Source organism: Bidens hawaiensis, unplaced genomic scaffold (genome assembly GCF_021521415.1).
Source record: "Bidens hawaiensis isolate Kalapana, Puna unplaced genomic scaffold, B.hawaiensis_p1.1 tig00031477_1, whole genome shotgun sequence".
NCBI classification, from domain to species: Eukaryota; Viridiplantae; Streptophyta; class Magnoliopsida; order Asterales; family Asteraceae; genus Bidens; species Bidens hawaiensis.
Window position 1 is genome coordinate 1 of NW_027495308.1, and position 54,424 is coordinate 54,424.

At 37.3% G+C, this 54,424-nt stretch overlaps 2 protein-coding genes across 3 annotated transcripts; both read right to left on the minus strand.

Moving 5' to 3' along the window:
• Positions 1–361: 361 nt before the first annotated feature.
• Positions 362–2,249, minus strand: LOC143582178 (uncharacterized). 2 transcript variants are annotated; one of them, XM_077064804.1, is made up of 3 exons: positions 2,124–2,249; positions 1,291–1,596; positions 362–1,220 (listed from the first exon to the last, which is right to left on the minus strand). In XM_077064804.1, exons 2-3 carry the CDS (start codon positions 1,551–1,553, stop codon positions 422–424), a joined length of 1,062 nt encoding a protein of 353 aa, XP_076920919.1. In that variant the 5' UTR covers positions 1,554–1,596; positions 2,124–2,249; the 3' UTR covers positions 362–421. The 2 variants fall into 2 exon arrangements, with proteins under 2 accessions (XP_076920919.1, XP_076920918.1); XM_077064803.1 differs by lacking the exon at positions 2,124–2,249 and having other exon boundaries at positions 1,291–1,690.
• An 8,801-nt stretch (positions 2,250–11,050) lies between these two features.
• On the minus strand, positions 11,051–14,217 carry LOC143582176 (uncharacterized). Its single transcript, XM_077064802.1, has 5 exons — positions 13,803–14,217; positions 13,561–13,722; positions 13,278–13,435; positions 12,212–12,851; positions 11,051–12,120 (listed from the first exon to the last, which is right to left on the minus strand). The coding sequence occupies exons 1-5, from the start codon at positions 14,215–14,217 to the stop codon at positions 11,051–11,053; spliced, it is 2,445 nt and encodes an 814-aa protein (XP_076920917.1).
• Positions 14,218–54,424: the final 40,207 nt, after the last annotated feature.

Sequence of the window (54,424 nt, forward strand, 5' to 3'; positions counted from 1 at the left end):
CGATAAGTGAGGCTCGGGATCGAGCTTGTTTTAAGAGCAAGTTTGGGATTGAATTTGAAAACAGCTTGTTGGCTTTTCAAAAAACCATTTTGAAAAGCCATGATTTGATTTGGGGTTTTTGGAAAACTGGTTTTTGACCATTTCAAAAACCTTTAAATAAAAAGAATTTTTGTAATGGCCACACACACTTTTCAACTTATTGGCTTTTTCACTTTTTAAAAAAGCTAATAAGTCAATAAGGTGTTTTCAAACTCAATCCCAACCATGCTCTAAGATCAGCTCGATTCAAAGCTTTTAGTCAGCCGATCTCGAGTAGCTCACAAGCAGCTTGGTTCGTTCGCACCCCTATGAGCAACATTAGCACCAGTTGGGAGGTCATTTTGACTAAAACAACCTTTTGTCCCAAAATTTTACTTTCATTTTATTCAAATATTATATTAATCCAATAAAAACACAACTCACTCGTTTTCCTCGAAGCAAAATAAGGCAGTTCCATGGGTTCATTTGCATCATGATCATCAATAAATTCAGAAGTTCCATTTTCATGTTTGACCACATCATGACGCGTAGTTAACTTCATTAACTGAGACGCAAACATAGCATATAAAGACGGTTCATCAACATCTGTTAGAAAATCCGGTTCCTTAACGGGCTGACTCACTGTTTTACTGGATTCTCGCAACATTAACTCGTCGGTGGCTAAAATCCTTTCATTGTTTTCACTCATTACTACATCGAGTCGGTCCTTCATTTGACACACTTGTGACTGTGAAACTTCAATCTTACAAAGTATTTGTTCCAACTCATCAGGGACCCTAAACTTGCTACACGCATTTTTAGGTGAAGACGGGCCCACAAGGCTAGTCTCATCAACATCCATCGTTGGACCGGTAGCAGGGGACCCACGAGTAGCAAGATACAAGGATATGTTGTGATGTAACATGCACATATTTGTGTCTGAGTCTTCATGTTTTTTCCTTATTTTTCTTCTCATTAGTTTCTGTCTTTTGGAATCATGAACATAAGGCATTGACTTTGCACAACAACCTTCTAATTCAAAGTTTTTGTATTTCAACTCTTTTGTTTTATTATGCTTTTCAAGCTCTTTGTCATACACAGCCGCCATCGACTCGAATTTTCTAGCCTGCAATTCGAGCCATTTACATCGCCACATAATCGGTTGTATAAACTTCCTCCAATGAGATGTCAACTTTTTTTTCCTGAAAATATAATAATCGTTTATTGTATAAACTATTTTTCCATTAAAATTTCAAGATTATCGAACGTTACCTTAAGGCAAACAAGTCACCCGATCTATCAAACCCGCACACTGGTGCGTGGTCCACACGTAAACCTGACATAACTTCATTGTCGGTTTCATATCCACGAGTTTCATGATCGGAAAATGTGTTACCGAAAGAACTTGATGAGGCGGTAGCATCATCTGACTGAGGTTGACCCGAACCACCGGCAACATTATTTTCACACTTTATGAACTCACCTGCGTGCTTAATTTCAGGTTTCATGCTTGTAGCTGAAACAAACGCAGTCATTCTTAACAAAACCAAGCATAAATGGAGTATCAAGATTATTCACCTGCATTGTCAAAATTCCAATTTAAAACACAAATTTGAATGTATTACAAGGGGCTGCATGAAACTTAAAAAACGGAACCGAAACAAAAACCGACAGTTTGATCCAAAACTTTCAAACTCAAATGGCAAAACTGAAACCGAACCGTTTTCAAAAATTCAAAAACCAAAGTTTGGTTTTTTCTTCAAACCCAACCGTGCACACCCCTAATTCGTATTCCGATAAGCGGAAATAAAGATATATTCTATCATGATCAACCGTAATTTGTTAAAATCTTGAAAACCAGGGCTTCAAATTACATATCACAAAACCCTATTACGAAATTAGGCTTTCAAATTAACATACCCTTGTTTTTTACATAAAACAATGAAATTCGCATGATTACCCAGAAAACTAAAAAGAGACAACAACACCAACATGATCAACCTAACTAACACTTACAGACTCCAAATTCAACCGTCTTTTTCTTCAATCTTACAATTGCAATAATAAAGATTATAACTTTTTCGCGGGAATGAACGAATACTTACTTGGTCTTGGTCGTGTTGGAATCGGAAGGGGTTTTGATTTTTCAAGTAATTGAATTTTGATTTAACGAAATTTTGTCAAGAAAATCTTTCTTGATTCTTGACTGATGATTTGACGGTGAGTGAGGAGGTGGAATATAACTGTTATTATTATTTATTTTACTATTTTGTAACTTGGGCCTTACGCTATTCATTGGAACTTGAATTTCAAACTGGATTTATTTGGATTCCTAATTTCAAAGATTTTTTATTCATTAGATTATATTAAATAAATGATTATTGTTGTTTAAAATTAAGAGACACCATCTTCTTCGTTTGGTAAAGTATATGACTACATGTAAATAATTTTCTAAATTAGATTTTATGGATTTCTACAAATAAACATGAAAATATTATTTTGGAGTAGGGTCCACGTTCAAAATAATATGAACATGAGAATGTAGCAAACAATATCAATCTATCAAAAATTAAAACGTATTACACATTACCAATCTAAATTAATAAGGCTTTAAAATAACAAAGAAAAAAAACTATTAATAACAACAAAAGAATCAGAATCAACAACATAATAATAAAAACAAATACTTATAACAGCAAAAGAAAAAATAATAATAATAACAAAAAATGCAAATTAACAAATACTTGTAACGTCTCATAATCAGAAATCAGTAAATACGAACAAATGCTTATAACAACAAATCTAATAATAACAACCAATTGTTTCTCATTGTTTTCATGTTAACAAATATTTGTATTTGAACCATAAACATTTAAAAACAAAAGAAAATATAGCGTGTGCACGCATCTATATGTATATATTAAAAACCTAAAGTTTAGACAGTGATATGTAAGCAAATGTGGACGGTTGTCACACCCCTCGCTCGGTAGCGGAAATGTCGGAAGGTATGCAGATTGAAATCATGCACATGATGATTAACATGATAATTAAATGTAAAATTTTCATTAGAACAATTAAATACTTTGTTTAAAGAAGACCATATATAGATAGCAAAAAAAAAGGATTTATTAATGACTTCTAGGTCTGACTTTTTCCTATGTGAAACCTCAACAGTCTTTATCACTTAATTTTCATTACCTGAAAAATATGCGAGAGTGTTAGTTAAAAGTAGTTTGTGAGAACGTAGGTTTTAAATAAAACAATTGGAAAATGAGTTATATGTTGAAAACATTCTATATGTGCTTGGTTACTTGTATACTTTTGTGATTACAACCAAAACCTCTTGACACGTTTAACGAGTCATCTAATCCCACAATTGCACTAATATGTTTAATGCTAATAATAATCGACTTTTGAACACACAGGCCTCTACCCGAGGCTTGAGTGGACGGTCGTGCTAATATATCTATTATCATACTACCACGGGCTTTCCAAGTTAATGGTTGTAAATGCGAATGTGTGTACACGTGTAATGATCACACATAATGAATATCATCAAATAAAATATGAATCAAACATCATGTAAACAACTTTATTATGCATGTTTTCCACCCCAAAGTATAAAACGTTTAAAACGAGCTATGAACTTACTTTGCTTGCTATGAGAACACAAACAAACACAAGAACTAGTTGAACTGTTAACGAGATACTATTTAAGTTTTCAATGAATTAGTTATGTGTATAAGGAATATTGAGTATCACATACTAGAATGTTAAAACCAAGAGCATGACCTCCGGCAAGTTGATTCCCAGGTAAGAGTCACGGGTCCTATGGGATATATAAACGTCACTCTTGCCTTAGACAGAATCGTTTGTTTGTTAGACACATACATGCTCGATTTATAACTTTATTTGTATACTAACTCTGACAACTTTATAATGATTCGGATAAATATCAAAATACGAGGCTTAAAGTATAAATATGAATTGCAATGCATAACTGAAAAATAAAGGGGTTACAATTGAAAATTGAAGGAATCAAACTAAAAGCTTGTAGTTTGATGTTCTTGATAAAACTTTTGATGTTTATTGATTAAATCACAATTTAATATGCATTGATCTATAATTATAACATGTAAGTGATAGGTAATCACATATCCAAACTTGTTTTTGAAAGAAACTTAATATGAACAACGAATAGGTAATAAGAACTCAAAATAAAAATACAAGAACTTAAAGTTGGAACTTACTTAAAAGGAAACGACTTGTGAATCATTGAGAGGGATGGGGTTGATGAATTTTCAACCTTGGGGCTCTGAAATTTGTAGGTTTGTAGCTAATTTTGAGGGTGCTAGAGGGTTCTATTTATAAGGGTGATTAGATAAGACATTATGATAAATTAGAGGTACGATTTGACTAGGTTTTGAATTTTGATAACATGAGGATTTCTTGGAACAATGTTTTCCAAAAGCTAAGGTTCCTTTATCTGAATTTAATCCTTATTATGTCTAGGTTAAAGGTTGTTTAACTAGGACTTAATCAAGTTAGAATATAATCACCACATGAAGATATATCTTGATCAAGTTAGGATTTTTATGTCTTCGCTTATTTATATATATATATATATATATATAGAGAGAGAGAGAGAGAGAGAAACTCATGCATGGTATCTTCTTAACAACACATAGTGCATATGGTGAGCTCCAAACAAGAAGTTGTTTCAGTCCAAGGAGACATTCCTTCAAGTAGATTGAAGACATCGACGTCTTAAACTATCCACATTGCTAGAGTCCTTCCCTTCTGACTTTCTCACCTGCCCTATGACACCTCATCTACCCGCATTGACGAATCTAGAAGAAAATTTGAGTGGTAACCTAAAATTTTAAATTTTTTTAAGAGCAGTGATAGAACCAGAGTTTTATGACCCAGGAAGAGGGAGGTGGGGGGGGGGGGGGGGGGGGCGTAATGTAATCCTTACATATGTAAGGGTATATAAAATTTATTTATTTTTTTCAAGTTGATATACTACAACCGGGGGGGGGGGGGGGTAATGTAATCCTTACATATGTAAGGATATATCAAATTTATTTATTTTTATCCGGTTGATATACTACAACCACTAAACCGTTTCTAAGTTACTAATTATTAGTCAATTATTCTTTTTGAGTTTTATTAAACAGAAAAGGTAATAAAGTATTAAATAATGTAAGAATAATAATAAAAGTACATAACTTTTTATAGTTTCAAATACTAGGTCCAACAAAAAATATATAATTTACGTAAAGTTTGAAAATATCTTCTTTATTTTTTCTAAATTTTGCATCAATGATATGAATTTTCATATAAATAATAAACAAATTATTTAGTGGAAATTAAACCCAAACAACATTCTCGGTAACGGTAAAGGATTTTGTTAGCTTTTTATATGGGCCATGAAACTATAGCCTGGGCATTATAAATATATAAAACAAATAGGACACATGTATCTTTGTTATCTCCAATCTCTATCTTCCTCGTTGAAACAACGCCCAACAATGACCGCATCTGCAACTTATCGGAGAAATATCTACCGTTTTAAATTCCATCCACGTCTAGAGGAAACCTAATATTTACTCAGGGTATCCTAATATTTATTCATGGTTAAACTAGTTGATTAACCAAATTCGATGTTTGGAAATTAATATGTTAAATGACATGAGATTGTTATTTGTTACATGCTTGAATTCCTGGTGTGATTTGCTTTATCAAACAAACTTTCAAAATAACAAATAACAAGCGAATACTCAAAAGTTTTTAGTTATTATTAATCATAAGTCACCTGGACTTACCCAAAATCATTAACCCAGATTTCACCATACGAAAGATGGACCATCCACCCGGGTTAAGCAGGTGTTAGTATTAACTGTTCATAAAGTGCAGGAAAATAAAAACAGGGGCATCAAAGGCTTCATCCCCACAAATAGAGGATCCCTTCACCTTTGCTACCCCTGAAAATTGTTTTAAGGATCATGAATCATTTACCCTAATTACTATTGTTCAAATACAGACCATTATCCAGTATCCTTCAAAACATAACCAAACAAAATAAAGAAACAACGGGCTTTGGCCTTGTCTTTATCATCCTTCATTGCCCTCATTTCCTGCATCCTCTTCAGCAGTCGCATCCTTCCCCATGTCCATCACCTCGGTCTCCTGAGCTCCAGCAGCAGTCTCGGTGCTTTCACCAGCCTCATCCTCGCCTACGCCTAAGTCTGCCAAAGACTGCTTCCACTGCGCTATGTCCCACGAAGATTTGTCAAATGCAGAATCATTGGCTTCAGTCACCAACTTGATTCTGGCCTAGAGAATTGATTTGGATGCCCAGATCTTTGCCTCGTTGGTAGCTCGGTGTCACACCCCAACCAAAGGCGGCGGAACATGCCGGGGTGCAACGTGATTGGACAAATACACAAGACACTATTTAAAGTGACAATATTTAATCAACTCATTTGATTTCATAAATCAATAAACAACACATCTCGTTCATACAAACAAATTGAATACAAGTAAACAATTATATAGTTCATTTTACTAATATCCTAATAGTCTTAGTAACGTTTTTCGTCAAGTCCTCGAGTCAACAAAAAGTCAAACCTGTAACATTTCATAAAATACAGTTTATCAACACAAAGGTTGGTGAACAATTCATAAATTTGAGCATATAAGTATATAGTAAGAAAAAGGCCACAAAACTTGTATACGAAACAATAAATAAAAGCAATAACTTGAATAAATAGATATCGCTAATGGAATTACGTTAGCGACACTTAGCTATAAGGGGATGCCAAATAGTCTAGGATTTTATAGTTATCGTTAATTGCATTATGTTAACGACACCTTGCTATAAGGGGATGCCAAATAGTCTAGGATTTTATAGATCAACCAACCAAAAGCGATAAATACATAGGCATATAATCATAGAACACCAAATCGAGCAATTATTTAAGTAAAGTATACAATAACGTTTGTGGATTTGAGATTCAAGTAAAAAGCATTTAGTTGAATAAGTATGAAATGTCACCCCAAAACAAAAGATAGAAAACGGGGTATGAAAGTACTCACATTCAAATAATAAACTTGATTGGTACAATGATGAGTAACCGGTAGCTCAAGGTTTAACGAGTAAGGTTTATATGAAAGGAAGTCTTGAATTTGAAATGTTGTTTTAGGGAAGCTTTAAAAGATAAGAAATGTAAACAATTATAGTTTAAGGTTTTAAAAGTAACTATTTAAGAAAATTATAATAATAACCCTTTAAAAATGTAAGTTTGCTTGAAACCGGGTTAAAGTATCTAACCTTAATATTTACTCAACCTATGTTAAGTAATAAAGTGGGTAAAAATGCAAGAATGCAATTCCCCTTGGAATGAAGATACTAAAACAGGTTTGTAACATCACGTAAATTTCGGGCTAAATATGTAATTTCCAAAGTCAATGGACCAATTTTGCCAATTTCAAAACTCCAGAGGCTTAAATGAAAAATCTGATTTTTTGACCCATCGCGCTACGCGACAGGTCAAGAGAGACACCCATCGCGTGCCGCAATGGGGTGTCTGACAGATTGTGACACGTGTGCCACGTGGCACACGGTGGCAACGCCTGCCGCCACGTGGCAACACGTCCGCCACGTGTCGCCAAGTGGCGCGGTGCCTGCCACGTGTCACACGTGGCAGGTCTACGTTGTGACTCAGCAGGCCTATTTCGCGGTACGCGATAGGCGTGCCAAGGAACCCATCGCGTACCGCGATGGGGTCCAAATCTGGCTATAAATAGGAGGGATGCGGGATTCATTCCATCACATCCTAAAACACACATATTACTCTCTCACTACTCTCTCTCTAAACCTTGAAACACGTGCCAACGATCTCTCTCGAAATCTGTGCCCCGTTACCTCGTTTTCCGTGCCATCATCTCGATATACGTACCACTTTCTGACAACGTTCCAAGTGAAGAGGTGCCCCGACGTCGCGACGATTTTATCGAAGTACGTGTCGAGAAGTGTTGGTGTTTCGAGAAGCGTGCCAAGTGTGGAAAAGGTGATTGATCAAGCGGCGACGAAGTGCTGCCAAGTGTCTAGGGTATTTCTAAGCCAAGCAAGGTAGGCATAATGCCCTACCAAAATAATAATAAAATATTATAAGGGCTTAATACCCCAAGTCTATATTATTCTCGATAAACAAAGAAAGATATAACAAAGAAAATAAAGAAAAGAAAGATAATATATATATGAATATATATATATATATATATATATATATATATATATATAAGTATATAAGATTATTCTTTGTTATGAAATATATTATTTAAGTGTAATGAGTATACTTAAATAATAAAGAAAGAAAAATATGTTTCTTAATGAAGAAGAAACGTCGGGTTTTATAAATAAACTAAGGTTTATTAATATTACTTTTCAACTAAAGGTTTTAAAGTAAAAAGAGATTATAAACTAAAGGTTCATCGAGATAAATAAGACTAAAGGTTTTAAGCCGGATCGTGTATCCGACTAATGAAAGTTATACTCGTACTATTGGTGCGAGATAGCGAGAAAGACTCAACGGACGGTGTTGGAAGCCGATCCCATTTGAAAGGTGAATACGCCCCACTTTTATAAACTTGCTTTCAAACAAACAAACGTGTTATGTGTAAAACTTTACATGAGGCTACGTGTCTCTAAAAACATTGTAAATAAGAGTATAAACCTAGCCCTCAGGCTGTGGTATACGTTTGTCTGGATCCTTACACATGTGGTATGCGGTGGGCACATCGCACCACGCCTGGTCACGACCTCCAACCACGATGGGCCGAGCCAAAGTATGTTCGAGTGAGAATGACCTTGTGTATATTTATGGTACCTAAGTACGTCGAAACGCTGCGGTGTTTTACTGAGGTGACCTAGTGTAGACACTCGAGTTTATAATGATTGTTTAACTTGATTATGCCTAAGCCAAGATGGGCCGAGGCTTACGTGGTCTCGAGGGGTAGTTAAGTAAAGAAAATATTTTAGCGTCAGCATATTCACCAGCATTCGTTGCTGACGTATTTTTATAACATTTTGCAGGTAATCAAGATTAGATCTTGTGGAAACGAAGAAGCTCAAGAATCCGATGGCTCGGATAATTTTGTTTAAATATTGAAATATAAACTTTTTGTAAAACATATAAACAAGTAAATACTAAACGAGACTTTCGTCTCGTTCTTTTGTAATGTAAATATTTATAATATCGATCCTTATGTTTTATAATGTCTTCCGCTAATAACTGCAACTTTGATTTATTTACAAACATGATACCAACTAGTGATCACACGCCTAGGCCCAAAATGGGGGTGTGACAATGTTTTTAATGAGTATTCGGGCTGTCGGTTCGGGTCTTGGTAATTGGTCAAACCCAAAGTTAACTTTCCAAAATAATGAATGTTATGAGATAACTCAATAAAACTTAATAAGACTTAACCAAGTATGTAGTTCTATTGTTTTTGAACTAACAACGCACGTTAAGCGAGTGTTCGGTTTTGTCGGTCCAAACTATGTTATGAGATCAAGTTGGATCCAACATTTCCAAGTACTTAATAAAATAATTTAAATCAGTTTGTAAACTATTTTTAAAGAAATATATAAGTTTTGATAGCTAAAAACACACTTGTGTGTCTAAAGCGAGTAAAAATCGGTTTAGTTCGGGTTGGTTCGGTTTCCATCTCTCAAATAGTTCATTGATGGTCTCCACATGCCCAAATATCCAAGAACTTGTATAATAATTTATAAATGAAGAAACTTAAGTTTTACAATCAAAAAGTTAACAATAAAGTCTTTAAACAAAAGTTCGGTTTTTGGTTCGGTTTCCATCTCACAATAAGTTCATAGATGGATTCCACATGCCCAATATCAAAGAACTTGTAAAAATGATTTTAGAAACTCAAATCTAACATTAAACATGTTTAAACAACTATTTTAACAAAACTAGTAAGCAAAAGTTTGGTTTCCGGTCTAGAGCTATTTACGGTTAAACTGAAGCATAGACTCTTAGATCCCATAACCATGGAACTTTGTAAATATGATAAAAAACTAAAATGAGCAGAAGTTAAGCACGGTTAGTATGTATAAACAAGTTATATATATATATATATATATATATATATATATATATATATCAAGAACACGAAGTCCTTCATGAAGCCTTGCCTTACGAGGTCCGAAACTTAACCAACCGGAATCGGATAAGCAAATACCAAAGGTAACAAGGGGTGCATATTATATACTAGTTTGAGACTCGTGTAATACACGGGCAATTAACGAAAATTTTAATATTTAAACATTAAACAAAATACAATTAATAACACAGCTGTCATATATTGTTAATACAATTACAAAGTACACTAAAATTACAAGGATTACAAAAAAAAATTTACACGAGTATTTTATAAATAAGAGAAAATTTCCTTGTACAAAACATTTGTTGTTATATTGGTCAGATTACCTTGTTTATCAAGAATCAGAATCTTTAGCCCACACCTGCTTGTAACTCTTGACAAGGCGACGTATAGTTGTCCATGTGAGAACACGGGTTCCTTTAAGTACAAACCCACCCTTGATAACGATTGACCTTGGCTTTTGTTTATCGTCATGGTGAAACATACTGCAAGAAGAAATTGCCGTCTTTGAAACTTGTAGGCTATTTTGTTGTCTGATGGAGTCAGTGGCGATCTATGAATTAAAACTCTATGACCAATCTTAGTTCTAGAAATAATTTTGGCTTCAACTACACGAGTACCTAAAGATATAATATGTAGTCGAGTACCGTTACATAAGCCTTCTTTATGGTTAAGATTTCTAAGGAGCATAACAGGAACACCAACTTTTAGCACCAGTTTGTGGTTTGGTAGTCCGGATATTCTTAGACCATTAAGCAGTTTAGGAGAGTATAAAGTTGTATCAACAGTGTCATTGATATATTCTGAACTGCATATGGTATCTGAACTTAAGTACTCGACTTCATCACCTGGAAAAAAACTTGAGCAAACTATCATTAATGTCATCAACAATTTCGTTTGTTGGTGCAAGTATTGCTCTATCCTGAAAGTAATGTTGGTTCTCATAATTCTGTAGAATATCAGGATAAACAAAGTCAAAAAGTTTTGATATATGATCAACTGAATCTTTTATAAATAGATCGTCAGGTATATCCATCGTTGCAAGACCATCATTAGGACCGCCAATATTACCTTCACCTATATCTAAAATCCATTTAGCAAATAATTTGGTTTCCTCAACATCAGATGACGGCATACCCATAGTTAACCTTAGGTTTTTTGTTAATCTCAGGACATTGCATTCACTCCAAATGTAAGAAGAACATAGAGAGGCGTTTACGATGTCTTGTCTACTACCCTTTTGAACTACAGGTAGTATTTGTCGAAAGTCTCCTCCAAATACAACAACTTTGCCTCCAAATAGCAGATTAGAAGATAAAACGTCTTTTAAAGACATGTCAAGAGCTTGAAAGCCATGTTTGTGGTGCATTGGAGCTTCGTCCCAAATTATTAATTTGGTGTTTTCTAATAATTGGGCTTCATCTGTGCCTGTATCCATGTAGCAAGTAGAATCCTCATTAAGATTTATCGGAATATGAAACCTGGAATGTGTTGTGCGACCTCCGGCTAACAATAACGAAGCAATTCTACTTGAAGCAACAGTTAGAACGATTTCGCCTTTTGATCTTATGGCAGTTGATAAGATCTTCCATAAGTACGTTTTACCTGTTCCACCATAACCATATACGAAGAACACACCACCTTTATTCTGTTGAACAACCATCATTATACGATCAAAAACATTTTTTTGCTCATTAGTAATTGAATTAAATAGAGTTTGGAACTCTAATTTTAGCAAGTTTTGATCGTATGACAACTCTTCTTGAATCAAACTATTAGATGCAATAGATATATACTCGGCATCGGGGAAAGGCATGGTTTGATATTTTCTTAAGCTTGAGTTGTTTCGCAGCAAGATTTTTTCAATCTCAAACAAAGTGAGGTTTTTGATTTGATCTTCGGTTAGCGATAACTCTATTAAAATTGAATAAAAAAATAATTTCCAAATATTAATGACTATATATAGATATAAAGATTGTAAAACTGGCTTCCAAAAAATTGATACCTGGTGACTTTAAAAGACGTCGTTGGTTGTAGAGAATATCATCAGAAAGCCATTTCCAAGTATTTATCCATACATGATCTGGTCTAGAAAGGCTGTCAAATGACAACATTGTAGCGAACAACGTGCGTACTCCATGACCCAACGATGAATGGCTTGCCTCTTCAATTGCCTCAATGTATTCTTGATCGTCTTCTAACAATCCAAGAGAGTAGCAGTCGTCTCTAAACGAAGGTTGAAGACGACCGTTAACGGTACGGATGTCTTCGAATGATTGTGGACCTTTAACTCTGTTCAAAAGAATTCGTACGAAGTACGCTTCCCCAGTTGCAGGAGACACAACATGAATTCTTCCTATGGAAAACCTCGATTTTCTTCGTTCCCAACGACGAGGTTGAGCATGCCAAACAAATTCAGTAGGTAATTCAACGTAAGTCAATTCACGCGCGCTAGCATACATTTCGTTGCACTTCATCCAACCAGTAAACATGGAAGAGGAGACGCTCTCAACTTTTTCCAAGACATTATCAAGATCATCATCCACACCATAAAGTACATGATGTTGTCCAGGAAGATGGAAAGGTAGGCGGGTAACAGAAGGCATACTGTAATGGACATCATAGCCGAAAATACGCCAAGCTGCCTAAGAAGCAGATAAATAACGACAATCATAAAATTGTTTGATCTCATCGACCTTTAGTTGTTCCACGTGTGCTTGTGTTTCGTTTTATGAAAAAAAAATAGTAGCTCGATCAAGTCCTTTGTTGATGTATTTAAACAAATACTTTATAGATGACGCCTGATTGCACCATTCGACATTAATGTGTGCTTGATATCGTTTTAATGGGTACTTGTTGTAGGGGACCACACTTCTGTTATCTAATTGAATGTCTCCTTTTTGAACAAATTGACCAGAATCGCGTCTTCTATACTGGGGATAACCTTGTGAATCGACAGATGTTGCCTCTTGAAAATTCTTTGGGAAATTTTTTGAACATTTGTTGTCAAACATGCACGAGCATGTCGGATTATGGGCACCACATGGACCGTGAATCATCAATTCACTCACAATGTAATGTAATTCAGGGTCCTCATTCTTATCAGGAATCTCCGCAGAAATAAAAGGGTCAACGTGTTCTACATCGGGAAGCTTATGATCGGCAAGCATAAATAAGCACATATGAGCATGAGGCAAACCACGCTTTTGAAATTTGATTGTATAAACAACTGCATGAAAAGTTTTGTTTATAAGTAAAAACATTAACGGGTTTCAGTTATATGTTTTTATAAAAACCGTAATTTGTCTTATATTAGAAAATACGATGAAAGAAACATATGTAAATTATTCATACCTGCTTGTACTTTGCCAAGGACCGCCTTATCCTTCAGGTCTTTTAACAGGGCGTCAAGCTTGATTTTAAACAATCTGCACAGGATGTCGGGCCTATCCTCTGAATTAAGAGTAGTATCTTTAAGAAATCTTGTCATCTCGGGCCACTTTGGGTTGCATGTTACTGTTATAAAAAATCAGGGTATCCAAACCATTTGCACAGTGTCATAGCATCCAGGTTGTTTTGAGTCATATATCGAGCACCTCCTGTAAACGACGAAGGTAATATGACGGTGCGTCCCACTTTTGAAATACTGGATGTTCCCTGGTCTCTTAGATTCATGAGGTTCTCGTACGTTGATGATCTTAGTTTTGTCTGTTGACTACGATAAAAAAAAAGCCTTTCGCTTTTAATCATCGTATACGCGTCAACTATAAACTGTTGTAACAACCTCCTTGAGTTTAAATGAATTGAGAACTGATTGAGCCTATCTTGAATCCTAAAGGCGAACCATTCCCTCATTGTAGTAAAAGGCCGTTTGCTGTCATCACCCTCGTTAACACCTCCATGATATATGTCAACTCGATAGCCATCTTCACCGTTAATAAATATGATTGGATATTGAAGAGGGACATATGAAGGATGTAGCTCACTTATAGGTATTATTTTACCGCCCATAGTAGTTACAAGAATATCACGAGGCTAAAGGGTGTCAGAAATGTCTCCTACGATTAAAGATGCAACTTCAGATGTTGTTGGTAGGTTGTAAGTTCTTCCATCCTTTTGTCGATTTGCAATAAGACGTAGTTTTAAATCAATATGAGGGTTCTCTTGCAAAGAATCTCTTGCCATTCTATACGTCTTAACTAAAACATTTTGTGAATCTAACATTTCTTTCAAACGTTGAATAATCTGAAGATCCATTGCATTTGCAGCCTTAGTTGACATATTCTTCGAGTCACTGAAAAACAACATGAAACACATAAATATGAATATATGCCCAAATTCTCAATAATTTAATATCACATGGATAAGAAAGTGACGTGGTACTAAAACAAAGAAATTTTGTTGTATACTTGTAAATGTGATTACAAACCCAAATATTTTTTTGTCGGTTTGTTAGCTCGTTGTTGGTGTCATATATGTACAACTGTGAGAATTTGGGTTTGCGTCCAGGTTCAGGTTGAAGGCTTCCAATCGAATGATAATTTTGATCACTCAACCTGAATACAAATGAACATTTTCCTTGATTAATGGTTGTATCGATTTTACCTCGCATTGAAGTAAAATAAAACATCGAGTTGTAACGTTTAATGTTTTTCAAAAAATATTTGCTTTTTGCGTCAATGCCTCGAAATAGGTTTTCATATTCAGGGTTGGATGGGATATATTCTGGTAATTCGACCTTCCCGTAACAGCAACAAAGCAAGTAACTTCCTTTTGTGTTTTTGTTTTGTCCCCTATTCGCTTCATCTTTCCAAAGTTTTGCATGACATATCACACATGCAACATTTTGATCACCATGATCCAAGTAATCTGATTATAATATTATAAAGTTAATAAAATAATGTAATAAACAAACTATATAAGGAACAACATAAGTAGTAGTTGTTTAACAACCTTTAGACACGCCGGAAAAAATATCAACAACAAATACTTGAGGCTGTTGATTTGACTGTTCTGTCGTTTGAGAAGACTGACTTGTATTTGAAGACTGGATATTTGATGTGGTTGATATGTTTCTACCCCTTTTCATATCCATTAAGGTTTTCCTCGATCTACGATTATCTTGTGAGACGGAAACATCAAACTGAAAACCTAGAGTTCGAATAAATAAGAAAGGAATACTTAGTTTTAGTGATTATAAGTGATGATTGAAGTTGAGGGGAATATGTTTGACATATGCAGGAGACTGGCGTAGAGTTGTTGGTTGAATGCCTGATGACGGTGAGAGACCTTTTCGTTTCTTGTTGTCTAAATTTAGCTTTTGAACCTTTCAGGCATGTTGAGCATTGGAAATACCCAATATATTACCTATATGTTTGTATTTGCATGAAAAAAGTAAATGGTACATTGAAACTCAGCAGTGAGTATAATAAACTGTTACGTAAAAGAAAATTTACTAACCATCTGTAATGTCTTCAAAAGGTCTTCTTGCATTTATGACAGCTAAAGGAAAAAAAATCGAAGTTTAGATTTATTAAATTTAGAATTCCTAAATATTTGAATTTGTATAGAAAAAAGTAGATGTTAAATGGATAACAAATAGTATGTATAATAAACGGTAACGTAAATTACTAACCATTGGTAATGTCTTGAAAAGGTCTTCTTGTGTTTTCGACGGCTAAAGGAAAAAAAATCACAGTTTAAGTATAGCTCATATTTTTTGTATTAAGATTTAAGTTAGTGATATTGGCTTCGCGAAGTTTAAGTATAGATCATAATTAACAAATAAGTTATTGAAAGTGATAAAGTATTCTTAGTAGGATATAATATAGAATTAATACCATTGGTAATGTCATGAAAATGTCTTCTTGAAGTTCCAACTACAAAAGACAAAACATAAACAAAAAAAAAAATTATTTGCAATAGTAAGTCTTCAAAAAAAAATTCCTATTTTATTTGTGAAAATTAGATAACAAAATTTTGTGATATAAACTTTTTTTGATTAATGTAAAGTCAAATAGTGTACTCCTAGTTAATGTAAAATAAAGAATTTTTAGTAGGAAAACATAATAGTACTATTTATTGTTTACCAATTTGTAAATTTTTATTATAATTTAAAAACATGTTATTGAAGGTTACAACATTTTGTAAAAAAATAACAAAATCATAAACCATAACAATTAAAACATGAAATAATTAAAACATAAACCATTAGAATTTTATATTTAAAATAGTGCGTGCATAAACCAAAAAAACCCAACTGTCGATAAGTACTAAAAATTCAAAGCATTCAAAACAGACGATACGAATAAATTAAAAATGTTTAAATGAGGGTTTTCCTCATTTTTCCATGTTGGGAATCAAGAGCTTGGGCTAGCCATTTTGTTCACCACCAACAGTTGCCACCGAATAAGATTTGGTTGTAGACTGAGTCGAGGGATCATCCACATCATACACATCAATAAGATTCCTTTTTAAAGTTGGAGTTGAGCAGCTCGGGGAAGTCTTCTCATTGTTGGGTGCAATGGTCTATGCTGTGCTTTTTTCAACTGCTTTTAGATTGTCATCGGTCACCGAGATAACATCCTATTAAAATAAATACAAAAAAGATGTATTAACAAATCTGTCAAATACTTTTTATAAACGGATGTGGTAAAAAAACAAATCCTGTATATTAGTTTATTGTTGTTGTATAATAGAGGAAAGTAACTTAAAATGAAAGGTGGCATACCTTTACACTAAACGTGTCAACGGACGCATTAACAGCAGTGGAGTCGGATTCTTGTTGCTATTGAATGAATTAAACAAACGAACTTATTAGAGAGTATAGATTAAAAGAATAAAATTAATAAAAATCATAGTCTTTAATCTCGGTAAAATGTATAATACGAAAAATAAATTAGTATAATTATCAATTGTTTATTCCTATTCAAAGTTCAAACAACTATTGTGTAAACGCATTGTTAGATTCATAGTCAACAATATTGAACCATTTTATATATAACATTAAATAATTTTGATTGTTTCTAGTATACTTTTAGGAATCAGAATAGAAAAATAAACAATGCTAAATGTGTTACCAACTCCGATTAACACATAATTAATTTTTTTTAAAAAAAATCTATTTGTAAGAGCAATTGGTCGAGATTAAAGAAATATATGTTTGAATAGCAATTGCGTTGATATTTAAAAAAAATCTATATGTAAGAGCGTTGGTCGACAATGGAAAGTTTAAAATAAAAATAGAAGCATAATAACATATAGATGAAAATAAAAGACCATTAATGTTGTAAAATAAAGTTAAAAGCCTGCAATACGGGCGGTGTCAAAACCAAATGAAATCCATTTTACATTAGGTGGGAGTTGAATTACCTAATGTAAAATCAATAATTACATTTGAATTTACATTAGGTAAATTTTGTAATGGATTTCATTTCCAATTCAATCCTCTTCCAAATAATTTTAAAAGATTTTAAGATTTCCTCGGACATATTGAAGGAATGTTGATCAAATTATAGTACAAATGTATAAAAATGATAAATATATTCATCAATAATTAATAACCAAAACACAAGACAAATTTTGTTGTACCTGGTTAGAGTTAAGTTTCTTTTGAAGTTCCGCTAATATAAAAGTATCTTCAGTTAACTTGGATATATTGATATGAGATCCTCGATTATCCAAATTAAACTGATTAACGGAAATCTTGAAAGCAAACAGTTTATTCTCAAGGTTCTTCAGTTCCTCAGGAAATAGGTCCGAATTCGGAGGTCCCTACGCAAAATTTAGTAATTAACTATTAATAACAATTGATATGTATAAAGTACGAACATAAAAAAGTATTTAGTTCTCTAAAAAACATACATTTATGACTTTAAGCAGCAAGTCATAAGCACTAATCTTAAGAAGTTTGTTAGCATGCCCCTCCCATAAAGACATATCGACAACCCCAGTGGTATCTTGAACTGCCAGATTAATACGATACCTACATATATGGACAAATATTTATTTTAGTAAAGATAAAACAAAAAGTAGTTGTACCATAGATATAATATCAAAAGAATAGAGATAAGGAAAGAATTTAAATACCTCGGTACAGCTTCAACAATAGCGCCATTGCACTTTTGGTTACAATAATACTTAAAACGAAACTGATTCAGAATAGGTGATCCCTCAATTGCACCTTCATTTCTTACACGATCTTTGACCAACTTTGTGCAAACCTTGCAACCCATGTAATACCATTGCATATATTTTGACATAGGAAGAATCTTTCCACATATAATAACCTATTTAGGCTGAAAAAAGATAGAAACACAAATTTTAGTAATGAAGTATTAAAAATTCCAAGCTCATTTTTCATTATATAGAAACATAGATATTACTTCAACATAGCAGGTAGGCGGGTAACAAGCTGCGCCGCCACCCATTAAAAATGTTTTGAACAAATCAAGTTACCTTATAAAATTCTTCGAGTTCAATGATATGACAACTCGGTTGAGTTAAGAAACTCCTCGCGAAACGGAACACGAATAGTTGGTGCAGAAACACGGCTACTTGATGAAGATTCTGGAGGCAAGGAACCAAGATACCTAATAAACGACAAATATTACATAAAATGTGAAATAAATTTTAAACTAATTAACAAAAAAACTTTTTTAAGTAAATATAAATTAAAACAAAACCTCATCTTGAATTTATTGATTTCATGTATGTCTTCGTTGATGTACATCTTACTAACATTAAGTAAATTGGAAATAGCGGGACACCCTTGAAATAAACAAAAATAATAAAGTAGTAAAAAAAATTATATATATTGAAAAGGTATATAAGTTTAACATTATCAATAAGAAATAATGAGTGTATCAAACCTTGACATATCTTGAAAAACCCAAATTGTAACACGACAACTACGGGTGCTTGATCTGGATTTGACAAAATATAGTTTGACATGTCGACCGCGTATGATCCCCATAGAGTTAAAGGCAATTCCTTGTTGTTTCTAAAAAAATGTGAGCAAGTTTTATTATATATACAAATTTAACATTTATTATAATTTGAAATAAAAATGAAGTTACCTCAAACCCTTTAATGTTAGATACATCATCTTGGTCTCAACACCATAAGATTTGATTTTGTCTTCAATTGGTTCATATTTAGCTACAACACCAATGTCACACCCTCAAAATCCACTAACGGAGTTTTACCGTCAGAGGGTGTGAACTAACAGGATCGGAATCATCAGTTATAATCAAACCATAAAATAAAGTTTCAAAACAATGAAAAACGTTTACTAGTAATTAAATGTGGAAGCGTAAAAACCTTTAGTCAAAAGTTGCGTCACGCAGGACGACTTAAAACCAAAGATAATCGTTAAAAATAAGTTTGCAGGACAAAAGCGTTTTCAAACAATGCATGTTCCTAAACCGCGCGCCCGCCTCGGCTACCTGAGAATAACATACTAAAAGTGTCAACACAAGGTTGGTGAGTTCACAAGTTATATAAAATAAATCGTTTAGCGTTTGCGTTCAGCGTTTTACGTTATGCGTTTTGCGTAACCACGTTACGGCGTTTTGCGTTAAGCGTTTTGCGTAACCACGTTACGGCGTTTTGCGTTACCAGATAGTGTTATGTCAAATTATATATCGATAGGTAGCTAATCTATACAACAAGTGTTACTAAGTGTTCGACACCGAAGCTGACTCGTTTAGTAAGTGCCTTGTCACCAGGTCCTCCAGACCATGGTACGTGTTAGCCAAAATTACACCCGCTCGACCTCCAGTCGAGTTTAGCGTTGGGTGGGGTTTGTCAAACCCAGTAGTACTACTCAACAGTGACTCGCTATTCTAAATATTAACCGGTTCGATGTGTAGGACTTCAAATATTTCGTTTGCCACTTAGCCTTTACAAGTGATATATAATTTATAACAAAATCTTAAATGCGTTGTGGAGTATGTTATCTCCCCCAAGTGAAAAGCGTTTGAAAACAGTTTAAAGAGGGGAAAGTGAAACTCACTGTTTGCGAAGAATTTCCCAAAATAAATCACCAAGATGCGCGTCACCGAAAAACTCTCTCTAACGTTCTAAAACAAAAAAGAGATTTTTCTAAGTGTCGGAATATTATCGAGTCTCTAGACCCGGCACACAATACCTATGCACATAACATGTTTCGTGTTACGTTTGTGAATCGTGTGTGACTTTAACTATGTATTTGTGATACGTTACATGTGTAAGCAATCATATACGTGTCATGTATTCATAACGTACACTACTAGCAATTATTCCCCGTAAGGGCATTTTGGTCAAAACACGATAATAAATTAGCAAGTATCATATTTCATGCATTTTCACAAAAACTCAGCAGCTATTTTCACCGAGACAGAAATCCTACTAGAAATATTGTACTATTTCACCGATCATAGCAACTCAATTAATTTACCAAAAATCATCACAAAAGCACATATGTCTTAGGTTTCCAGAACATATTTTATTACATTTTTATTCCTAATAGTTTTCTCACAATCATCAAATCATTACAGCAAACTCATAACAGTCAGATTCATGCACAACATAATTTTATTTGCAATTCACGTTAAACGAAAAATCCAATAAATGCAAGACCACTTGGGTTAGGTTCCTAACTCAATGAGTCAACTTCCAGAAGTGGAACCAACCCAATTGGTCTCGTAGTTCATGAGATATAACATTTACAACATAACCTAACAGCAGGTCTAACAGCTCAGCTTTGCACAACGTTTTTGTAAAATCATAAAAGTTAACTTCTACTTGTCCAAAAATTACAAACTTATACTTTATAGAAACTAGACTCAACCTAGTTTACTGCAGTACCCACAATCTCAACCAACTTTCACGTTTACACTTCGTTACAGTCACTTAAACATCGTATACACATTCTGTCCAGAATCTGTTAGCATCCAAACTCAACATAATAACAATCTATGAACTATCATGCATCCATATAATCCTCTAGACTCCATAAACACCATTCATACACATCAATTACATATTACATACTTGATTAGGGTTTGTGTTTGAACTCAAATCAAAGACACAACAATCAACATGCAACAAGATTCAATCTACTTATCAAATCATCATTCAATCAACCACAATCATGTTAGCTATCTACATACACAAAATCGGCAGGTCTAGGGTTTGTGGTTAACCCAACAAACATCAAAATTAAGCTACAAGGATGTAAAGGATGATCAATTATACCTTCCTAGCACCTAGTTCTTGGATTAAACACTTGATTTCTTGATGTATGTGTGTGTGGAAGTCGACGGCAGCAAGGAGCAAAGGGGAGGGGGGGCCGATCGGGTTGGGATTAATAATAATAATAGTTAGGGTTTAATTTTTAAGGTTATATTTATAGACACACAAGTTACACTCAAGTCCCTCCCTCTACTTTCAAGTGTTGTTTTTCTAACTTAACTAACTTAGTTCTTGTTTCTTGTTTAGCATTACACACAATATAATCAAGTAACACATATGTTAACACATAATTATCACATAATTATTATGTTGACGTTTTTCGTTTATTCCTCAATCGTTTGCGTTTCGGTGCAAATCCCGAAAGACTACACATGTAGTAAGTGTTAAGCGTCATTTAAACCCTAGTTTAAATGTAATGAAGTGTGCGTTATAGATTTAGTGATCTTAAGTTTGAATTGACGGAGTTGAGTTAACGGAGTTAACCTGAAATTGACGGTTGTCACATCATTCCCATGTTAAAGAATTTTCGTCCCGAAAATTTGAGTCAAGTCGTGATGAGAGTCTGAAAGAGTAAGAGAAAAAAAAATTTTAGTTTGTCGTATCATCCCCTAGTAGAAAGAAATTTCGTCCCGAAATTTAATTCATACCTCCGGTGATGTCTGACGGTTTGCCGAGTTTCGCGGTTTTCTGTGTTTGGTTAGCCCTTCAAAAAGGTGAGGATACTTTTTCATCATTTGATCCTCGCGTTCCCACGTGAACTCCGGTCCACGTCTCGAGTTCCAACGAACCTTAACGATTGGAATTTTGCTGTGTTTGAGCGTTTTGGTTTCCCAATCCAAAACCTCGACTGGTTCCTCAATGAAACGTAACTGTTCATCAACTTGTAGTTCCTCCAAAGGGACTACTTGGGTTTCATCAGATAGGCATTTCTTCAAATTTGATACGTGGAATACATCGTGTACGCCACTGAGTTCTGTTGGTAGGTCCAGTCGGTACGCCACCGGACCAATGCGCTCAGTTATCCGGTACGGACCAACATACCGTGGGTTGAGTTTGTTTCGCTTACCAAAGCGAACCACACCTTTCCAAGGTGAGACTTTGGGTAACACTTGATCGTTCACTTGAAATTCGAGAGGTTTTCGGCGCTTGTCTGCGTAACTCTTTTGGCGATCTCGTGCTGCTGCCATGCGATTTCGGATTTGAACAATCTTTTCCGAAGTTTCGAGTACCAGTTCCGGACCAGTGATTTGGCTGTCACCCACCTCTGCCCAGCAGAGTGGTGATCGACACTTCCGTCCGTACAGCGCTTCAAACGGCGCTGCCTTAATACTTGCGTGGTAGCTGTTATTGTACGAAAACTCTACCAAGGGTAAGTGGGGTTCCCAACTTTTTCCGAAATCCAAAACGCATGCACGCAACATATCCTCCAGGTCTGAATAGTCCGTTCACTTTGCCCATCCGTCTGAGGATGGTATGCTGTACTCATATCGAGACGGGTGCCTAGTGCGCTTTGCAGCGACTTCCAAAAGTGCGAAGTGAAACGAGAATCTCGATCAGAAATGATTGAGACAGGCACTCCGTATCTAGACACTACTTCCTTCATGTAAACACGAGTCAGTCTTTCCATTTTGTCCGTTTCTTTAATTGCTAGGAAGTGTGCCGATTTAGTCAACCGGTCAACGATCACCCAGATGGTATCGCATCCCGTCGGTGTCTTAGGTAAACCCGTAATAAAATCCATTGAGATGTGTTCCCATTTCCACATTGGGAGTTCCGGTTGTTGCAGTAGACCAGATGGTTTCTGGTATTCTATCTTGACTCTGGCACAAGTCAAGCATTTGCTCACGTAGGTGGCAATGTCGGCTTTCATGTTCGGCCACCAGTAAAGTGCCTTTAAATCATGATACATTTTATCTGAGCCAGGGTGGATAGAATATCGGGACTTGTGAGCTTCGTCCATCACTAGAGTTCTCAACTCTCCGTATCGTGGAACCCAAATCCGGTTCTCAAAATATCGGACCCCGTCCGATCTGGTTACAAGTTGCCTGTTCATGCCCCGCATGAGTTCCGATGGAAGATTATCATCTTTCAAAGCTTCAAGTTGCGCATCGCGAATCTGATCGGGTAAGCTGGCATGAATCGTGAGTTGCAATGCTCTCACCCGTCTGGGTTTATCTGTTTCTTTTCTGCTGAGGGCGTCGGCCACCAGATTGGCCTTGCCAGGGTGGTACTTGATGGCACAATCATAATCTTTGAGCAGCTCGACCCAACGACGTTGTCGCATGTTCAGCTCCTTATGATCGTAGATATGTTGGAGACTCTTGTGGTCGGTGTAAATGGTAAACTTGGTACCGTACAAGTAATGCCTCCATATCTTAAGAGCAAACACCACAGCTCCGAGTTCCAAATCGTGGGTCGTGTAATTCTTCTCGTGAACCCGTAGTTGTCGAGAGGCGTAGGCTATAACCTTCTCAAGTTGCATCAGCACACAACCGAGACCTTGTATAGATGCGTCACAGTGTACCCCAAAATTTTCCGTTCCCTCGGGGAGGGCTAAAATAGGGGCGCTACAAAGCTTGGTTTTCAACAGTTGAAAAGCGGATTCTTGCGCGTCACCCCAATTGTACTTAGTGCCCTTGTGAGTCAAAGCGGTGAGGGGTTGAGCAATCTTTGAAAATCCCTCGATGAAACGCCGGTAGTAGCCGGCCAGTCCTAGGAATTGTCGCACCTTAGTCGGAGTCTTAGGTGCTTCCCAGTTTTTGATGGCCTCTACCTTACCGGGATCGACATGGATACCATTCTCGTTGATCACATGTCCTAAAAAGTGAACCTCGCGAAGCCAAAATTCACATTTCGAGAGTTTAGCATACAGTTGTTCCTTCTTCAATAGTTCCAGAATTACCCTTAAATGATCTTCGTGGTCAGTCTCGTTCTTGGAGTAGACGAGAATATCATCGATGAAAACAATCACAAACTTGTCGAGGTACGCCTTGCATACTCGATTCATGAGATCCATAAATACGGCTGGTGCGTTGGTTAGGCCAAAAGGCATAACCGAAAACTCGTAGTGACCATACCGTGTTCTGAAAGCCGTCTTTGAGATATCTTCTTCGCGCACTCTTAGTTGGTGGTAACCGGATCGCAGATCGATCTTCGAGTAGTAACTCAATCCTTGAAGCTGGTCAAACAAATCATCAATTCGGGGTAAAGGATAACGGTTCTTGACCGTCACCTTGTTCAATTCCCGGTAGTCGATGCACATTCGGAAAGTCCCGTCTTTCTTTCGGACAAACAAGACAGGGGCTCCCCACGGCGATGAGCTAGGTCGGATAAAACCCTTATCCAACAAATCTTGCAACTGAGTGGACAACTCCTGAAGTTCCGCCGGTGCGAGCCGATACGGGGCTCGTGCTATGGGTGCTGCACCGGGTGTCAACTCGATTTGAAATTCGACTTGACGAATAGGAGGGAGTCCGGGCAAATCCTCCGGGAAAACTTCCGGGAAGTCTCACACAACAGGTATATCTTCAATTCGTTTCTCCTCCGCTGGTTTCTCAACAATCTGCGCCAAAATTGCCGGATGACCCTTTCGTAGATACTTCTGCGCCTTCATAAGGGTAATGACGCTGGTGGTCATGCCGCTTCTCTCGCCTCGGACCGAAATGATCTCGCCGGAAGGGGTGGTAATATGGACTATCTTATCGTGGCATATAATCTCCGCTCGGTTCTCGGGTAACCAGTCCATGCCGACAACGACATCGAAACTACTAAGCGTAAAAGGAATAAGGTCGATATCAAAGACATGACCTAACAGTTTTAACTTACATCCCGCAAGTACATGAGTCGTTACTATAGTCTTACCGTCAGCTAATTCAACAGGAAACTTAGCATCTAACGGAATTGGAGTTACATCTAAGAGTTGACTAAAGGCTTTCGACACAAAACTCCTATCAGCTCCAGTGTCAAACAATACAGAAGCAAAGCAATCGTTTACAGGGAACTTACCAGTCACCACGTGCGGATCATTGCGGGCTTGACCCGACCCAATCACAAACGCTCTTCCCTTGCCATTGCTTCCACCATTACTGCCACTTCCATTACCCCCATTGTTGTCATTTTGTTTCAGCTTGGGGCAATCTTTTCTGAAATGACCTTCCTGCCCACATTCAAAGCATCCTTTCGTCGTCATAGGTGGCTTAGGAGCACCCTTTGCCGCAAGGTCTCCTCTACATTCTTTCGCTTGGTGACCCATCTTTCCGCATCTCTGACACTTGGCACGGTCACACTGGCCAACATGATGATAGTTGCACCTGTTGCACTTTGGGTATTTCCCAGCATATCCACTCGAAACCTGCCCGCTACCGTTGTTGTTGTTGTTGTGATTCTGAGTGTTAAAGCTCCAAGTGAATTCGGGCTTATGGTAGTGTTGTTGCGGTGGGAGGTTCGAGGATGAAGATCTGGTGTTATCAAACTTCCTCTTCCCGCTGTTCGGGTTGCTGTTGCTGTTATTGTCGTTACTCTGGTTGTCACGGGCTTTAACGGTCAAACCCCTAGGTGGTAGCGCACCTTGGGTCACAGCCTGATCCGTCAGTTTGTGAGCTAAACGGATCGCTTGTTGGATCGTGGCTGGCCTGGAAGACGTCACCATGCCCTGAATCTGCGGTGCTAATCCATCAATGTACATTTCTATCCTCTTGCTCGGCGGATCCACCATCCGCGGACACATCACAGCCAACTCGTGCGAACGAGTAGTGTAGGCTTCGATTTCCCAACCCACCATCTTCAACGACCAAAATTCTGATTCTAACTTTGAAATCTCTTCTCTCGGACAATACTCCTCTCGCGTCATGTTTTTGAACTCCTCCCAGTTCATCGCGTTAGCCAGTTCCAACCCAAGGATCTGGACGTTTGAATTCCACCAAGTGAGGGCGGAATCCTCAAGTGTCCCAGCAGCGAATTTGACCCCACTGGCAGGGGGACAATTGCATATCTCAAATGCCGACTCAGCCTTCTCAGCCCAACGCAGGAAGCCTATAGCTCCCTCAGTGCCCTTAAACGTACTGGGCTTGCAGTCAAGGTAGTTCTTGAAGGTACACGTTCCACTCGGACCTCCAGCTTGAATCTGAACGTGTGCGGCTAAAGCGGCCGCAACATGGTCGTTCAGCAGAGTTTGGAGTTCAGCTGCAGTCAAGCTGATGTTACCACGTCCTCGTCCAGCGTTTCTTCCAGCCATTTCCTAGAATCACAGTATAAATTGTTAGACATGAATTTTTCTTTCATATATAACACACCATACATGTAATAAAAAGATAGGCAAGAAAGAAACAAGAAACAACATCACATCACAACCACATATTAGTCTAAATAAAAGTTCATGATTAAAACCATTGTATTCGCTACAAAGTATTTCCAATCAATCCTTAAAAATCATAGAAAAATAATAGTTCGGATGGAGACAACCCCTCCATCTAAGTGTCATCATTACTAGATGTCGTCATCTGAGGACACCTCTGAGTGTGCCTCCTCCTCAGCCGGTTCTTCCTCCGGTTCTTCTTCAGGTTCCTCCTCGGGATCTTACTCAGGATCTTCCTCAGGCTCCTCTTCGGGATCTTCTTCAGGTTCGGCCTCAGGCTCCGCCTCAGGCTCGGCCTCAGGCTCTGCCTCAGGTTCGGCTGCGTTCTGAGCAAGTTGCATTTGCAAGACATCGCAACGCTCCAACGCTATCTCAGTTCGGGTCCTTGCTTCTTGGAGTTGCTCTTGCAAGTCTATCATATCGGCTTGCATCTTCATCATAACCTTCATTTGCTGATCACTAGCCTCTCGCATTTCCTTCATTGCCGCTGCCATGCGGGCAATCTCCTCCTTAGTTTCGGTTCCGTCTTTTAACATTCTGGAAACGTTCTCCCTCGTATAGCGCATGTAACCCACGTCACGCTCCAAGCATGAAACAACAGCTGCGAGAACTCTCTCTACAGGTTCGGTTATGGGTGGCAGGGTGTTGGGATAAGCAGGGTGGTTCGGGTGAGGTAACGGGGGAACTTGTTCGCGATAGACCATACGTCTGATCATGTTAGGGTACCAATCCCAGCTAACGTCGTTTTCGTAAATGCCTCCGGATAGGCGGTACCTCTTCGGTGCGGGAGCTTCCCGTGAGCATGCGTCATCGAATCGGATGATGATGAGGGTGGCGTCGACATTCCTACAGGTAAGCCGTGTATGCGCGCGCGTATGAGTGAAAGAGGTAAAGAGATAAGATTACAAGACTACACAAACCTATGCAGTGCGTATCATTATAACTAATGGGTCGTCGCGGTTATAGTCTAGTATGCATGTAGCTTCTAGTTCGCTATAACCAATGGCTCTGATACTAATCTGTCACACCCTCAAAATCCACTAACGGAGTTTTACCGTCAGAGGGTGTGAACTAACAGGATCGGAATCATCAGTTATAATCAAACCATAAAATAAAGTTTCAAAACAATGAAAAACGTTTACGAGTAATTAAATGCGGAAGCGTAAAAACCTTTAGTCAAAAGTTGCGTCACGCGGGACGACTTAAAACCAAAGATAATCGTTAAAAATAAGTTTGCAGGACAAAAGCGTTTTCAAACAATGCATGTTCCTAAACCGCGCGCCCGCCTCGGCTACCTGAGAATAACATACTAAAAGTGTCAACACAAGGTTGGTGAGTTCACAAGTTATATAAAATAAATCGTTTAGCGTTTGCGTTCAGCGTTTTACGTTATGCGTTTTGCGTAACCACGTTACGGCGTTTTGCGTTAAGCGTTTTGCGTTAAGCGTTTTGCGTTAAGCGTTTTGCGTAACCACGTTACGGCGTTTTGCGTTACCAGATAGTGTTATGTCAAATTATATATCGATAGGTAGCTAATCTATACAACAAGTATTACTAAGTGTTCGACACCGAAGCTGACTCATTTAGTAAGTGCCTTGTCACCAGGTCCTCCAGACCATGGTACGTGTTAGCCAAAATTACACCCGCTCGACCTCCAGTCGAGTTTAGCGTTGGGTGGGGTTTGTCAAACCCAGTAGTACTACTCAACAGTGACTCGCTATTCTAAATATTAACCGGTTCGATGTGTAGGACTTCAAATATTTCGTTTGCCACTTAGCCTTTACAAGTGATATATAATTTATAACAAAATCTTAAATGCGTTGTGGAGTATGTTATCTCCCCCAAGTGAAAAGCGTTTGAAAACAGTTTAAAGAGGGGAAAGTGAAACTAACTGTTTGCGAAGAATTTCCCAAAATAAATCACCAAGATGCGCGTCACCGAAAAACTCTCTCTAACGTTCTAAAACAACAAAGAGATTTTTCTAAGTGTCGGAATATTATCGAGTCTCTAGACCCGGCACACAATACCTATGCACATAACATGTTTCGTGTTTCGTTTGTGAATCGTGTGTGACTTTAACTATGTATTTGTGATACGTTACATGTGTAAGCAATCATATACGTGTCATGTATTCATAACGTACACTACTAGCAATTATTCTCCGTAAGGGCATTTTGGTCAAAACACGATAATAAATTAGCAAGTATCATATTTCATGCATTTTCACAAAAACTCAGCAGCTATTTTCACCGAGACAGAAATCCTACTAGAAATATTGTACTATTTCACCGATCATAGCAACTCAATTAATTTACCAAAAATCATCACAAAAGCAAATATGTCTTAGGTTTCCAGAACATATTTTATTACATTTTTATTCCTAATAGTTTTCTCACAATCATCAAATCATTACAGCAAACTCATAACAGTCAGATTCATGCACAACATAATGTTATTTGCAATTCACGTTAAACGAAAAATCCAATAAATGCAAGACCACTTGGGTTAGGTTCCTAACTCAATGAGTCAACTTCCAGAAGTGGAACTAACCCAATTGGTCTCGTAGTTCATGAGATATAACATTTACAACATAACCTAACAGCAGGTCTAACAGCTCAGCTTTGCACAACGTTTTTGTAAAATCATAAAAGTTAACTTCTACTTGTCCAAAAATTACAAACTTATACTTTATAGAAACTAGACTCAACCTAGTTTACTGCAGTACCCACAATCTCAACCAACTTTCAGGTTTACACTTCGTTACAGTCACTTAAACATCGTATACACATTCTGTCCAGAATCTGTTTGCATCCAAACTCAACATAATAACAATCTATGAACTATCATGCATCCATATAATCCTCTAGACTCCATAAACACCATTCATACACATCAATTACATATTACATACTTGATTAGGGTTTGTGTTTGAACTCAAATCAAAGACACAACAATCAACATGCAACAAGATTCAATCTACTTATCAAATCATCATTCAATCAACCACAATCATGTTAGCTATCTACATACACAAAATCGGCAGGTCTAGGGTTTGTGGTTAACCCAACAAACATCAAAATTAAGCTACAAGGATGTAAAGGATGATCAATTATACCTTCCCAGCACCTAGTTCTTGGATTAAACACTTGATTTCTTGATGTATGTGTGTGTGGAAGTCGACGGCAGCAAGGAGCAAAGGGGAGGGGGGGCCGATCGGGTTGGGATTAATAATAATAATAGTTAGGGTTTAATTTTTAAGGTTATATTCATAGACACACAAGTTAAACTCAAGTCCCTCTACTTTCAAGTGTTGTTTTTCTAATTTAACTAACTTAGTTCTTGTTTCTTGTTTAGCATTACACACAATATAATCAAGTAACACATATGTTAACACATAATTATCACATAATTATCATGTTGACGTTTTTCGTTTATTCCTCAATCGTTTGCGTCAACTTGTTTGCGTTTCGGTGCAAATCCCGAAAGACTACACATGTAGTAAGTGTTAAGCGTCATTTAAACCCTAGTTTAAATGTAATGAAGTGTGCGTTATAGATTTAGTGATCTTAAGTTTGAATTGACGGAGTTGAGTTAACGGAGTTAACCTGAAATTGACGATTGTCACAACCAATCACATCTATATTGCAAAAATTAGATTAGAAATAAGTTATGACAGTCATAAGTAAGTTCCAAAACAATTTAGACAATAAAAAAACAAATATGTTGGTATTTTTTGTGCATTAAAAAATTTAAACTTGTGTTTATTGTCGTGTTACACATATATAGACAATGTTACTCACAAATCCACAAAAAATATCCATATAGAAAGACAAATATATATAATATAATTTTAGAAATCACAAAATTATATTTCAAAGCTTTTAGATTGACCAGTTGCAATATATTACTTCAAAGCTTTTAGATGAAATTTTACAAATTTCATTGACCAAAACAAATAGATATTACACAATTTCTTTTACTGTTTGAAATCAAGTAACCGAAACAAATAGTACATGAATTATCTTCGGTTTTGATTTATAGTTTTTCTTTCTTTGATTTTGATCGAAAAATTATTCTTGTGTTAAGTATCAAATATACTAATACTAAAAAGGACCATAATGAAAACTTCTAACCCAGATTTTCATTATTACTATAAATTTGCACCAAATTTTCACAACCACTACTATTTTCATTATTACTATAAAGATAACATGTTACACTAATATTAAGTTAAGTTAGAGTAAAGACTATCGAGTTATTTAAAAAAAATCTAATTGCCTTGGTTATTTGAGTGACTAAAAAAGTAATATATACCATATTATCATATTTGTATAAACTGAGTACGTTCCTTCATATCTGTTACCTATGATGCAATTAAATAGTAGTGGTTGTTTACCTATTAATAGTAGACATTTTTTTTATCAAATGAAGTATCTAAAAGATAAACAATGAAATAACTAAAATGAAATAACATATACACATAATAATAATAATAATAATAATAATAATAATAATAAATCATTGAAATGTATATATATCCTTCAACCATGTCAATAAGATCATCAATGCTTTGAAACTTGAATCCATGTAAATCGCCACCAAAATATTCACAAGGTGTAACAGTTGACTTGAAGAATAGATTGACCTTTTTGTCATTATCCACATAGTTGTATTTAGTACCGTAGTCACCAACCGAAACATTCTTTATGATGTAACATGCATTTTCAACTAAATATCTATCAAACTTTTATATAAATTTTTTAAGTATGCTCCCATGGACCATGTTTCCCTAGCATATAAAATGAATTAATATCAATTTATAAAGGCAATATAAATGAAAATATAATGAAACTAACACATATATTTGTAGACACATAACATAACATACCTCTTCATCAATTAAGACCATGTCCATTGAGATTAGTTGCTCGGGTTTATCAAGAATGTGATTTTCTCAAAGTCGGATTACACGCACTTTGATGATTGAGTCTTCTATACAGTCCTTTGATGAGGGAAGTTGATTCAGCAAAATGATGTTCTTGTCACCGACCGATCTGTATTGAAATTAACAATCATATAAGCATATAAAATAGTTGAAAGTAATAGATAAGGAATACAAATGGGAATAATATGAAAAAAAAAACATACTAACCTGTTGTTGTTTGCCATAGTTGTTCTGAAGTTGGTTTTTGTGAGTATGTGAGATAGTAGATGACATAAGGTTATATGATATATATAGTGTTGAAAACATTATTTAATTATTCCCCTAAAATTATGGGATAATTGAATAATACTAAAAATACGGGATATTTTTAATTATATTGAAATTTAGAGATATTGAAACCCAAATAACAGGAAGTGTGTTAAGTTTTAAATTTGGCAATATTCATTTAAAGTCAAAATTGGTTATACTATTTTAAATAAAAACGAAATATTTCGTAAAAATATCTTTAATTTTTGGTTAAAATGAGTTACTAATTTGAATTTATTTCCTAAAGTCCTATGTGTTTGACCACTCATATTTTTTTTAAAAATGAGTTTATAATTTGATTGACTATGCAAATGAAAAATTATAATAAAAACAACATTTTAAACGTAACCTTAAATTTTGATGTTGTATTTCTTTTTTACTACATCATTTTCTAAAAAACATAACATATAAAAAAAACGATATACATAATGTCAATATAACGAATTTATTAAAATTAAAGATATTGAAACCGGAAATAGTGTGATTTGTTAAATTTGATATTATGTGATATAAAAATAATTTGAAACCGTTCCCTAAAAATATTTATTTTTGGTTAAAAATGAGTTTGTAATTTAAAAAACGAAATTATCTCCTAAAAATATGTTTAATTTTGGTTAAAATGATTTTTTAATTTGAATTTATTTCCTAAAGTCATATGAGTTGGACCACTCATATACCTACCTAAAATGAGTTTCTAATTTGTTTGACTAAAATTAAGAAAAGTTATAATAAAAACAACATTTTAAACATAACCTAATAAGTTAACAAAATATAATCTGTTGTATTTGTTTGAGACTACATAATGTCTATATAAATTATAATATAACGAATTATATTGAAATTTAGAGACACTGAAACCCAAATTAGTGTGAGTTGGTAAGTTTTATATTTGGCAATATTTAATTATAGGATTTTATTTAATTCTGTTTAAACTCAAAATTGGTTATAGTATTTGTTTTGGATAAAAATCAGTTAAGGATAATATATCCAAATCTGTCAAGTGAGGAATAGTGCTAACACGATAAAAGCGAATGTATAACCGAAATCTTGGTGAACACGATGATTTGATCACGAGGGAAAAACCCTTGGTTATGATAATCTTACTTCGGTCAAAAATTAGCAAAGTAATCTTTGGTCGAATTGCTTCGGTCAAGTATTAACAATGTAATCTTTGGTCGGATGGTACATGATTATAATAATCTCCGGCACAAAAAACCCTCGGACGGTGAAAACTATCACCATCAAGTTTATTGATAGTAAAAGATGGTTACAAGTGTTGTGGAGTTGATGATCAACGAATGCTATATGTGTGAGTACAAAATATTTTAGCAGCTATATTACGTGAAATTGTGTGTGTTCTAATGTTGATCTCGACTCCGTATATAAAGAAAAATACATACAACAAACTAACAACTATGCCCTATAATCTCGCTAGTCTTCCACTTTCTTCCATCGTGCTATTTGACCATGTGCTAGCAGACGTTTAATGACGAAATAAGCGGTAGACTAAGTCTAGGAGCCGTTGAGGTTATTTAAACATCAATCTTTATACGAAATCATTCATCAATAACTATGTTGGATAAGGATCCTGGATTCATACTTCAGCTAGAAAATACTCCATGAGGATAATTGATGCAAGCACGTCTTCAAGAATAACATATCTTGTCTTCTAGTACTCAACAATTGCTCTTACTTCTTGCTTTAGCTTAGTCTTCAATCTTGACCATATGCTACAAATGTCTTGTATAGCAAACTGGCTCTTAGAGTTGTTATACATGTCTAACACATCACCATACTAAACACAATCATTAGTAAACAAATAATACCGAGGATCATTGATCCTTTATAACCTGATACATATCTCAAGGATAATCTATCCATAAGATAGTCAAGGATTCAGGATCCTCAGCATAAAATTCATGTCCTAACAATATTTTATAAAAAAAACGAAATATTTCCTAAAAATAGCTTGGTCTTCCAGAGTTATCACACTTGTACACCCTCACTACCCACGGTCCTGCTCGATTTATCTTCAAATCCAAGCCTCGGCAACCTCACCCGATACTAAAAGTCACTTTAAATGATTCCTTGTGGAGGAATCAGTTTTTCTTCGTAAAATCTTGACCATATGCTACAAATGTCTTGTATAGCAAACTGGCTCTTAGAGTTGTTATACATGTCTAACACATCACCATACTAAACACAATCATTAGTAAACAAATAATACCGAGGATCATTGATCCTTTATAACCTGATACATATCTCAAGGATAATCTATCCATAAGATAGTCAAGGATTCAGGATCCTCAGCATAAAATTCATGTCCTAACAATATTTTATAAAAAAAACGAAATATTTCCTAAAAATAGCTTGGTCTTCCAGAGTTATCACACTTGTACACCCTCACTACCCACGGTCCTGCTCGATTTATCTTCAAATCCAAGCCTCGGCAACCTCACCCGATACTAAAAGTCACTTTAAATGATTCCTTGTGGAGGAATCAGTTTTTCTTCGTAAAACGTGACTCAATACCAGGAGGGGTTGATCTCCCTTCAAAGTGGGTTAGAAAGGGTAGGATCCTGGATCCTTAAGAAATAGCATGATCCTTGATGCTTTAACTTTAATTCTGAATCTTCCTTTTTGTTTGCAGTTGACAACTTTGCTTCTTTGGGCAAGTTACCTGGTACAGAACAAAAGACAAAGCGGTTCCTAGCACTGGATACCGAGATTAGAACCTTCCAAGCCCGTTTTATTGAAGCTTTTTGTGATATCTCCTCAGGTTCCAGCATGTCAAGTAAGTTAATAATTTTAAGATAAATAAAATTAGAATAAGAAAACTTATCTGTTAACTTTTTTCCTTTTCAGGCGCCAAGAAATCCCAGAAATCAGCCGGCAAGTTCTCCCTAGAAGACATTGATTGTATGGTCACCTCTCCTGTTGTCAAGAAAGAGGCTTCAAAGGCAGGCACTAGCTCTGACCCCAAGACCGCGACGACCAGGGCCAAGTCCGCTGCTTCCAAAAGAAAGAGGTCCTCAGATCCCGAGACCCATTATGACATTGTCCTCTCTGTAAGTATCCTATATCATGATACTTTAAGTTGCAGGATCCAATATCCTTCTGACTTTGATTGCTTTGTTGTATGTAGGCTATGAGTACTTTCAAAGAGCACTATGAAAAGACTATCAGCCAAATGAGTGACAAGCTGTCAGGGCTAGGGAAAGCCGTGGTCGCCAAGGACGAGGCCATGATCCAGCTCTCCAAAGAGAAAAAACAGTTGGAGGATCAGCTATCCTTAGCCGAAGCCAATCGTCAAGAGGCAGTGGAGCAGGCTACAGATGAGGCCAAGGTGTGGGCTGCCAGGTCGGTATTCCAAGCACGGATCAAGATGGCGAAGGAGGCCGGTGATCCTGATTTTGAAAAGACGACTTGGGATGTGGAAAAGTGGAAGGCTGCCCTTGATGATCTTGGTGGTGAGGACGATGATGAGATGGCTGAAAATACCGAGGCTGGGACTAGTGGCATCAAGGAGGTGGCTGAAGCTGGCAAGGGAGAAGGTGCTGCTAAGGGTGAAGATGCAGCTTAGGTGGGCGATGAAGGATACAAAAGACAAGGCCCGAGCCCACCTTTTTATTTCGTGTTGATGTTTTTCTGAACAATTACTTTGGTTTGTAATAAGCAGTAGTAACTAGGGTAAAGGATCCATGATCCTTAAGACAATTTACGGGGGTGACAAAGGTGGATGGATCCTCTGTTTGTGGGGATGAAGTCTTTTTTGCCCCTATTTTTAATTTTCCTACACTCATGAACAGTTAGTAGTACTCACTTAACCCGGATGGATAGTCTGTAACAACTCAGACTTTTTAAAATTCATATTTTTAGTAAAAAACCGACCCATTTCGATGTTCGGGGAATGTTACCGCGGTTATTGAATAACTTAACTATTATTATATTATTATTTAATTAATTTTATAAAACATATTTATAACTTTCATATTTTGACAAAATTAATCCAAACTTAAACTTTAACCTCTTAGTGTTTCCACCTTCATACTACAAGGATCAAACTGCAATTATGTTGCTAACCCATAACCCATTAACCCTAAACCCGTAACCAAACCCTAACCCTTGACCCGTTTAAGTAGCTTGAACCTTAACCTTCGCCCTAAACTAGGAATTTATTTATGCTTATGATTCCTCATGCTATAATGAGCTCACCGACGTCTACAATTAGGAAAGCAAGATCGTTTATGATACGAACCGATTTTATTAACAACCGTCCTCAAACTAAATCGTTAAAATACCTTCTAGCGATCACAATTTCTCACTTAAAACCATCTGCACAATCACTTATGCATCGCAAACAAAACCCCTATACTTAATCTGATCATACCACCCCGCAACGTCCTGTTCGTCATCGTCTTTGTGCCGTCAATTGTTATAATCATTAAGCCGCGTCTGGTAATCGTTTTGAGGTAATGAATCATATGGGTCTGATCACTTTGATCCTCTCTACGTTAACCCTAACCTTAATTGATCCAATGTATAAAGGTTTATCGGATTGATCGAATTAGGGTTTTAGGTTAATTGGTTTATTTGTCTATCATATTATATACTTTTCTTTCTGAAGTGTTACCAACTGATCATCTCTAGATCAGTTGGCTTGTGGCTGTGAATTGAGTATCTGGGCTGGAGGGCTCGGGTTCGAGTCCCTCCAGAAGCGATGTTTTTGTTTTTATTTTCTTTTTAGTATTATTTAGTTTATAATATATATCAATATATTTAAATCACTTAAATCATATTAATAATATAGTAAATATAAATAAATTCCTATTTTGTTAAAACCAGCACACTGACTAGTTGTTTTTCTGAACCTTTGTAAAACTATATAAATATGTGCGTAGATATTAAAGTTTTCATAATAAAGGTATTAATTATTTGATAAACATTATTTCATTAAAAACCGACATTTAAACTAGTCTTTTATCCGAACTTTGGTTAAACACTATATATATGTATATAAAATCGATATTTAAAATATAATAAAGGTTTTTAATATATATATTTCGAATATCCCGTTATTTAACATATTGTATAAATCCAAATGAATTATAAAAAGATTATAATTTACGTAAATATTATTATTTATTATTTACAACATCTATTTAAAAGAAATCTTGGTTAACAATATATAAATACATTTAATGTATTTTTAGATTTAGAGAAACAAATCTCTTTATGTAGACTATAAAACTTTTATAAATATTTATTTAAGTATTTTTATGCATTTTAAATAAACATGTTATTTACGATAAAACTTGGATAACAAAACACACTATTTAATAAAATTAGTAATAAACTAAAGTAATATTTAACTTTCGTTAGAATGTACTCGATCATCTAATCCCGAACCTCTATATAGCTTTATGAGCATTGTTGAATTCATATTTAATTTCCGTAACTATTCTTTATTAGGATATCTCGTCGTTTTTCCTGAAGAGCTTGATCTACCTTTATCTTTCTTGTTGAATCATTATCTCTTGCTTATTTACTACTAAGGTGAGTAATCACTCCCCTTTTTACTTATTTTTAAATCTTTTTGGGGACATATGTGTATCTTATATATTTATCTATTATATAATATTCAAAACCGCAACTGTTAATCCTTGTGTGTATATCAGTTTATGCTTAACTTGCTATTTGTTTACTTGCTTTACTTAAACGCTATATGCTTACTTCGGCAACCGATGTCCATTTTTATGGCAACGGTTTAGTCCTTGCTTTGGTAACCAATGTCCATTTATATGGATTGGTTGAGCCCTTTCTTTATGGTTTGCTTTCTTTATGGTTTTCTTTCTTTATGGTTTGATTGCTTGCTTATATGTTATGGTTTGTTTGATTGTTATGTGCTATGGCTTAACAGTTTATCTCACAGGAACAGTTTGCATCTTTCTTTATTTATTATATACTAATACTGTTGTATCTTAAACTAGTTTTTACTTACTCAACATGTGTTGTTGACAAATATTCTATTTTATACGCATATGCAGGTTATCGTAAAATTTAATGCAGGTTAGTGAAGACTTAGTGAAGAATTTAGTTAGAAAAATATTTTAATCAAGAAATATCAAATTTGTATTTTTGTATGAATTATGTACTTATTTGTATTTGATTCATTGATAATTGAATTTAATTAATAGATATTGTCATTTAAATATCGCATGATAGTACCTTGAGAGCTGTGGCAATCAGTTCACGCCCCGGCATTCCGCCTTAGGTTGGGGTGTGACATAGTCCATCTTTTGTATGGTGAAGTCCGGGTTAAGAATTTTGGATAAGTCCTGGTGGCTTATTTTAATTAATATAAATCTTTTGACTATCTGTCTTTTGTTTATTTTTACAAGTCTGTTTGATATAAATTTAGCATCTTTGATAGTTTTGAAAAATATTCTTGAGTAAAAGATTTTTAGGATATAAAATCCTTATGAAAATTACTAAGGACAGAAGATCCTTAAAGGACAAATTTTAGGATAAAGTATCCTTAAAATTAGGTAAAAACTTTTGTAATAAAATATCTTCAAAGGAATAACCTTTTAAGTTGAAATATCCAAAATTATTGCAACTAAGATAATACATAAATTCATTAATAGATATCATACCAGAAGGTCTAGGTAGACCTAAGTTACCATAAGTACTGAACTCTCAATAATCCTTGAAGGAATAACTTTAGAATTCTGGATCCTTAAAATCTTGATCCTCACAATGAACTTAGAAAATCTGTTGTAAACAATTTATAGTGTTAGTGGGATTAAACCCATTAAGTTGGGGACAAGCCCATAAAATTAACTGGGGACAAGCCCGTGCAACTGGGGACAAGCCCGTGAACTGGGGACATGCCTAAATACTGGGGACAAACCCAAAATGATATTAAACTGGGGACAAGCCCAAATATTGGGGACAAGCTCAAACTAATGTTAAACTGGGGACTCGCCCAAACGTGAGATAACGTGAAAACGTTATAAACCTTAGCTAACATGAAAATGTTAGAAACCTTTGTCTTGAGATAACGTGAAAACGTTATAAACCGGTGGTATGGTACGTCTACCATAATTCGTAGGATCCTCCATACAGCCGAAAGCAACGAAATTGTCAGCCACTAAGCGTGTACTGGTCCTGCTGCCTCGAACTATATGTTGGATAACGTGCGCTCCAGGCGAGAGTGTAGAAACTCTATTTATAAGAAAGGTGAAAACCTTTAAACCTTAGAGGATATGACCATCGGGGGTCATATCCAAACGTGGGCTTGGCAAAGGGAAATAGGATAATACCTCGAATGTAAAGGAGAGGTGGCCAACCTCTTGAGCATTAAGTATAACATCATAATCCTGCATTGTTACTCAAAACTTGGAAAAGATAAAATGTTAAGAATATATTGTCCTTAAATCAATAATAGAAATTTAAAAAGAATAATTGATCAGATAGATATTACCGATTTTGGGATCCTAGATCCTTTAAGGATAATATATCCTCTCAGGATACTGGATCCTGATCAGAAAAATTTTTTTTGAGATGGATAGCATTCCATGCTCTTGTTAATCTGCTACCCTCCATTGTGAGAAAATGATATGCCCCCTTTCCTGCCTCCGACTCGATCTGATAAGATACTTCCCATTTGGGTGCTAACTTTCCATTAGCCGGATTGGTAGTATTTTGGAAGGCTTTCCTCAAAACTAAATCTCCTTCTTGAAATCTTCTGATTCTTATATTTTTGTTGTATGCCCCAGCTACCCTTTGTTGATAAGCTGCCATTCTGATTTTGACTAGGTCTCTGAGTTCTTCTACAGTATCCAAGTTTTCAAGAAGGATTTCTTCATTGGCTTCAGGATCACGGAAGCTCGTTCTTGCTGTAGGAATCACCATTTCTGTAGGAAATACTGCCTCTGAGCCAAATACCAATGAGAATGGTGTCTGGCCTGTTGCATTCTTGGGTGTTGTCCTGTAAGGCCCCGTTACCGGTAGCCCTACTTTGGTGTTGGATTTACTCATAAACACAGTTCTAAATATCAGAGTTAATTAAAACTTTACGCGGAACATAAAAATTCAACCATAATATCTTACAAAACTGTCAAATCTTGTCTTAAGAAACATTCAAATTTATTTAAACATGAAACATAGTCTTTAAAACATCACAACATTTCTTCGAGATGCCAGTATCTTCGATTCCATGCCATGTGTCTTCAATCATGCGAACTGCCTCAACCTATTTGCCCGCGTACATACTAAAAGTCAGCTACGCTGAGTGAGTTCTAGTTAATCACATAACTTACTTTACATACACATACACGTGCCCGTAGGTACGCATTACATACTTAACCTGTCCATCAATCTTTCATACACATACATATCTAACCTTACGTTATAAAGAGCATTCGCCCTACATACCTCGGATATTATTAAGGTCCGGTACCCTCCATCCTCGGATATTATTAGGGTCCGGTACCCTTCATCCTCGGATATTGTTAGGGTCCGGTACCCTTCATCCTCGGATATTGTTAGGGTCCGGTACCCTTTCTTCCATACCTTTTTAACATACTTTTCTATATACATAATCGTAAGTTTCATACATACATCATTCATTCATCATCTTACAACATACATATAACATCAACCATTTCCTGGCAATACATGCAATTCCGAAGATTGTTCATGTATTGACAAGAAACCATTCATACATTTCACATAATACATATATGGCATACACTTATCACTTAGGATAAGTGTATTAACTAATCACATCGAGTATGCACACAGCCCTGAAAACATAACAAGGAATGGGGCTAGAAACTCACCAGAAGTCGGTTACGTTCACCGTTAATTGTTATTCCCTTCTTCAGTTGGGCACGGCTAACTGTATAATAATTACATGCATCAGTTAACTATCACTACTCATCTCGCGTTTCTAATCTAATTATTACCCTCAACGAGCGGGGGTCCGGGGGCCAGGTCAGCTTGGAAAAAGTTTATTTCCATTAACTGTCGTAACACATTTTCCATTAGGATTGTAATTAATTCATTCATTTTTCTAAGTCCAAGGACCATTCTGTCATTTTATTAAACTTCAGTTCGTTATCTAGTTATCAGATTCGTTATTCAGTCTTTTAACGAATTAGAATTCTATAACGAATGGAGTTCTGATTCGTTATACCATAACAAATCACCACTTATGGACCTTCTTAACGAATTGAACTTTATAGCGAAGTGGTCTTTCATAGCGAAATGGAAATCATAACGAATCGCTCAACTGTTCGTTATTCTTCCTTAGAGAACTAGCCTAACGATACAGGGTTCTTCCGTAACGAACCACATAACGAATTGAAGCTCATTCGTTATTAACCCGTAGCGAATTAGGGTTAGGTTTTGTCAGAGAATGTCAGGAACATTCCCTGACATCCTTAAATACCCCAGCCGCCTTTCCAGCGCCGCCGTGCCGAAAAACCTAGCGGTGGCCAGAAAAACGTTGTTTACCCCGTTTTTCACCGTTTTTCGTCTCGTTCGATCCAGATCTGAGCTAGGGCGATCCCAAAACTCATCCAAGGTTCGGTTTATACCAGATTCCATCCGGATCTCGTGATTTAAACGGTTTAACGGTGTCGGCTCGTCGTTTCGTGACCATATCTAACGGGTTTAAGCTAAAACAACATCATACTATCATTACCTCGGGTCGGTGCTTGGTTTCCTTCTTGGTTTTGGTTTAGATAGTGAGAGAACTAGAGAGAAAGCTTAAGTGTGTGTTTTGGTGGTGTATGGAATATGTGTAAATGAGGAATTAAATGGTGATTAAGGGTTTATATATTTATGGATCATGGGCTTAAGCCCATGGTCTTTCCTTCTTTCTTTCTTAACCCAAGTCCATAACCCATATTCATTTACCCAACACTAGCCCAACTCGTATTCTATTTATCTAAACCGATAACGACCCACTATGACATAACGAAATTTATTTTATTATTGTAACCAAAATTAGGATGTTACAAGTCTTCCCTCCTTAAAGAGGTTTCGTCCCCGAAACCTAACTATTACATAAACAAATTCGGGTAAAACTTGCGCATCTCATCCTCAGCTTCCCAAGTAGCATCTGAACCCTTGCGATGCTTCCATATCACTTTCACTAAAGGTATAACCTTGTGACGAAGCAGCTTCTCCTTGCGGTCGACTATCTCGATCGGTTGTTCAATATAGTTCAACTGTTCATCAACCTCAATGTCCATTAATGGCACATGAGACGTGTCATCAGCTAGGCATTTCCTTAGGTGAGAAACATGGAAGGTTGAATGAATTCCTTCTAACTCTTCGGGCAAATCCAGCTTATAAGCCACTTCACCCACACGATCCATAATCTTAAACGGTCCAATGTACCTCGGGCTCAACTTCCCTCTCTTTCTAAAACGGATAATTCCTTTCCAAGGCGAGACCTTGAGAATCACATTGTCCCCAACGTTAAACTCAATCGGTCGTCGTCGCTTATCATCATACGACTTCTGTCTGTCTTGAGCAGCTTTCATTCTTGCCTTGATCTGATCGAACTTCTGCTAGATGCAGATGATCATCCCAACTTCCTCCAAAGTCTAAAACACAAGAACGTAGCATATCCTCAAGGGTTTGGATCGTCCTTTCAGACCCTCCATCGGTTTGAGGATGATACGCCATACTGATGTTCAATCTCGTTCCCAAAGCTTCATTGAACTTCTTCCAAAACCTCGAAGTGAATCGAGTGTCTCAATCAGACACGATCAATAACGACACTCCATGCTTAGCTACCACTTCCTTTATGAACAAGCTTGCTAACATTTCTGACGAGATAGCCTCTCGTATAGGCAGAAAGGGAGCACTTTTGGTCAAACGGTCTACTATCACCCAGATGGTATCATGATGCTTAGCTGTACGAGGTAGCTTAGTTATGAAATCCATGGTGATGTGTTCCCATTTCCATTCCGGTATCTCTAGAGGCTGCATCTTTCCATAAGGTTTCTGGTGTTCTGCCTTGACTTGCAAGGAAATTAGGCACTTACTGACGTAACCTACTACATCATTCTTCATTCCTGGCCACCAGTAATCTCTCTTCAAATTTTGTTGCATCTTCTTAGCTCCAGGATGAATCGAATATCTTGACTTATGAGCTTCATCTAAGATTTGACCTCTAAGATCTCCATGACATGGGATCCACATACGGTCAAACCTAGTCTTAACACTATGCGTGTTTTCCATCAACTCGTCTTTCTGACCGAAAATCCTTTCTTTCTTCACTATCCCTTCATCTACCAACACTTCATACTATACTTTGATGATTTCATCAAACAGATTTGAATTCGTAATCAGCTTGTATGACTTCACTGTTGCAAGGACCTCCTCACTCTTACGGCTTAGTGCGTCAGCGACCACGTTAGCTTTACCAGGGTAGTACTTAATGTCGCAGTCGTAATCCTTTATCAACTCTAACCATCTACTCTGCCTCATGTTCAGCTCTTTCTGCTCAAAGAAGTACTTCAAACTCTTATGATCCGTATAAATAGTACACTTAGTACCATACAGATAATGTCTCCATATCTTAAGAGCATGCACTACAGCCGCTAGCTCTAAATCATGCGTTGGATAGGTGCTCTCATGAACCTTCAACTGTCTGGACGCATATGCTATAACCTTCCCTCGTTGCATCAACACGCAACCCAACCCTTGATGCGAGGCATCTGCACAAACAACCAAATCCTCATCACCATCGGGTAGAGTAAGGATTGGAGCTTGTATGAGTCTTTTCTTCAACTCCTCAAAAGCTTCTTCCTGAAACTTACCCCAACTGAATACTACCGACTTTCGGGTCATACCGGTCAATGGTGCTGCTATCTTGGAGAAACCTTCGATGAATTTCCTATAGTAGCCAGCTAACCCTAAGAAGCTTCGTATATCAGTCGGATTCTATGGAGTCTTCCAATTTGTTATCGTTTCGATCTTAGCTGGGTCAACGGTAATCCCTTCAAGATTAATCACGTGACCAAGAAATTGCACTTCTCGCAACCAAAATGCGCATTTCGAAAACTTAGCATACAACTTCTCCTTCTTCAGAGTCTCCAATACCTCCCTCAGATGCTCTGCATGATCAGACTCACTCCTAGAATAAATCAATATATCGTCGATGAAGACAATAACTGACTTATCCAACATTGGCCGACACACCCTATTCATCATGTCCATAAATGCTGCAGGAGCATTTGTTAGACCGAATGACATCACGAGGAACTCGTAGTGTCCATACCGCGTTCGGAACGCTGTCTTAGGGATGTATGCCTCCTTCACCTTCAGCTGATGATAGCCTGATCTGAGATCTATTCGTGAGAACCAACTTGAACCTTGCAGTTGGTCAAACCGATCATCAATCCTTGGCAAAGGATATCTATTCTTTACCGTAAGCTTATTCAACTCGTGATAGTCTATGCACATTCTCATACTTCCATCCTTATTCTTCACGAACAATACTGGCGCGCCCCAAGGGGAAACACTTGGCCTTATGAAACCTTTGTCGAGGAGTTCTTGCAGTTGGGACATCAGTTCTTTCATCTCGGATGGTGCTAGACGGTAAGGTGCTTTCGCGACGGGCTGGGCTCCTGGTACTAAATCTATCTGAAATTCTATCTCTCGCTCCGGTGGCAACCCCGGAAGATCCTCAAGGAATACTTCTGGGTACATCTTTCATCTCTTTCGTCTTGGCCGTAGCGTTGACAACATACGCCAGGTAGGCACCACACCCACGCCTTAACAAACTCTCGGCTTTTATCATCGAAATGACATTAAGCCCAGAACTTTCCTTATCACCATAAACCGTCACCGCACTACCATCCAAGGATTTTAACCTTATCATCCTACTCTTACACACTATCTGAGCTTCGTACTCAGACAACCAATCCATTCCCAAAACTACATTGAATCCTCCTAAGGTCATAACATACAAGGTAACAGGGAACTCATGTCCCTCTAACTCTATCTTACAATTCTTAACCATTTTCATTATTTTAACATAAGCGTCACTAGCGGTTTCTACTATAAAAGTTTCAGACACTCGGCAACATTTCATTTTAGCTAGTTTACTAAATGGTGTAGCTACGAAACTTTTGTTTGCACCCGAATCAAATAATACTGAAGAAGAAATACCGTTTACTGAAAATGTACCAGTCACAACATCCGGAATCTGTTTAGCCTGCTCCTGAGTCAGCATATAGGCCCTAGTCCTTGGCCTAGCTTGATCGGCATCTTTCTTTCCACTACCTACAGCTCCACCATCAGTACACTCCCTTGCCATATGATCCGTCTTACCACACTTGTAGCATGCGGGTTTTACATCACACTCATTAGCATAATGCCCCACCTTCCCACACTTATAACAGGCATTTGTACCAAGCCTACACTCTCCACCATGAGCCTTTCCACACTTGTGACACACATCTGAACCAGTACTCCACTTGCACTCTCCACCGTGCACCTTCCCACACGTCTTGCACGTATTTCTCTCCCACACCTTCTGCTTCTTGTCCTTAGAGTTCCACAACTGGATACCAGGTCGTTTAACATTGACCCACTTCTTATCTTTCTTCTCTTCTTCCACCATAATATCATCCGCAGCCAGGTCCGCATAAACCATCTCTGCGAGCTCGATAGCAGAGTCAAAGGTAGCAGGTTTACTCGTCCTGACTAGCGTGCGGACTCTCTGTGGCAATCCCCTCACATAGCACTTGATCCTTTTAGCCTCAGTGTTGACCATATCGGGTACCAACCGAGATATTCGGTTGAACTCTATGGTGTACTCACGATGTGTCATCATCCCAGATTTCAAGTTCAGGAACTTCATCTCCGCCCTCTCAACTTCGGCGTCAGCATAGAATTTCTTCATAACTAGCTCCTTCAGATCGTCCCACCTCATGGCCTTAATCTTCTCTCGACTCTTCATCTGCTCAACCGACTCCCACCAATACATCGCCTCTTCTTCAAACGATTGGGTGGCATAACCGATAGCTTGATCGGGACAACACTCGCTAATGCGGATAATTTTATCCATGCTGGTTATCCATTGAAGGGTAGCGATTGCGTCTCCCAAACCAGTCAGTTTCAGCGGGTCACAGCCCTTGAAGGACTTATAGTTGCACCCACCTCGGCCTATTTTCCTACCATCAGCCTTCACAGACTTAACCTCACTCGAGGCCTCTCTTTCTTCTTCATCATCTCTCCTACCACCTCCTCCCGCTCCTCCAGCGGTTCTTTCACGGCCTCCTGCAGACCCCTCCGGGTCCATGTTTTTCACAGCCGCGGCTACCGCTTGGACAATAGCTGCTTGGATTAAGGGATCTAGCAGAACCCCTTCATTTTTGTTAAGGTTTCCTCCAGCTGCACTTCCTTCTTCTTCGGTGTTGGAAGCTGTTTCTACCGAAGGTCGTTGGACGCGACGAGGCCTGCCACGGCGTCCGGTGCGGCCTCCTGCTCCAACAACTGCCCTAGATCCAGTCATCGTATTTTGGAAAGGAAAACACAAACGTCATCACTCAAGGAACTATTTAGTACAAGGATAGTAAGGCTAACAGGTAATAACAGTGGCCAATTGTGATTAGTTGATCACGTTACTTTTCGTGTCCTATACACTTCCCTTTATGAGTCTATTTGTGCTGGTTCTATCCTAAATAGTTAATCAATCAAATAATCCTATCCCTAACATTCACATATCCTTTCTTTAACAATTATGCTAACATTAACATATATATTCAACCATACGCTTTACCTTTACTGAGCTTGCTTGAGTGACACATGGCTATCTCGAACTGGCATCTTCTTTCTTTTCTTACTTTAATCCCATTCTCCGTTCGAGTCTAAGCTTATAGGATACTTAAATCTCTCGAACTTTGCTCTGATACCAACTTGTAAGGCCCCGTTACCGGTAGCCCTACTTTGGTGTTGGATTTACTCATAAACACCGTTCTAAATATCAGAGTTAATTAAAACTTTACGCGGAACATAAAACTTCAACCATAATATCTTACAAAACTGTCAAATCTTGTCTTAACAAACATTCAAATTTATTTAAACATGAAACATAGTCTTTAAAACATCACAAAATTTCTTCGAGATGCCAGTATCTTCGATTCCATGCCATGTGTCTTCAATCATGCGAACTGCCTCAACCTATTTGCCTGCGTGCATACTAAAAGTCAGCTACGCTGAGTGAGTTCTAGTTAATCACATAACTTACTTTACATACACATACTCGTGCCCGTAGGTATGCATTACATACTTAACCTGTCCATCAATCTTTCATACACATACATATCTAACCTTACGTTATAAAGAGCATTCGCCCTACATACCTCGGATATTATTAGGGTCCGGTACCCTCCATCCTCGGATATTATTAGGGTCCGGTGCTCTCCATCCTCGGATATTATTAGGTTCCGGTACCCTTCATCCTCGGATATTATTAGGGTCCGGTACCCTTCATCCTCGGATATTATTAGGGTCCGGTACCCTTTCTTCCATACCTTTTTAACATACTTTTCTATATACATAATCGTAAGTTTCATACATACATCATTCATTCATCATCTTACAACATACATATAACATCAATCATTTCCTGGCAATACATGCAATTCCGAAGATCGTTCATGTATCAACAAGAAACCATTCATACATTTCACATAATACATATATGGCATACACTTATCACTTAGGATAAGTGTATTAACTAATCACATCGAGTATGCACACAGCCCCGAAAACATAACAAGGAATGGGGCTAGAAACTCACCTGAAGTCGGTTACGTTCACCGTTAATTGTTATTCCCTTCTTCAGTTGGGCACGGCTAACTGTATAATAATTACATGCATCAATTAACTATCACTACTCATCTCGCGTTTCTAATCTAATTATTACCCTCAACGAGTGAGGGTCCGGGGGCAGCACCCCTGGTAGCGGGGTATACGGGCGGCAACCCCTAGCAGGGTCCAAGGGGAAGAGCCCCTGGCTGGGATCAAGCTGCCAGGTCAGCTTGGAAAAAGTTTATTTCCATTAACTGTCGTAACACGTTTTCCATTAGGAATTTAATTTATTATTTAATTCGCATACTCAAAAGTTCAAGGGCTTAATTGTAATTAACTCATTCCTTTTCTAAGTCTAAGGACCATTCTGTCATTTTATTAAACTTCAGTTCGTTATCTAGTTATCAGATTCGTTATTCAGTCTTTTAACGAATTAGAATTCTATAACGAATGGAGTTCTGATTCACTATATCATAACGAATCACCACTTATGGACCTTCTTAATGAATTGAACTTTATAGCGAAGTGGTCTTTCATAGCGAACTGGAAATCATAACAAATCGCTCAACTATTCGTTATTCTTCCTTAGAGAACTAGCCTAACGAACCAGGGTTCTTCCGTAACGAACCACATAACGAATTGAAGCTCATTCGTTATTAACCCGTAGCGAATTAGGGTTAGGTTTTGTCAGAGAATGTCAGAAACATTCCCTGACATCCTTAAATACCCCAGCCGCCTTTCCGGCGCCGCCGTGCCGAAAAAACCGAGCGGTGGCCAGAAAAACGTTGTTTACCCCGTTTTTCACCGTTTTTCGTCCCGTTCGATCCAGATCTGAGCTAGGGCGATCCCTAAGCTCATCCTAGGTTCAGTTTATACCCGATTCCATCCGGATATCTTGATTTAAATGGTTTAACGGTGTCGGCTCGTCATTTCGTGACCATATCTAACGGGTTTAAGCTAAAACAACATCATACTATCATTACCTCGGGTCGGTGATTGGTTTCCTTCTTGGTTTCGGTTTAGATAGGGAGAGAACTAGAGAGAAAGCTTAAGTGTGTGTTTTGGTGGTGTATGGAATATGTGTAAATGAGGAATTAAATGGTGATTAAGGGTTTATATATTTATGGATCATGGGCTTAAGCCCATGGTCTTTCCTTCTTTCTTTCTTAACCCAAGTCCATAACCCATATTCATTTACCCAACACTAGCCCAACTCGTATTCTATTTATCTAAACCGATAACGACCCACTATGACATAACGAAATTTATTTTAATATTGTAACCAAAAGTAGGATGTTACAAGTCTTCCCTCCTTAAAGAGGTTTCGTCCCCGAAACCTAACTATTACATAAACAAATTCGGGTAAAACTTGCGCATCTCATCCTCAGCTTTCCAAGTAGCATCTGAACCCTTGCGATGCTTCCATATCACTTTCACTAAAGGTATAACCTTGTGACGAAGCTGCTTCTCCTTGCGGTCGACTATCTCGATCGGTTGTTCAATATAGTTCAATTGTTCATAACCTCAATGTCCATTAATGGCACATGAGACGTGTCATCAGCTAGGCATTTCCTTAGGTGAGAAACATGGAAGGTTGAATGAATTCCTTCTAACTCTTCAGGCAAATCCAGCTTATAAGTCACTTCACCCACACGATCCATAATCTTAAACGGTCCAATGTACCTCGGGCTCAACTTCCCTCTCTTTCTAAAACGGATAATTCCTTTCCAAGGCGAGACCTTGAGCATCACATTGTCCCCAACGTTAAACTCAATCGGTCGTCGTCGCTTATCAGCATACGACTTCTGTCTGTCTTGAGCAGCTTTCATTCTTGCCTTGATATGATCGAACTTCGAAGAGGTTTCTTACACAACTTTTAGGCTTCCCATCTCATTCTGACCAATCTCTCCCCAACACACCGGGGTCCTACATCGTCTACCGTACAACATCTCAAATGGTGGCATACCAATACTTGAATGGTAGCTGTTGTTATAGGAGAGCTCTGCTAGATACAGATGATCATCCCAACATCCTCCAAAGTCTAAAACACAAGAACGTAGCATATCCTCAAGGGTTTGGATCGTCCTTTCAGACTGTCCATCAGTTTGAGGATGATACGCCGTACTGATGTTCAATCTCGTTCCCATAGCTTCATGGAACTTCTTCCAAAACCTCGAAGTGAATCGAGTGTCTCTATCAGACACGATCGATAACGGCACTCCATGCTTAGCTACCACTTCCTTTATGAACAAGCTTGCTAACGTTTCTGACAAGATAGCCTCTCGTATAGGCAGAAAGTGAGCACTTTTGGTCAAACGGTCCACTATCACCCAGATGGTATCATGATGCTTAGCTGTACGAGGTAGCTTAGTTATGAAATCCATGGTGATGTGTTCCCATTTCCATTCCGGTATCTCTAGAGGCTGCATCTTTCCATAAGGTTTCTGGTGTTCTGCCTTGACTTGCAAGCAAATTAGGCACTTACTGACGTAACCTACTACATCATTCTTCATTCCTGGCCACCAGTAATCTCTCTTCAAATCTTGTTGCATCTTCGTAGCTCCAGGATGAATCGAATATCTTGACTTATGAGCTTCATCTAAGATTTGACCTCTAAGATTTCCATGACGTGGGATCCACATACGGTCAAACCTAGTCTTAACACCATGCGTGTTTTCCATCAACTCGTCTTTCTGACCGAAAATCCTTTCTTTCTTCACTAGCCCTTCATCTACCAACACTTCATACTGTACTTTGATGATTTCATCAAACAGATTTGAATTCATAATCAGCTTGTATGACTTCACTGTTGCAAGGACATCCTCACTCTTACGGCTTAGTGCGTCAGCGACCACGTTAGCTTTACCAGGGTAGTACTTAATGTCGCAGTCGTAATCCTTTATCAACTCTAACCATCTCCTCTGCCTCATGTTCAGCTCTTTCTGCTCAAAGAGGTACTTCAAACTCTTATGATCCATATAAATAGTACACTTAGTACCATACAGATAATGTATCCTTATCTTAAGAGCATGCACTACAGCCGCTAGCTCTAAATCATGCGTTGGATAGGTGCTCTCATGAACCTTCAACTGTCTAGACGCATATGCTATAACCTTCCCTCGTTGCATCTACACACAACTCAACCCTTGAAGTATCGTGTTCTCATAATTCTAGAAAATGGGGCTCTACCTCCGGTGTGATTACCACAGTCACCTTCATGAAAATCTTTGAGCACCTCTTGGATTTCAAGATCCTCAATGCACCTCAAGTATGGACCTGCAAGAGATTTTCTGTATAGCATTTCATCTAATAAAATGTATTGTGATACCATGAGTTTGAAGGATTTGGGATTCTCGGTAGTTGGAATCTCTCCTGTTTGAATATACTTCTTGATCGGAAGGATCCATGATTCTCGGTTATTTGAGGATAATAGATCCCAAAGTATAATTTCTTTGTCACTCGTTATTTCCCCAACTTCTTGTTCTCCTATTGCTGGTGAGAGAACATGAATGATTGGAATCTTCGTGTGTTCTGGAATTTTTAGAGATGAGGCTAAATTTGCCAAAGCATCTGCCCCAGCATTTTCTTCCCTTGGTACCTGATCAATGCTAAACAATTCGAAGGATTTTGCTAATTCCTTCACAAGTTCTAGATATTTGATTAGTTTTTCTCCTTTAACAGCATATGAGCCATTAAAGTGGTTAGCAATTAATAATGAATCTATATATACTTGAAGATACCTGATCCTCATACACTTAGCTAATTGTAAACCTGCGATCAAAGCCTCATATTCTGCTTCGTTGTTCGTTGCTTGAAATTCACAGGCTATAGACTGGGGTAATATGTCCCCCTGTGGCGATTTCAGTAGGATCCCCAATCCTGTTCCTCTGATATTAGAAGCGCCGTCACTGAAGAGTATCCAAGGATCCTTAGTCTTTTCTAGTTGTTGGACCTCCAAGTCAGCTTCCTTTTGTAGGTCACTAGTGAAATCAGCCACAAAGTCCGCTAATGCTTGGGACTTGATTGTCGTTCTTGGCTCGTATTGGATATCATATGCGCTTAGTTTCACGGCCCACTTGGCCATTCTACCTAATAACTCTGGTTTTCTAAGAGCATTCTTCACAGGATAATTAGTTCTCAAAATAATAGGATGAGTTTCAAAATAATGTCTCAATTTAGTAGAGGCCATGATGAGTGCAAGGATTAATTTTTCTAAATGAGAATACCTGGATTCTGCATCTAGAAGACTTTTACTTACATAGTAAACGGGATGTTGTTCACCTTCATGATCCTTTACCAAGACGGCACTTACTGCATTTACTGAGATAGCAAGATATAGATATAAGGATTCTCCATACACGGGCTTCATTAGAGATGGAGCTGAGGATAAGTAATCCTTTAAGGCTGTAAGCGCAGCCTCATGCTTCTCTGTCCACTCAAACTTCTTATTCTTCCTAAGGATGTCATAGAAGTCTTTGCACTTCTCGGAGGATCTCGAGATGAACCTATTGAGAGCGGCTATTCTTCCTGTGAGCCTTGGGACATCCTTGGCGTTTGCAGGAGACTTCAAATTAAGGATGGCTTCAATCTGCTCGGGGCTTGCTTCAATTCCTCTTTTAGTCACCATATATCCCATAAATTTTCCAGCCTTAACACCAAAGTGGCATTTTGACGGATTCAATTTCATGTTATACTGGTCGAGGATATTGAATGCTTCCTCTAAGTCTCTAAGGTGATCCTCAGCTTTCTTCGACTTTACCACCATATCGTCTATGTATACTTCCATAGTCTTTCCCAACTGATCCTTAAACATCATGTTGACTAGTCTTTGGTATGTTGCCCCTGCATTTCTTAGTCCAAACGGCATAGCATTATAACAGTATATGCCGGTAGGAGTCATGAATGTTGTATCCTCCTGATCAGATGGTTCCATCTGAATTTGTTGGAATCCAGAGGAAGCATCCATAAAGGTAAGCATTTCATATCCAGCCGTTGCATCCACCATGGAATCTATATGTGGTAATGGAAAGGGTCCTTGGGTCATGCCTTGTTTAAATCGGTAAAATAGACACACACCCTCCACTTTCCATTCTTTTTTGAAACAACGACCACATTAGCTAGCCATCGAGGATACTAAACCTCTCTGATAAAATCGGCCTTAAGAAGTTTTTCAACTTCTTCTTGTATGATCTTGTTCCTTTCAGGAGCGAATTTTCTTCGCTTCTGATGGACGGGTTTAACAGATAAATCAAGGCCTAATTTATGAGTAATTACCTCTCTTGAAATACCTGTCATGTCTGAGTGCTTGAAGGCAAAGGTAGATCTTCTTCGTCCTAAAAAGGATACTAAATCCTCCTCGATCTTACTTGGGATACTGGATCCTAGGAACACCTTTATCTCTGGATCCTCGGGGTCCAATGATACTTCTTTAAGGTCTTTCTCCCGAGCTTCCAGCACGTCCCTAGGATTTTCCTTTAGTTGTTATGCTATAGTTTGTTTGGCTGTTGGCTTCATTGATGAAGAATAGTAGTTTCTGGCCTCCGCTTGATCACCAACTATCTTCACAACTCCCCAAGGAGTAGGTAATTTGATGCACAGGTGATATGTTGAGGCCACCGCCTTCATTCCATGCAGCCATGGCCTACCTAAGATAACATTACAACAAGAAAGGTCATCAATAACACAAAATTTCTGGTATGAATTTAACCCTTCGATGTAAATTGGGAGGTTGATATCCCCCAATGTCTTTTTGGTTTCTCCACTGAAACCGACTAGCACTGATGTTCTAGGGATGATCTCTGAATCTGGTATGCTCATCTTCTTGAGGACATCATGCTGGATAATGTTGACCGAGCTCCCATCGTCAACTATGATCATGCGTACATAATGGTTAGCGATAAATAAAGTAATAATCAAACCATCATGGTGAGGATCCTGGATGTTTAGTTTATCTTCTTCATCGAAGAAGATCCTTTTGTCAGTTGTTAGAGTGGTGGATACTATTGGTCGGTCTCCGTTATCCATCTTGATTTATTTGGAAAGTCTTCTTGCTGCAGAGAAAGAAGTTCCACAAATGTCTGAACCTCCAGAGATGAAATTGACCATTCAGACATCCAACTTATCCTGGTGAGGATCCTGGATCCTCGAGTCGAAGAAGATTCTTTGATCAGTCACTCGAGTAGTGGGGATAAGCGGTCTTCTTTCATCATCCAACTCGAATTCTTCTGTGGGACAAGAAGTTTGAATCATGCGTATTGTCTGGAGACGAAGTTGATCACGTGAGCGTCTGGCGGTGGTGGTGTTGCTTTTTGTGGAAGATCTTCAGGATTCTGGATTTCTTCCTTCCCAAGAGTTCTTTAAAGTGACCTTTGCTCATGAGGTATCCAATTTCCCTACTCAAGCCAATGCACTCATCTGTCATGTGGCCAAAATCTTCGTGAAAGGCACACCACTTAGACTTGTCTTTGAAGGTGGTCGTCTTCTCATTCTTTCGGGGCCACCTTGCCTTTTCCCCCAGATCCTTCATGGCGCAG

Excerpts from the sequence above, each read along its gene's own strand:
- LOC143582178 (XM_077064804.1), bottom strand. The coding sequence starts at position 1,553 with ATGACTGCGTTTGTTTCAGCTACAAGCATGAAACCTGAAATTAAGCAC. Across the intron at positions 1,221-1,290 it reads GGTGACTTGTTTGCCTTAAG|GAAAAAAAAGTTGACATCTC; the intron begins GTAACGTTCGAT and ends TTATATTTTCAG.
- LOC143582176 (XM_077064802.1), bottom strand. The coding sequence starts at position 14,217 with ATGGGCGGTAAAATAATACCTATAAGTGAGCTACATCCTTCATATGTC. Across the intron at positions 13,723-13,802 it reads ACCTTCGTCGTTTACAGGAG|TAACATGCAACCCAAAGTGG; the intron begins GTGCTCGATATA and ends TTTTTATAACAG. Across the intron at positions 12,121-12,211 it reads ACGTCTTTTAAAGTCACCAG|AGTTATCGCTAACCGAAGAT; the intron begins GTATCAATTTTT and ends CAATTTTAATAG.